Consider the following 69567-nt stretch of genomic DNA (forward strand, 5'->3'; position numbering starts at 1 on the left):
AACAAATGTGACCATAACTACAAAAGGAGTTGCGAGAGTAAAATAGTATAAGCCTAAGTTTTCTGCTGTATTTGAGGATTCCCTCCATGATCCTATCACAGGTAACATTACACGGTCTGTATAAAAAGGAAACTCCAAGTAAGGATAGTTTCTTTGTTTTCCAACATTTTAAAACTAAAAGGACCTCAATCTCAACCACGAATTTCATTAATAGCCGAGCGCAGCATTTCGTCTCCCACAACTGATCTCAACTGTTCCATAAACATATCTTTCCCCACCTTCCCATCCTGTAACAGATTTCAGGACTAAAATCAGTCAAAAATAGGAAAAGAAATCTGGTGCATAACCAATATTTTGCTTGAACTAATATAATGTCTTGATCACACTATTTCATTGCAATACATACCTTGAGTGAGCCACACAAAGTTTGTAATTGAAGAACTTTGAGAGGAGGAAGAGATCTCCCAAGCTTGGCAAATAACTTTGCAACAAAGGGACTTGGCACAGGAGAATCCAACTTAACACATGGAGTACCAGTAACTTGACCTGAAAAGACACAAGCAGTTATTTTTTGCACGAACACACAAGTCATCCAGACTGAGAAGATATGGAAGAATATCTACCTTGCACATGATTGGCAGATTTATAGCTGACCACCAGCTCTGGAAGAATGTGTGTACTCATATTGGTAGGCCATACCACATACCACTTAGGATCTGTCAACTGATCCACACCAGTATCAAAATCCAAACTTGAAGGCAACTTCTGGTTAGAGCCAGCCTCAATTTTCTCACATTTGCCCAACAGGACTCGGCACAAAATTACATGCTTTTCGCCATTATCATCTATGTCTGACATCATGGCACTACAAGTGCACCCAAGCAACAATCAGAAGAAAAAAAAAGAAGATAGCAGATTAACATAAGAACAGCTAAACCTACTCTACATGGTCAGAATACACCTATAAAAAAAATCAAGTACCTGATATGCGGTAACTTAGCAGGAGATAAATATACACCAACTCCATGAGGTCGAGGAGTTTGGACCTGATCAGGCATTCCAAACCCATGAGCCAAAATACTATCTACACCCTCTGCTGACGTCCCATGCCATGCAAAAACCATGTTGGCATCTCCTCTAGCTTTCTTCATTATCTCCATCTGCTTCATAAAAACTTCATATCGCGCCTTGTCCAACACCCCCGTCCTTGTACACTGATGAATCCTAGTGATTGTAGCATCAGTCTCCACCGATCGCAACCCAGACAAAAACAAATTTTTAACAATGGTATACTCCTTCTCCCCTTCCTTCAACAGCTTAGTCTTCTCCCACCTCGCCTTATCCACTTCATTCGCAACAATTTGCCGCCTTTTAGCATCTAGATTCCTGACATTGGACGAAGTCCCCTCCGATTTTCCCCTCTCAATTTGCTCGACTTCAATTTCCTCACTGACTCTCTTTCTCTTGCCCGATAAACTGTCCAAATTATCAGAATCCTCCAAAATCTTTACCTCAATTTCAATTTTGGGACACTTATTCCCCAAAATTTCCTCATTTCGATCATAACTCACAAAAGCCTCACTAGAATTAACAAAAACTTTAGGGAAAAAACACTTCCCTTTCACATCAATCCAAGCAATTGACTTTTCATCGCCACTATCAAATTGAATTTCCAACATCCTATAAAAATCAAGCAAAAAATCACAACCTCGAATATTTACCTCAACCATTGGTTTACCTGCCAAGAAGCTTACCTTCACCAAATCCAAAACCTCCTTCGGATAATCCACCCACGACCCGTTCACGTCGTAGTACATGACCCGCATCGGTTCCGCACTCTTTCTGAAATTCTCGTGATTCTGAACTAGGAGCTGCGCTTGGCGGTCACAAAACGACGATCCGGAAGCAAATCTCCGCTGCGGAGGAGAAACCCTAATTCTCATTTTATTATTGTTTCTCATATTCACAATTTTTTCCGAGCAGAAATTCCCAATTCCCGACATCGCCGAATCGGAACTCATATAATTCATGTCCGAAGAAAATAAAAAACAAAAAAGAATTTTTCTGTGCCGCCCTTTTTGAGAAGTTCTGTCACAAAATGAGATGAACAAAAGAACTTCTGGAATGAAAGGGTTTCGCCGCCTCAATATATATATACGAGAACAGTAGACTATCACGGGTCAGTGAATTTACCGTTTAGACACTGGGTTTAGGTCGGTTGTAGAGAAATGAGTTTGATAAGGCAAGGGTTTTTATGGTATTTCATAGAAGGAGGTAGGAGAATTCTGATACTCTGACTAGGCATTAGAGAGGTAGAGTTGTGGCGTGGGGTTGGGACTAGGGAAGGTTTGACTTGTGGATTAAGAAAGAGAAAACGGTCCAATGTTGATGACGGCTGAAGTGGGCTAGAATGCATGTTTAATGAGGGTTGCTTCGGCCCAAGGAAATGGGTATTTTTACTTTGATAAGGACAGCATTTGCTTGCCGGGCAGGTAGAACAAGGAGTCTCTTCATTTCAAGGGATTTTAAAAAGTCAATCTTTTGACTTTTCCTTTATTCTATGTTGACAATTGGATCGACAAGTTGTATGGTACTTGCACTATGTAGGGTTTTATGGGATTGAAAGGCTATGCTTTTATGTTAAATTAATGGAAGAAGAAAGCATAAAGGGATTTATATGATTTGACGGTAATGGTGATGAGAAGAATCCAAGCGGGAGAGATAGGCAAAAGGGGAGAGCTATTTTGTAGTAGTGTGTTTTTGTGTGCTTTTTTGTATTCGTCTTTGCATGTTTGATTCTCGAGCAAGAAAGAAATATCGTATGGCTTTTTACATGGCGTAGTTGGGTAACCTAGGGCTAGGTTTTGTAATTAAATTGGGATTTGTTAATGTGAGCACGAAATTCCTTTCATGTACTTAGCGAAGTAATTCAATTAATTTCTATCTCTATTGGTCGTTCACGAATTCGGAATCTAGATTTGTGTCTTTCTTGGCCAAAAGAAAACACACTAATTAAACTTGAAGAAGGGTTTTGTCGCTAATATGAACTATTATTACCTTTGGATTTGTTACGGATCAAAATGTTTTTTTTTTTTTAAATAAGATTTGCATGTTTTATAGTGTGTTCAAAGGAGAACTTCCTCGAAAGTATAAACATCTAATGAGGAATTTGAGAAAAGTTCAACATTTTTCTATGAAGAAATTTTCAAAACACAAATAGTAATGTGTAATATTATGTAACACCCTAAATGATATTTAACTTGTTTCTTTTTTTTTGGTGAAGGATGAGCCTTGCATGGTACTATATAGGAACATATAAACTCAAAGTTCTACGTAACATCTTGATTATTAATAAAGTATAAAATATCACTTTTCTAGAAGCTTGCAGTCCTTTTATTTATGTAATATAACAAAAAATTAATTATGAATATGTAATCATAATTCAGAGTTTGATTTATGAGCAGTATAGTCATATTCACATGAAATTGAAATTGTTCTTTGAGAAACACACCTGCAGATACAGAAACTTTCCTCCTTTTTTTATTGTAATTTTTTAGAGTTTTTTTTTATAAAAATGTATCATATCCATTTGATATTTGTGAAATAAAAAGGTGATAGCAATTTGATATATACGAGATAAAAAGGTGATTAGAAAATATATTCACGAAAAAACGTAGATATATATTTTTTTAAAATGACTTTCCAAACAAGGTATTTATTGCCTATGCATCTTTGTGGTAGGTACAAACCTTAGAAAGGGCAGTTATGTTGGCAATACATCAAAGAATTTGGTGTTAAAAGGTTATACTTTAGTTCTTATTAGAATCATTTTCTAACATTTCAGTAACCTTTAATTTATTTTCTCTAGCTGTAGAAAAATATAATACTGAATGTTATCATCCCCAAAACAGTAGAAACAAGTCAACGACACACCTACTACGGAAAACTTACAGTTGGCTGGTCTCGAAACAAGTCCCTGGGATTTGAAATTTAAAGCAAAATGTGTGTACCTGCTTATTGAGTTCAATCATTTCACTAATTTTTATTTTGTGACTATGGACAAATTTTTGGCTTTTCTATTCAACAATTATATTTTTCTCTCTCTAAGCAATACGAAGATATATGTATATATGTATGTATATATAGCATGCATTCTCGTATTTGCATATGCATGGGAACAAATAATTTTTTTGTTCCTAAAACGGCAAAAATATATTCATGAAGCAACCTAAATAGGTTGCTCAATTCTATTATTCTTGAAGCAAATGAATACATGTATCTATGTTTAAACGAACTAATAAAAGAATTCTGGGTCATATGTATCATTTGTGAAAAACTTCCACCTCATTTAGAAAACTTTTGAGTGTCAAATTAAGACACTAATTAATTAAGTTAGTCAATGTGAAATGGCAGTTATTTATTGTTTGCTTATTAGAAAATACTACTACGTAATTTTCCTCTATTAATGGTTCTTATTTTCAAAAGCCCAGGACAAACTCTAGCGACTAAAAAATTAAAAGAGAAAAAAAACTCTATTCATAGAACTGCTTTTTTATTTTATTTTATTTTATTTTCGGTGTCAGAAACAGGTGATTTTTTTTTTTTTTTTTTTTGTCGACAAAGGGGTGTCCGGGTCAATCCTTACGGGGCTCGACTAATCCCCTGCGGCCCGGGCCCGACGCCCCAACCCGATCCAAGCATGATAAGTGCGCGGAGGAATCCAGCAGAGTAGAGACTCGATCTTGGAACCAAGAGGTCACCAGTGGGAGGTGCTATCGCTGGATCATTCACGCGAGGCACAGAAACAGGTGATTACTAGATAGGGAAAACAGGGAGGTATGCTCAAGCCCAGCCCAATTATTCAATGCAACTAGAAATTGGCAGTGTGTGAGAATACTCCTGTGAATTTGGTCTTTCCAAAAAATTTGACATGGTTAGTTGGACAAGGAGAAATTTGAAATGATTTTAGTTATTTGAAAGTCTGAATTACAAATGGAGTAAAATATATATTTTTAATTAAATTGCAAAGCCAATTTTTTCTCAATAATCATTTGGCCAGAAGCTTTTCAGCTCGTGTAATATATTTTTTTTATGTGATTAATATAAATGGACTCGGGGCAAGTTGGTCGAATTAATTACAAATAGGTGCAATTGTTGTATTTCATCCACAACGTGCTGCTGTACGTTGTTAATAGATGCAGTTGTATTTTATGCATTCAGTTGATATACACGAATAAAATTTGTGTGTACAATAGAGTCATATAAGAGTAATACACCTTATCATGTATAACTCCGACAATTGCACCAAAATTCCAACTGCACTTGACTCAAGTTCGATATATTTAGTCAATACTTTCAAAAAAAAAAAAAAGTAGCTGGAAAACATGGATAGACAATTTTCAATTTTATTTTCCAAATGCTCTAATTTCTTGCCAAAACAGATTCACGACCTTTTTCCTTCTTGGTTATAAAATAGACTCCTTCATGTACGCTCGTGTACATAGAAAATGAACGTCAGTTGTACGCTATACTGACCCAAATAAAGGGCTGTGACTGTGAGGGCCAAGATAACAAAATGAGCCCAAAGGGTAAAACTGGTAGCTTTGGTAGATTCCTGAACAGTGAACACAGTCGAACCGAATGAAACGGGTCGGTTTAATTCCTGTAAACAGTTGAACCCATATAAAACCCTTTGCCTTCAGGAGGGTTTCACAGTCGAAGTGTAATTCATGCAATTTTCCTGCAAAAGCTCCCCTTCCTGATAAGAAATCTTAACACACTCTGGCCAAAAGCTCAGTTGAAATCCAAATCAAAGCCGACCCAAGTTAGACCCGTAAGTCACCTTACCTTTCTTGATTATTGAAGCTTTAATCAGTATTTTAATTCTGCATTTTTTTCAATGAATATCCGTTTTTTTTTTTGGTTGGGTTCGGAATTAAAAGTACTTTTTTTTTTTTTGGGAAGGATGTCTGCTCAATTGACACCATCGAAGAGACCGAATGAAACAGAGGCAAACGGTAGAGGGAAATGGCGAAAATCTGGGAATTTTAGTTCACCAAATTCTTCAGTAAATGGGACTATGTTGCGGGTGCTTTGCCCTAGTAACAAAATTGGTAGTGTTATTGGAAAAGGGGGCAGCATTATATCCCAATTGCGCGAAGAAGCCGGTGCGAAAATTCGAGTTGAGGAGCCAGTTCCGGGATGGGATGAGAGAGTAATTGTTATTGCAAGCCCAGATAAAGGAAAGGAAAATGGAGGAGCTACTGCTGAAGAGCAGCAGCACCAGGGGAGCAAGGAGGAGGATAATGATGAAAATGGGGAGTCTGATAGAAAGGATGATGGTGGGGAGGAGAATAAGAATGATGATGAGAAGGAGGCTAGTCCTGTTGAAGAAGTTCGAGGAGGAGGAGGAGAAGAGGATAAGGAAACCGCTTCTGCGGTGCAGAAAGCGTTGTTTCTTGTTGTTGAAAGAATGTTTGAAGGGGATTCGGAGGAGAAGGACGGAGCAGGGGAGGATGAGGGCGATAAAGATACCTCTTTTGTTGTGAGGTTACTTGTTTTTTCCAGTCAGATTGGTGGTTTGTTAGGGAAAGCTGGTAGTGTAATTAAGCAGATGGCTTTGGAAAGTGGAGCCCAGATTCGGATTCTTCCCAGAGATAAACTGCCTCCTCCTGCATCTCCTTCTGATGAACTGGTTCAGGTAATTTACAGTTGCTTTTTTAACTGCTATCGCTTACTGCAGTCTCAACATTAACTTGATATGTGGGTTTAGTTTTAGTTATCTGAAAGTTCATTAGAATTGTTTATGACTACTGCTTTCCACTTTTTCCTACCTGTTTCTGCCTTGTTTTGAGTTGTCAAAAATAGTCATTCAAGAGTATTGGTTCTAGTGTTGTTGCATGGGTGATTGAAAAAGTGACCTTTTTCTCCCCTGTACCTTTGGTTGAAAGAAACGACAGTTCCTAGTTTCTTATTTGGTTCCTTAGCCTAGGATGTTGCTTGTCTTTCCTATAAATTTGGAAATAGTGGGAAGCAGAATTTTCATTGCTTTATAAGATAAATTACCTTCCATTTAGATTGGTTCTACCAAAGCAACAAGGGATGCTGCATTAATAGACAACTGTACTACAAAGACTTTTGGTGCTGAAGGTGCTTGTTCAACCTTTTATTTGATGAGTTCATTGCAGATTTCTGGGGTGCCAGATGCTGTTAGAAAAGCTCTTACTTCTGTTTCTCAACAACTACTTGGGAATCCCCCTCGGGACCAACGTTCTCAATCCTCTGGACCATCATCCCATTCACTTGGCCGTCCTTACAGACAGGAACCCTTTGTACAATCAAACCATGCTTTCCATGGGCAAGGGATGCCTTATTCTGCTGGATATCGTGATGCTGAAGGCAGTTTTCCTGATCGTATGTATCCTTCTCAGGACATATTAGCATTCCGTTTATGGTGTCCTCATGACAAGATTGGAGGTGTAATTGGAAAGGGGGGAACTGTAGTCAGGGCAATTCAAAATGAGACTGGCTGTGAGATTAAAGTTCTTGATGCTGCAGCCGACTCGGAGGATCGCATAATTGTAATATCTGGTCCAGCGGTATAATCTAGCACTCAACCTTTTCTGGATCTGTAGATCCACTGTTTGCTAATATTTTTGTTTCTTGCCTTATGAAATAGTTATTATTGGAATTTATTTTACCATTTCAGCACCCAGATGAAAGGATATCTGCACCTCAAGATGCAGTGCTTCGTGTGCAGTCCAGAATATTTAGGTCATCATCTGAAAGTCAAGAAAAAAATGTGACAGCTAAACTTCTTGTCTCCTCAAATCAAATCGGATGCCTCCTTGGCAAAGGAGGATCCATTATTGCTGAAATGAGGAAGTCTACTGGAGCTTATATCCGTATACTGGGGAAGGATCAAAACCCTCAAGGTGCTTTAGAAAATGAAGAAGTAGTTCAGGTTTGTTTTTAGTATCTTTGAACGGTGTTTGTAAGCTTTATTGCTTATGTGTTTGATGTATCTGCCCCAGTCTTAAACTTTTTGCAGTTTTACATTTTTTCTTTAAGGTATTAGTCTTTCTGCTTTAGATGTATCTATTACCATTACAGGTAAATGGAGAGCTTGAAACGGTGCACGAGGCCCTTTTGCAGATAACTTCAAGGTTACGGGAACACTTCTTCCGAGATGCATTTCCTTCTATGAACTATCCTTCAAATCCTGCCTTTCTTGACCAAGGACCTCCATTTCCACCATATTTGGGAAGGGGAGAACATTCACCTCCAGGGATGTATCCGAATCTAGGTCCATCGTTTCGCAAGTTTGATTCTGTTGGTGGCCTGCCTCCTCCAGGAGGTTTTCATCCACTTGATGAGCGACCTCCTTTTATGCAAAATTTCCACAGACCAGGATTCCCACCTCATATGTCTGAAAGATTTCCACCTTCAGCAGCATGGGGGCCTCAGGTTGTCCATTGATGCTTGTTACTGTTATTGCCAAGTACTTTATACGTCATGTCTTGGAAATGATTTTAGTCAGCATATTTTGCATCTACTGGTGCTTTTGTGAAGTTTTTTGCTGACTGGTCCATTGCTTCTGTGGCTGTTATAATTTTGACTATTTTAATTGTTAAAGCTATAGGCAATTTTCCTACAAGATCTATCTTAGGTTATGCAAGTGAAAGGTCATTCACTTGAGGTGTTTGATCCAATGCAGGGGCCAATTGAAGCCGGTGGTCCAATGGGCTTGCCTGACTATGCAGGACCTCCTCCTAGGAGGATTGGTGGATTTGGAGGGTCTGTAAATTCTACAGTGTTTATGCTCTTCTGTCATGCAGTTTTGATGCTTTTAATATGCGTATTAGTTATTCCACACATAAATAAACAGAACAAGCATTATGTCCTTCATGATGCAGAGGAAATCATGCCGCTATTATCACAAGCACTACCGTGGAAGTTGTGGTTCCGCGTTCTGTTGTTCCTGCAATCTATGGTGAGGATGGTGGATGTCTGAGACAGATACGTCAGGTATAATCATTATGATTTTCCATTCATCTTCAGATTTTCCTGTTGTGGTAGAATTTTTTTTTCTGCCTTAGTTTTATGCTGTTCTCATGTGAAGAAAGCTGGTTCTCTTTCCATTTAGCTAAAGATCTCATCTAGCATAAATTCTACTGTGTAACCTTCTGTATGCATGGACATAAAATGCATTAGAGTATAAATTGCTTTCTTTTGAGATTAGTTTTCCCATTTTTTCATTGCTTTTGTGCATAATAGTTTCTTCCAGCCCCTGGTTCTTTTAAGAGAATGTTTATTCCTAACCACAGGAAAAGATAATGTCAAGATATGCTTTGCAGTGTCCTTAGGATGACAAATAATAGTTCTTAAACTGAAGTTCTATATCATCCTGTTGTTCAAGCTGTTTTTAGGTTTCAAATTATTGTTCTTGGAAGTTTCTGATAGGTTAAAACTTCAAGTAGTCAACCTGCGAAATTATTCGTGCCTTCAAAATTCTGTACTCAATTTTTTGTATATAAACAGTAGCTAAAAGGAAACTCAAGATGCGTGATTTCCCCTAATAATCATGATTGCAGATAGGCTACATATTGTTTGAGCGCTATTTTTGTAATTTTTCCCTGGTAGATCAAGAAACTGACATTACCCACCTGTCCAGATTTCTGATGCAAAAATTACTATTACTGATTCTAAACCTGGGGCAACAGAAACTGTGATCATAATATCTGGAACACCAGAACAGACTAATGCTGCACAGAGTCTTATTCAAGCATTTGTAATCAGTGAGACAGATGCCACTTGATTTGTGATATTAAGGTAATACTTCATAGTTGCAGGATGCAAGTTCTAGTTTCTGTCAAGGAAATATGGAAAAGGCTTTAGCAAGGATCTTTTAGATGTTCACCTCTCATTGGTATCTGTACTGTTTCATCTGGTTGTTCAGGGAGATCGATGTACTTTCTCCTGTTTCCATCTGTGACCCCAAGTGAAGATTGTATTGACAGACAGATGATGGCCTCTGCTGACAGCAGGATGCACTTGAATTTTTGCTTGAGTCATTTTCTACCTTGCTGATCAATTTTTCTACCTTGCAAGATGCACTTGACTTTTTGCTTGAGCCATTTTTGACAGCAAGATGCACTTGACTTTTTCACTCCTGGAAAGCGTGGTGTTCGGTAAACATAGCAGTCAAACAGTACTTCTGGTGGTTATCAAATGTTAGAAAAGGGAAAAAAAGAAAATTATGTTAACTGGGATATGCTTGGATTGGATGATTAACTTCAGGGAGTGAAATTAGATTTTTTTGTTTGTTTGTTTGTTTGTTTAAGTTTATCTCTTTAAGCTTTGATGGCTTTGCATAATGTATCTGTGATTAATACTATAAGTTCAGGGGAAAAAAAGAATTAGAATGGTCATTTTTATTAGAATTTCAAGTGGTTTGAGTTGACATTTCCAGTCTTGTTTGATCTGACAAGTGAAAACAGAAAACCAGAAAGAATTAGACGAATAAAGGAATAACTAAGGACTAAGTGATGCTGTACCCGTCTAGTTCATTAAACTTTGAAAATTTTTCCTTTGTGACGAAATGCATCAGTTTGACTTGGTATTTCTGTTGCTTTTGATGATGTGAAAAAAGGTGCAAATTTGGGTCCATTACTTGGTCCTCTACCTAGTATTTCTCCATAATCTATCAGTTTTTCTTGTCTTTCTTGGGCCATTAGTTGGGTCAATATGGCAGTGCACAAATACTATAAAACTAGGGACTGTTCTCTGTCTACATCTTGTCCCTGCGTCATTTTCTGGCTTATGTTGTGCTAGCAACAGTTGGAATTAAGCATAGGCATACAAGGCTGTAGATTTTAGAAATTTTTAGTATGAGCACCTTAAGGATAAGTATGATCTCTTTGGTACATGTCAAGTTGAAAGTGCGTTCTCCATTCTACCCTCTAAAGCAAAACCTGCTTATGGTAAAGATAGTGAAATGACATGGATGCATATTTTGCAAAATTCTTATTATGAAATGCTACATCAAACACATTTCACAAATTGACTATGTTGCAGAAATTATTGCTGTGTTTTAAAAGGCTTGTATGTCTTGACATCCTGGGAAAGCCCTTGTATGGATCCTGCAGCAGCAACAAGTGATACAACCAGGCAAGCCCAACTGAGTACTTTAAGCCATATCCATCTGACAGAATACTTTGGTATCTTTGCCTGTGCGATGTGCATTTCTATGGGGAAATACACAGTCAAAGGATAGAAAGAGCCTGCTCCTATCAAGCCCAAGAAGTCATTGAAGAATGGGAATATCATAGCTAATACAGCTGTTAGTATAACGTATACTGTCCTCCACACCAATCTGAACAAGTTAATGTAGTAAGTACCATACAGTGGCACATTAACTGCATGTTCAGTGTTTATGAATTTGTTTTCTGGCCATTTGCTACTGCAACGATTCTCAACAAAGCCAAATATTGGCTGTGCAAAAACCTGCATGATGGTCAAGTGTGTTGAGATTAGATGGTTGATGGGATTAGATCACTGTAGTTGTGCATTTGGGAAATGAGGATACAGTAATCCTACCTGGTAAGCGCCAATTAGGTGAATGGCAATGCAAACATTTGCAAAGTCAATTAGCCAAAAGGGTTCGTAGAAGCCGAATCCGGTGAGGAAATTTCCTGGAGCATTGTTTCCAAATGCTGCATAGCCAATACAACCACACAGGACATAGAATAGGGTAGTCGTTGAAACTCCAACTCCAGAGGCCCTTTTCATGACCTTGCTTTCTGGTGGGTGTGATTTCAGCGTGTCCTGCAGCAGATATAGGTCCACATTTAGCAACAATGGTCCACCATTTAGCAACAACAGCCTTACAGCTTTCTTGTTCCCTATTTTTGGTGATCGCCAGAGAATTACCAGAAGACTAGCAGAAGGTTTTCAAAGGGGGCAACAATTTCTTGCCTTCTTTGGAGTGTAAGATTAAACTATTAGTGGACATGGAAACATTGTCCATGTAAGCCCAGAAGTGTATCTGGCAAACTTAAGATTGAGGGAAGATGCTTACAGCTGCCTTTAGTGATGTGAGCACAAGCAGTTTTGCCATATTGGTTTGATCAATGAAAGTGTGTTGATCAACAAATAATACTGCTTGATACTGTTGATGGAATTAAAGCCTTCAGCAGTGACCCTAAATCAGGTAATGCAAAATGTCGCGATAGAGAATGATATGGTGTCAATTCTAAATTGACACAAAGATGCGACGTAAAGAAAGCCTTAAAGAGGTTGCAGGGACGGCCAGTTGGAAAATTTGGACCAAATTTTAAAGGGCTTCCCTCCCTTTTGCGAGGACCCCAATTGCTTCAACATTTGGACCAAATTTGTACATTTGTGGTCCGTAAGGAACAATTTCAGTGTCAGTGCCAAAACGCCTTTACAGTTTAGATAAAAAGTATAAGTCCAGAAAAGCCGTGCTACTATAATTTAAGCAAAAAGCACATGACAACACGTATGTTACTATGTTCATGTTTTGTGTGTGTGTGTGTGTGTTTTTGTTTTTGTTTTCCACAGCCCAACTTTGTTTAGTGGTCCTTATCAGGTCGGCGCGGGCACATGGCCGAAAGAACTAATTTTTGTTCATGTTGTTAACTGGGAGCAGTCAATTATTACCCTTCTGGTTCACTTCAAATGGCGGTTTCTTCTAGTTGACAAAACAAATTAGTTCATGAATCTTCTTAATTCATCATACTCTTTCTTGCTTATGTGGGACCTTTTATTTTGTATCCTCAGAATTAATATATATGACAAAGGTGACAAAGGTGACATGGGACATGCAGGGCATACAATCATAGAGTGCAAACACACCATTTGGGAAGCAATATGGTGGAACGTAAACATCCCACGTTGCCATAGGGTTTGTTTCAGTGACGCCATATGCAGATATCCTTACAAGTTGCAACATCATTGAATCATAGAGCTCAAAAATCTTCTAAATCTGTGTCTAAGCTCTGCATCTTGAGATGCGTGTCAACTGTCAAGAAAAGAAAGACACTCGAGACAAACTAGCATATGCATAGAGATTTGATATGTTACGTTCCGTCCTTATGTCTGAGCTGTGGTTTGAAGCTGTGATATATTCTGTGCATATATCTTATGTTTAATCAGTGGAATTTCAACAGGTTGTGTCTGCAAGTTCTGAAGGCATCCAAAAACCAAAAGGGCTAATTTCAGAAACATCCCATCCCTTGAGGTTTTTCACAATTTCACTTGGTACCCTTGAAATTTTTAATATTACACTTTCCTCCCTTGACCCTATAAAAGGACCATAACAATCTTAATATATTAATATTTTTCATTCAATTAAACGATACGCTTCTAACCTTGTGCATAGGAATGCACCACACAATTAAACGTCTAATGAAAACAAAAACAAGATTCACTCATAGAATTACTGATTACTAGTCCTAAACACAATTCTAATATATTACAAATTAATTTTAACTTTGCTTGGAGGATCTAAAGATGAATAGAAGAAGATGTAAGCTAAAGGTTTAAAAAGGACGGAGCATGTGTTGGTACTCCAACGTTTGAGGTACTTGATGTTATATTAATACAATTAGTGAAAATTTTTAAGTCTAATAGTACCGAATTTTTTTTGCTTTTGTAAACATAGATTGAGGTTTTATAATTTAGGGATTGATAATGGTGGTGATGATGATAGTACTAATTTGAATCATAGGAATATCAAAGGTTTAAAATAGTAGAGATGAGGGTCGAAAGTAAATTTGAAATTTTGTGCATATTCCAATATTTTTTAAAAGATTTTATAAGAAGGTAAAATGAACTTCACAAGGGCGTTTTGGGTTATTCAGTCAAAATTTTGACCATTGAATAGTTTTTGTTATTAAAATGATAAATTCAAGGGAGGTATGCAAAATTTTCAAAACTTGAAGGGCATTAGGTGAAATTGTCAAAAACCTCAAGGGAGGTTTCTGAAATTATCCCAAACCAAAAACAAAAACCTTGTGGGCTGCACCTACCTAGGCGATTTTAGTATTATGTATTTGCCATAAATTTAGAGTACTGTTACTTTATGCTTTTATTGAAACGAATTAATATGATACATAGACTTGGAGTTTTGAAGGAAATTTCCACTGGTCAATAAAAGTTAGGAAGGTTTTGACTCCGATCACTATCACAAGATTGCCAACCAATGCATTTCACACACTGGAGGCGAGCTTTGAACATTCAACCTAAAAAGAAGAATAGCCAACATGTGTTTGGACTTCGGTCTGCTATTATTATCTGCGAGACATAACTACGTGCCATACTTCAATTGATTAGGCACACAATTCAAGATACGTAAAGGATGCGCCATATGTTTAGATTTTTCTTTTCCCCCCTTCCTGTGTTATCTATTTCGGCCTCCAGGTCGGCGGGGGATGGGGAGAAGGTATGCAGATCTCTGCTAGTTTAGTGCATGGAGCCATGCATAGGCAGACACTTGTGAGAATCATAGATGAAGGAAGAGAATTAGGATTACCTGAATTTCAATAAGGACAGTTGAATAAGCATAAGCAAAGGCTATATCTCCAATGGCTTGGAAACTTCTCCAAACTTTCTCTGTACCTGACACGTCCACCCCAACTGTTACCCCCGTCAAGGTTGTCTTTGCGACCCCGTCCCCTTCACAAAATCCATGGACCACAAGATTTAGGACCCAAAGACATCAGCAAATTGTAATAATAATAATAATCGGTTGTGATGTTGGATTTTACCTGCAACTTTAGCTATGGAGAGTCCAAGGCCAATTGAAGAATAAGCAAAAGACATCACGGCAGCCAAAATAGAGAGCCAAGAGAGTTTGTGAAAGTTTGGTATTTGGCTGAGGAAAATCTGGATTGCGGCAAAGATGATCATGAAAGGGTTGTTTGATATATGGCATTTCACATGGTGGCCGTTCCTGTGGAAACAATTTGACCTTTTGACCGCCCTGAAGACAACCGTGGAAGAAACCGTGTCAGAAAACAGTCCTCGACTTCTTCAATTATTGAGCATAGTCATTCATTCATTACTCCTTTTCACCAAGCTATTTTCATTAAATAAATTCATAGCTAAAAAGGGCAAAAATCTTGAGTTTGTAACTTGAATGCTTACACCATACTAATGGATGCTGTAATTGTGTAGCCAACCGTAACTCCTATGAGATTGCCATACTGAGCAATTCCACAAAGCTGAACCTTGTAGCCTCCTAAATTCAGCACAAAGAAAAGGGCATAGCATATTTGGCTTTTACACAGTGAGAATTTTCTTTCCAGTTTCTTCAAGCATGCATATGGTTAGTATTTCATAAACTTACCCAAGTGAGACCTGACAACATCCATGTAAGTGTAGTTTCTTCTGCCGATTATAGGACCAGGAGACCGGTAAGAATCCGCAAGCATAGTTGAAGTGAAGAAGGTGATGCAAGAAAATGCCATGAGAACAGCAGGACCAGCCACCCATCCCAACTGAGCTATAGCCCATGCTAGAGATAGCACTCCAGAACCAATCACAGCAGTTATGATGTGTGCACTTGCAGTTATCACCGTCCCTTCACAAATTTTAACAGAAAATAAGAAGAAGAAGATAACTCAAAACTTTTGGTTAACCAGGATGACAAAGAAACCTTTTTTTTTTTATCCTTTATTGCCATAACTTTAAGAATGTCATGGCAAGAAACTTATATATATATATACACTATATAGATATATGTACCTGTTCGTTTTGGACGACCGTCATCATCAAAATTCTTAAGATCGCCATTCTCTGGAGCTTCTGGATTTTGTTCGAGGTACATGCCATTATTCTGGAACTCTTCCTTCATTTTAGTGTGTGTGTACGTGTTTTTACTTGTGGTGTATGGTGGGTATGTGTTATGTTGAGAAGTGGGAGGTCGAGAGGTTATATTGGGAACATTCGCGGGAGGAGACAGGAGAGGGGCCAATGAGTGAAAGTGCAGAAGTGGTCTGAATTAAACAAAGGGTAGGGTGTGTATTTAAGTCAAAGCCAAGTGTTTGGAAATTGAAGGTAGACAAGTTCGAAAGGCAATGTGTTATTAGAATATGAAAGTCCGTTTGGCACTTTTAGCTTTCTAGGGGGTGGGAGTCATTGGTTAACTGGGCTACGTAATTATGCCAATGGTTGAAAAAAAACTTGGCTTAGATTTTTCTTATTGTGAATGTTCAATCCAATTATTCCGTTTAGACCATCTTTCCCAATTAAGCATCATGAAACCCAAAGTCTTCGGAGGCTGTACACCCTCACACACAATGGTGCAAATGGTATGCAGTGAAGATTCAGTGGACAAAGCCTCTGAGATTCCATGAGTCTCAACTAAGCAAAGATCACCTCAACTATCAAAGAATGGCACCATGAGATTGTGCCAAAACAAATTGGTAAGTGCGACAAATGGATTAGGATATTACGTTTTCGGCATAAAAGTATTGTGACAATAAAAGAATACGAGTAAATGCAATATTTCATAACTTAATTTTTACTTTTATTAGTTGGATTTTTCCTAACGGGTGCCCTTAGGACACTCACTAACATATCTCGTATTTACCTAACATATCAAATATATATATACACACACATACTAATAATTGATATTCTCTTTTGATTTTATATATTTTTTCTATTTAATTTTGCCTACCATACCTTGTATTTATTTATTTTTTTTAATTAATCTTATATTTTAAAAAAAATAATACGTGAAACATATCTTAACGAGTGCAGTATGAGCACCTATTAGACAAACCGTTATTAGTTAAAGTCTAGGAATTTCTAGAGAGTTATATGGACCTCTGGTTACATATAGGTGAGAGTGCTTTTCACGAGTATCTAAGCTATTTATTTAAATTCGGTCCAATTTAAGTTGTTTATTTTGAAATGAGCAGCTTATTTCGGACCAAACTAATGTGATTCAATCTAATTTGATTAGGACTGTCAATGGGGCTGGGCCAGCCCGAGCTCGGCTCGTTCGGTCCGACAGAAAACCCGATGAACCCGATCATTTAGTGAGCCGGTCTGAGCCTGAACCTAAAAATTAGGCCCGAATTAAATGTGAGCCAAGCTTGGGCCTTATTAGGCTCAAACCCGATATAGGCCTGGCCCTTTAATTATATATATATAATATTTATATTTTGATATTATGTATAATTATATATCCAAATATATTATTACTAAATACTAAATATATACATAAATTACAAAACACAAAAATACATCTAAAAACTCTTTCATGAGCTTTCTTGAGAGCCAATATTGGTAATGCATAACTAAATCTCTAATTTTTCTTATTGGTTGAGTAAATTTTTGTATTGGCATAATATTGGTTGATTTTTTTTTGGTCTACAAACACAAAAATCATCAAGCATATTTAGATTTAAATCACAAGATTATAAAAAAAGTTTCAACTTTTAAAGATGTATTGGCTTATGATCGCATGTTTTATTACTATTTTTCATGCATTTTGAATGGATTAAATATAAATATTGTTGAAAATTTTTTGGTTTATATACGTTTTAAGAACTATTATTTGTTCATGTTTAGTTTTAATATTATAGTCTTGTAAATGTTAAATTAGTTTTACAACTTAATAGTTATAGTAATTATATTAAGAAAATAAAGGAGTAATAAGTGAATTTGGGCTAAACCCGATTAAGGCTCACAACCCGAATATTATATGAGTTGAGTATGAGCTTCACATTTACGAACCCGAAACTCATAGCCCGAAGCCCGAAAATAATTCAAATTAAATGAGCCGAGCTTGATCTCATCAAAGCCCGGCTCATTAGGCCCGATTGACAGGCCTAAATTTGATGCAGTGCATTATGTAGGGCTTGTTTGGAAGTCCAAGGTTTTACCAAGTTTTTATTATACTAGTTTTTTAACAACTTGTGCTACATGAACCCCAAAAACTTATCAAAGTTTTTTAATCTACACACTTAAAATATCCAAAACACAAAAAAAAAAAACTCCCTTCCCCTTTTCTTCTTCTTCCTCCCCCACCACTACCTCCGTCAATTGCTCCGTCACCGGCCACCAATGTTTTCAGAACCGGACCGGACCGGCCAGTTCGACCGGTTGGACCGCGAACCGGCCATGTCACCGGTCCGGTCTAATGCTAAATCCGGAAGTTCATGGAGAACCGTTGAAACCCGGACGAACCGTGCGAACCGTTAAGAACCGTGAACCGGCGGTTTTTTAAATTCTTCAACAAAATATCAAGAATGGTGTAGCTAAGATTCGAACCTCTCCAAGTTTAAATATGACAATCTTACCGCTAGACTGTACTTAAGTTTGTTGAGAATTCTACTTGACTAAAAAATATATTAAAACATTAAGTTCTTCTCTTATTTTTTTTTTCAATTTTTTCTTCTTAACCATTTTTAATCCAAATATCCACAACAAGATTTTCTCAAGTTTTCACCATTATTATCATGTTATTATCTTTAGCAGATTGTAAACAAGTTGAAAATTTCAACTTTTCTTGTTTTCCAACATTTTAGTAAGTTTAATTTTTTTCTTTTCAAGGTTTTTTTCTATATTATTATCTTTAGTTGATTTTTTGCATTTTCTTCTTTTTCCCCTCAATTTTCATATGTTTCCCTCATTTTTGTTTTATTTTTATTCGATTAATTAAGGATGAAATTTTTGCAAAAGTAGTGCACATCCGTGTAGGAATTGGGTAGGAATTACAAATAATAACATTGGATTGGTCAAAAATATGGTAGTTGGCACATAATCGAAGCTATTGATAATTGAATTTAAAATAATTAATGGTATAGGATCATTGAATTTAATATAACATGTTAATTAGTAATGTTTAGTAGCAATTAATTTTTTATGTGTTTAACTGTATATTTGTTTTTCAAAAATTTTTAGTTTTTTTTAGTTTGAGCAATTAGATTTATATTTTTATAATAAAATTTTAACTTTTTCAGCTTAAGTTGATGAAATTGTGAAGGTGGTGTGGTTGCTTATCATGCCACTGATAAAAGTTTGCTATTCAAATAATTTGTCTTAACTTGAACTCTTTTATGGATTTTTTTAAGGGTTGTAAAAGAATTTCAATATTTAATTTATTTATTTTTTGTGTTTTTATTTGTGATAATTGGTGCACATTTGGATTGTATCTATTTATGTTTATAATGAATTTATGAAAACTTGTGGTGAATTATGATATTTTAATTATATTTATCATTCCATGTTTTGTGTATAACTTTTAGAAAATTTATTATTATCATAACTTAAATTAAGTTATGTTGGTAAAGTTCAAGTGTAGAATGAAACCTGCTTAGTACTTAACACCAAAAAAAAAAAAAAAAAAAAAAAAAAAAAAAAAAAAAAAACAGTGAACCTTTGAACCGGCCGGTTGGACCGGTCGGACCGGTCGAACCGCGAACCGGCCACCTCTCCGGTTCACTGACCGGTCCGAGTTTAAAAACATTGCCGGCCACCACCTCCGCCGCCGGTTCCGGCGCCGATCACCTTTTCCGGTGCCGATTTTTTTTTTCCTTTTTCCCTCTTCCCCCGCAAGTTTTTTTTTTCTCTCTGCGTCTCCCCCTCTCCTCCCCCGCCACCCTTCCTCTTCCCCTCTGGCCGATCTGGTCGCGAGACCAGATCACACCGGGTGAGGGTGGCGGGGAAAGGGGAGGATAGAGGGAAAGGGGGGATTTGCCCAAAAAAAAAAATTTGACGGGTGGCGGGATTCGGGGGTGGTAAACGGGAAGGGGAATAGGGGAGGGGGAAGGGGCCAAGGGGGTGACGGGGGGAGGGGGAAGGTGGCGGGGCAGTGAGGGTGGCGGGGTAGAGGGGGAAGGTAGGCTTGTGTGGAAGTTGCGGGGGGAGGGGGTGGCGGAGGAAATGCCGAGGGGAGGGTAGAGGGAAGCGGGGTGAGGGGGTGGTGGGGGGAGGGGGAAGGCGGGCTGAGGGGGAGAAGCAAAGCAGGGGGAAGGCGGGGGGAGGGGGTGGCGGGGGAAGAGGGGATGGCAGAAAGCAGGGGGAAGCAGGGTGAGGGGATGGCGGGGGGAGGGGGAAGGCGGGCAGAGAGGGTGGCGGAGGAAGGGGGTGGCGGGGCAGAGGGGGAGAAGCAAAGCAGGGGGTGGCGGGAGGTGGCACTGCTGGAGGCAGAGGTAACGGGGAAGGGGGAAGAAGAAGAAGAAGAAGAAGAAGAAAGAAAAGAGAAAGGAAAGAAAGAAAAAGAAAGAGAAAGAGAAAGAGAAAAAGAAAGAAAAAAAAAGAAAAGAAAAAAAAGTTTTTAACCCTACAAAAACTTCTACAAAATTTTTTCAAAAACTTTTACAGTGCACTACAGTAAAGTTTTAGACAAACTCCCAAAAAACTAGGTTCCAAATAGGCCCGTAGTTACATGTACAATCACGCGTTCCCTTTATCTGTTATGCTCATATTGAGTTACGCTCTATTCGTAATTATACTCCACACAACTCCACCTTAAATTTAATAATCCATGCATTACTCACCTGTGGTATGCATCAAAGCATATGCAAATGTGAATTCAAAATGGAGGGCTAGACATTCGGACTGTTTAAACCTTTAAATATCCTACATAGGTTAAAAGTCCATTAAACGTTCCCCTAACCAACATAATTATGCTTCCCCAAGCTATGCCCGTAATATCAGCAAACAAAAGAATTTAATGTCACAAATCTTAACACAAGTGGTCATCTCTGTGTCCACATTTCATGAAACGAAAAGTAGGTTAAGACATTTGGTTGCAACTTATATAAGAGTCGTACAAAGTGATCGACATGATGGTGCCTGAGCAGAGGAAATGTGGCTGCAAAGAACCAATACAAAATTGCAAAAATCTGAGCATAATTATGAAGAGGGTTTAGAGCATAGGTTCGGTTTATAATGATTGTCAGCTCTCTCCGCCTCTGATGGTGCTTCTTCTGGATCTTTTTGGTCACTACAATAAGGTCCCCACTCGGATGTTTGCTTTGGTCCGAACCACTGAATTTGTGTTAGCCACCCACTGGATTCTGAAAAGCAATAAGCAAAATCATTTGCTCAGTACTGCGCTGACTTTGATCTCCTTTTCTTGTTTTTTACCTCATCTCTTGCTATTTCGAAGTCAAATGCCCAATTCTTCCCGCAAGCAGGTTTGCTTTTTTGGTAGAATTTTGGGTAGTGGGATGGAGTACCTTCTCCTTCACTAACTTAAAAAAATGGAAACTAAAGAAGTGATTTTGACTTTGAAAAGTTACCAAGTGTACTTAATGACTAATTTTCTTAAGCATATGACTATTCTATCTCCTATTCTTCAAATTTTAGATATTTTCACTCTTTTTTTTTAAACAGGCAAGCAAGTGCTTAAAATCTCAGACTATGTATGACAAGTAAAGATCTGTGAAAGTTTTATATTCATCTGAAACTTCCAAAGTCGTAATGTCCTGGATGCTACTAGCTAGAATGGTTAGAAAATTAACAAACAAGAAGAAACACAGCCCTTCCTATGAATATATTAGAGAAGTTCTTGGACAAACAATTTAGAAATGTATCACAATTGATTAGTTAGTAGAGAGATATTTGTTAGGGACTCGCAAGATTTACTGTTACATGTTGACATATTTCGAACTAAAGTACTGCATAAAATGAATAGTGTATCAAGGATTTTGGTTGGAAAGTCTTTTTCTTAAAAATCAACAACGTACCAAAAAATTTTGCTGCAATCTTGATCTACATTTTAAACACTTCTCCTTAATTAAGTTCTGTCCATAGCTTAAGACTAAAACACAACTTCTCATGTTACTAGCAATTATCTCTTTACAGGTATGACAAACACACTAGGAATACAGCGGAGACCTACCTCTTTTAATCCCTCCCTATTTATGAAATTTTGTAGTTCCCTAAATCAAGCTCTTGATTTGCTTGGTGTCTACTCCTCCATCATAATTAATTATATGCTTCTAGATAAGCTCTTAGTTAATCTTGGCCGTAAATTTCTGAATGTTAGACAAAGATAAAGATAAGCATGCCATAGATCTTGGAGAAAAGGGATTGTAAATCATTGCCTGTAGTTGTAGGATATCCCCAAGTGAAGTCCCAAATAACCAAAAAAAAAAAGGGAGAAAAATAATAAGGACCTTTTTTTTTTTTTTTTTGGGTCGTAGTGTGTGTTGTTATTAATGCAAATCAATTGACATGAATTATTCTTCTTTGGTTTAGACTTCAGACGAAGCAATTAGAGTTTCTTTAGCTGATCAATGAACTGCTCGAGACTTTGATGTAAAATCTGTGTCGAATGGAAGAATTGCTATCCATTAAAAACGGTGGAGAATTGTTTCCTAGACTTTCAACTTTTTTTGTATTTTGTCCGTGATGATGCGTTCACGTCATCACATCATAGTTTCAAGAATTGGTTCAACATAAAATATGTATAAGATCGAGTTAGCCCAACAGAGGAAAAAGATGTATAAACCCATGCCCCCCCCCCCTCCCCAAACCAAAAAATAATAATAATAAAGAGTGGATTTCAGTTCGAACTTAATCCATATGATAATGATTATTCATCTAATAAGGTCAATCCTTTTCACATGAACCACGAAAAAAAATTAATCTTATGTACCTAAAGACAAAAAAATTAATCTTGTGGCTGTCATATATAAGATTTTTTGGTATTTTAGTTATATAAACAGATTACTGAAACGGATCCATTGCGACCGTACAAGGTATAATTGTACTGTTTCATAAATTAAACCTACTCTTTGCCTGTTTTGCATGAGTTGACCATGTGTCTTAAAAGGAAAAAAAGGTATGAAAGGAATAGAGTTTAAGAAGAAGGGTGGATAAGGAAGAATAAAGCTCAACATCTCTAATTTCTAAGATCTTAATTTTAACCATTAGATCATGACCTCCTCAGCGTTATGTCCTTAATTAACATGTACATGAAAGAAAATTTCGATTTCGCGGTCAAATTTTCTGCATTATGACCTGAATTGAAGGTACAAGTATACATCGAAAACTATTAGTAGTATCTTCTTTGCTTCTGCTAATCAGGTTATCTTCTTGTATGACGGACGCATAGCATCTTTATAAGCTTATCTTCTTGTACCTACCTTGTCTAATGTTTTCATGCCCTCTAACGTTTTCACATTGCTTGATTGCTGATGACAATTATATAATCTATGATGAAGATGTAACTAAGGAAGAAATGACAAACATATGTCTGATTAGATAATGACAGATGAAATACACTAGTTTATCCGCTTAATTAAACACACAAATAATTGAACAGCATCATGTCATGGAGCGAGCTAAATAAAAGAAGGCCACGTGTTTGATTCTTATTGGTGTAGTTAGGAGTTTGTTAGAAATTGATACCTTTATAAGCAGGCATCTCTGCTTCGTTGTAATCAGCATTTGAATTCATTTTGTCCAGATTCATCAGAATTGGCTTGAGGAGCAATCCTCAATTTTCCCTCCCAAATCTTCCTTCAAATTCTTCCACCTTCTTAGCTAAATCCATTATCTCTGTTCTTGTAATACGTTACCAGAATTCAATTAATGAAAGCTGAAGTTCATTCGCTCACTATTTCATTGATTCATTGTTGACTGATTCCATCTCATTAAGCTTGATTTATTCTGCTTCATGCCAATTCTGGTTCCTCTGGTTTCTGTACCATAACAGTGGTATCAGAGCTAGCTACGAGCCATTGGGAGAAATGACTAAAAATCAAGATGAGATGAGGAAAGAGATAACTGAACTAGGAAGTGTAGTTAGAACTTTTGCTAACAGAAGTGATGGACTGGAACAAGCTGTGAGGATCATGGAACACAGGCAGGAGAACACTGAAAAGGCTCTCAAAAACCTGGATCAGAAATACGAAGGTATGATGAACATGATGGCACAAATGTTAGCAAAGCTGAATGACAAAGGAAGGGAGGTAGAGAGCAGCAGCTCAGAGTCTGATTCAGGATATAAGGAAGATGGCAGAAGAAGGGAGGCGCAGAAGGGAGTTATGGATAAGTCTGAGGCTAAGGAGAGCAAAATATTCACCAGACTTCCTAAGGTGGATCTACCAACCTTCACTGGAGAGAACCCAAAGGAGTGGATCAGCAAAGCCAACAAGTATTTCAAAATCAATGGAATAGAGGAAGAAACGAGAGCTGAAGTTGCAGAACTTTATCTCAGAGACAAAGCAGATATATGGTTCCACGGCACGTTTTCTGGCAGGAAGGTTATTCATTGGGAAGAACTCTGCAATGCACTTTGTGAGAGATTTGGAGATGGCTTCCCTGAAGAAGCTATAGAGGAATTCAACAAACTGATGCAGACAGGTTCAGTAGCTGACTACCTGGAGAAGTTCGAAATGCTCAAAGCCCTGCTATGCAAAAAATTGGCGGCTGAACTGCTTTTGCGCGTGCTTATGGAAGATCAATCTCAGAAGAATCAGCAAGCTTTGCCATTTTCTTATACTACTTGCTTGCTGCGAACTGCCAAATATCAATCTGAAGACTTTGTTTGGAAGCCTGGAACTTTGTTTGACATCCTTGAGGACAAGGATTGTTTAAGGGGGAGGCTTTGTCATGGAGCGAGCTAAATAAAAGAAGGCCACGTGTTTGATTCTTATTGGTGTAGTTAGGAGTTTGTTAGAAATTGATACCTTTATAAGCAGGCATCTCTGCTTCGTTGTAATCAGCATTTGAATTCATTTTGTCCAGATTCATCAGAATTGGCTTGAGGAGCAATCCTCAATTTTCCCTCCCAAATCTTCCTTCAAATTCTTCCACCTTCTTAGCTAAATCCATTATCTCTGTTCTTGTAATACGTTACCAGAATTCAATTAATGAAAGCTGAAGTTCATTCGCTCACTATTTCATTGATTCATTGTTGACTGATTCCATCTCATTAAGCTTGATTTATTCTGCTTCATGCCAATTCTGGTTCCTCTGGTTTCTGTACCATAACACATCAATTCTGCATACGAGAACGTACGTGGATGCTGTTCAAATTAATAAGTAATTAGTTAGATCTTAGACTAGCAAAAGAAATCTATAAACGTTGTCCAAACTCGATAACCGATACGGTTTTTTTAATTAGATGATAATACTATATACGCCATGAAAAGAATCCACGGGACGGACGCTTTGACGACAAGGAAGGCAACCCATAGTCCAAATTTGTCAATAACACCAGAACACATAGGTATTAAATATTAATCAAACTAGGATGAATATCCTCATGTAAAAAACCGCCCTTGTACTCCATGATTTGATCTTTGTAGGGTAAGAGTTGATCTTGATTGTATTCAATTTCAGTGTGTTGGCTCTTGATTCTTATCACAATAAATGCAGTGAAGCATCTTGCCTGATAATTTATAGAGGGGCCGTTGAAGGACCTGAAATTAAGGTAGCTACTTTTTTAATATATATATATATATATATATATATATATATATATATATATATATATATTAGATAAGCAGGAGTTTTTGAATCTAAAATCTCTTATTTACAATGCTTTTCACGTTTATCATCCAATTCAACTCTTCCCCAGGTTGCTACTTGTTTACTTGTCATTTGGTTGATGTTTCTTTCTTGCATTTTGCAAAATTGTTTGATGTCAGCTGATCATCTTTTATAAAGCTTCTGCTTTTCTTATTCTCTTCAGATTTTGTGTTTGTTTTCTTGGTCAGTGTAGTTAAACGAAGACTCCATTTGTCACATAGATAGGAATCAACTTAATGTCTAGTAGTATAAATTAGTTAAAATATTTGGAGAGTCAACAAATTTGTGAAACCTAAATAATTAACCAAAATTAGCAAAAGAATATACAATGGTGGTTGGGTTGGCCTTAAGTTTCATTTCCTGTGATGTTTTTCACTTTTTCGGTTCAAGGATTTTGAAGGTTTTCACTGGGATGTGAGAACCGAATTGGGCTAAACTCATATTATTTCAACTCATAACCCACAACGGTTGCATATCAAATTGGTAAAATCACCATATTTCAACTCATATTATTATTAGACTAAACTCCCATATAATTAGCCTTTGTTTTTTCCATCACCAAACCAAGAGTGGCTTTGGTGTATAAAGTCTATTTTATAAGTTTTTTCTTCTATAATAATTTCATATTATTCGAAGCACATTCATGAGATTAGGCCTGTCAACGGGTCGGGTCCGGGCCAAAATTCATTATTCCGAAACTGGACTTAGACCCGGCATACTATATCGGATCTGAATCCGACCCGTTTACCTGACGGGTCTTCTACTCTATGTTCCGGATCCTACGGGTCGGGTCTACCCGAAAAAAATCTAACAAAACTTATAATTTCTAACAAAAATGAGAAAAAAATATATTTGTAAACTAATTTCTAACTAATACAAAAAAAATCAAATAAAAAAAGAAATCAAATTGACCTTACTCAAATACATCACCCTAATCAAATTATATTGATAAATATATATATTTTTTAAATTATTAATCCATTTATATCCGGATCCGTGTCGGATACGGGTCGGAATACTATATTCCGTATCCGATCCGTTTTTTTGTTTGACAAAACGGATCCAAATCTGGGTCCAGGTAACAGAATTAAATCCCTACTCGTACCCGAAATAATTTGACGGATCCGTGGACCGTTGACAGGCCTACATGAGATGTAATTGGAGAGGTCCCAATCGTCTAAACTCAGCATTGGACTAGTTCCATCTTCTATATATGCCTAGTCCCCGTCTAAAAAGTAAACATGACCATAAAATTTACCATCTAGAAACTGAGAGGATCTGAGAAAAACATAGAAATCCAAATGCACAAGCACAAGAAGTCTTTCTCAGTCAAAATTTACCATTTTTCTGGGATGCTAAAACGAATGGATCTATGGGAAGATGGTGGAGGAAGAAGCGACAAGGATCATTAAATGCATATGAAGAGTCCTGCTTCCGTCAATAAGAAGAGGCCAAGGCCATGACCATCACCCACAATTATTTATTTTGGCACCTTAATATCAAGACCAAGTTGAATGATACTTCAGGGACAACGACAAATATGCCATGGGGTCACCCAACTAATTAAGAGGAGCAAAATATGCCTGGAACAATGATTTTTTTTTTTCGGTGTCACAGGTAATTCTTGAGCCCCTAAGCTACTCGTTCTCAAGGCCCAACTTTCATGACCAGTCTTAAGTTCAACGTAAGACAACTTGGCTATTATTTTCTTTCAACAGTTTCTTTTTCTCCTTTCACTTTAAGATTTTTCAAAGGGGGCCAAAGTCTTGTTGAGATTTGTCCGAGTAGACCCGGAGTCTTAGTCCTCTATTATTGTACCAATTTCAACGTATGCTTTTTGTGTTAGTCGGGTCCAATCCCAACTTCTACTCAAGACTTTTATCAGCGGTGTTTTTTCGCATAATTTGAAGGGATAATTTCAGAAACCTCCACTAAAGTTCTTGACAATTTTGCTGAGCTCACCTGAAGTTTGAAAAATTACACTTACCTCCCTTGATTTGATAGTTTTAGAAACAAAACCTTAAAATAATATTGATTTGGTCAATTTTTTAAATGAATACCCAAAAATGCCCTTATATAATGAGTTTTAATTTATTTTTCTATACAATTATAAGATTATCTAGTATAATTATAAGGAAAAAGTGCCAAATTTTTCATGTCCATACTTACTATTTGATAAACAACTATAATAATAATTTTATCACTATGATAGGTTACTTTTGATAGTATTTTATTATGAATTTAGATTTATAAGATAGAAAAGAAAATATTGAAATAATTCATTTAGAGTTTATGAATTTTTTGAGTAGTAGAATTATCATAATTTAGCAGTGGTTTTGGGCCATTTCTTTTTGATTTATTGTTAATTTTAGTGCCAAAAAATAGAAAACAAAGATCAGCAAAAATATTGGATTACATATAAAATTAACTCGTCAAAAAATTATTAGTTCGACATTTGGTTACAATAGAAACTAGAAACAACAGTGGTAGTTTTATAGTTTTATTGGAGAAAAATTTAAAAAAAAAAGGAAAAAAAAGGAAAAAAAAAATTTAAAAACTCAATTTAAGTATAAGTGTACCAAATAAGGGAATTTTATTAAAATATTTAAGGGTAAAATTATCATTTTAAATGATAAGGGAGGTATGTGTAATTTTTTAAATCTCAAGGGAGTTCAGTAAAATTTTCAGAAACCTCGGAGGAGGTTTCTAAAATTATCCCTAATTTGAATTATTGCGAAGATGTTTTCCCACTTCAGCAGAGCAGCAGCCGGAGGAAAGAGTTAAGAAAATACTAGGCAGGCGCAGGACATCCACGGGATGGCAATTGATTATTATTATTTTTTTCCTTCCAACCTTCTTCCCTCTCCTAATCCCTCACTGTCCCCAAACTTGGCTATTAGGTGCGAATCTTGATCTCAGGCGGAACTCAAATCCTTGGCTAACAGCCCCAACGGAGCAACTTAATATGTGGGTCACGTGACAATTTTCTTTTAAGACGATAAAAGATAAGCTCCACTAGCTAAAGATTGGTTTTACATTGGAAAAGATAAATTCATCATTTTAAAGGGAATTACTTTGGCATTAACACGAGCTTAAAATAGTTTGGATAGCTAATTTTTTTTAAATAATATTTCGCTTGCATCATAAATACATTTCTCAATTATCTTTTTATCTCACACATATCACATTATAAAAAGTACTATGGTAATTATTTCAAATACTAATACTCTATCCAAACACACTCACAGTTATTTTTTAAATATCTGAAATTTCTAACCTAAACGAATGAATTTTTCATTTTGTTTGGTCAGCAAAATTTCTGTTGATTTATTATCAATGAAACCACCAAAAAAAAAAAAAAAAAAAAAAACCCAGTGCATAGGGAAGACATATGACTTTTGCTGGTTGATTAAATTAAAGAGGATAACGTTTGGATTACGCTGTTGAGTGTTGATAAGGGAAACTTGTACGTTCCTTTGTTAACTTGGTTAAATAAAATTAAAAGGGTAGAATAGACACTCACAGGTGTAATTAAGTCAGAAAATGATGCCCCAATAATTTATATGTTCTCAATTGGGATTTAAAGAGACGAAAGACCATGGAAAAATCCATACCCTAAACGTGGATGCACCTTCCTTCTGTCTAGTTATTTTCACAGAAGAACTACCATGCAGTTTCAGCTATCTTTCCAGGGTCAATTTGGGCGACTTGATAGATCAGATATATCTCCAACATCAAGTTTCAAAAGCTAGTCAGCCAGATTCGAGTCCACAGGTTTGGTTTAGCAAATTGGAGAAAAGTTGTTGCAATTTCTCATTCACGGCCTCTTCTAGTGCCTGTAGCTGTTTCAACCTGACCCCATAGCTTTGGAATTCGAAGCCTCTTGGCAATGCGAATGTATATGTCTTTTGAATAGGAAAGCAACCTAAAGCAATTTGATGATGATCTGCAACTCTAAAGCTTATGCAAGTGTTCAAGAGAAAATTAAAAAGCACATGCAGTATTAGTGTTTGAATTGCAAATTTCCAAAGAAAAATTGTTATGATTTTTCGTGCACACATTTTTCAATTACTTTTTTACCTCATATATATCAAATCGCTATAGTAATTTTTCTACAAAAAAAATCATTTCTGCGGCATATTTTGGTATTAATTTTTACCTTATCACACTTCCTTATCTTTATAAATATTATTATGTGTATTCTCCAAAAAAGAAAAAAAAATAGAAAAACTGAAAGAGAAGAGGGTTCAACCGTGTATATTCTTATTGTAAGTAGTTTAAAGTCTTAAGTATGAGATTATATATTGATTAGTGATTGTACTGAGCAAGACAAAGTTTTGTTCAACTTTTCATGACTAATCACATTCAACTCCAAAGAAATTCTTAGACAAACAAAGATGATTTGAAACAACTAATCTAGATTGTGTTTGACTTGTCATTTAACAAGTACCTGTTATTGCGGGCAGGGTATCTATGCTTTGTGGTTTCCAATTTCTACTTCCTACTACCCTGACCGTCTAGCACAGGTGTGTTGTCTAACAGTGACTGGACAATAGTCAATCATCATTAGAATAAGCAACATACATAAATAAATTCTTAGTTGATAATGAAGTGATGTGGATGCCTCCATTAAGAGATAGAAGATCAACGCTAGCCAAATCTTCATGCTGATATTTACAACTCCAATGAGGGATTCAAGCTCCAGAAATCAGTGAACAAAATTAAGGGACATCATTTTCTTGAAAAAAAAAAAAAAAAACTCTTGTTTCATCCACAATTACAAGTTTTAGTTTTGAATTATTATTTTTGTTTTTGAAGAAATTCCTTTTCTTTTTTCTTTCACTAAATCCAAGATTCATATGATCCCTAATTTTTGTACAAATGCAAATTTTTTTAAAGTAATCTATCATAAGTAATGAGTCGATCGCATCATCATTAGATACAATTAATTTTAGAGTTCCTTCAAGAAAAATCTAAAAAGAATAAAGGTAAAAAAAAAGAGGGAAGAGATCGGATTCGGATGCATTTTAGTTTTAGTTCTCAACTTCTCATCTCATTCTAATATTCTATGTGTCATGCATGTAGCTGTCAAGAGAGTTAAAAATAGAGTGATAGTCAAGGTCCTTGCCCTTGGCAATACAAATTAAGGCCATTGCCGCATCATGGTTCAATTTCTACCAATTATTTTATGCTAAAATTCTGTAGACAGGCAAATAGTTACAAATTTGGCACTTGGGGAGCCTGCTCAAAGCGAGAACCCATCAATTGTTTGCTAAGTATTCAATGGGAAAGCACGTGAAATTGAATAGAAAAGTTACACGAGGAGAGTAATTTTATAGGATATGGAATGAAGAGTGGAATTCAAAGTTGAGACAAATATGAAAAACGGTACGTAGTTTTGGACCTTGCTGAAGACTATGCATTAGGCATATTCAACTGTGGAAAGTCCATCTGGAGACTAAAACATTTTTGGACAGAAGGACAGAGCAGCATTAGGATTTAGGACTTCTCAAATTTGTGCAAAGGGTTGACTTAAGATAAACTTTGGCATCCCCAAGCTTGCGATAATGTTTCATTTAGTTCGTTGAACCACTGAGCATTAAGGAGCATAAGCTAAAAATGCCGGACTCGATTTTGTTGGCCCTAAATATTGGAGGATGTGGACTCTACTTTTGATCACATACATGTTCATAAGTTTTCAAGTTAATGATGAGAAGATTCTCTACAAATATGGGACAATGAACATGTTAAATCGGTCTTCTTCTTAGCGCATTCCTGACGGATAAAGAAAGAAACCGACTGCTGACTGTGATATGTACGTACGAAGTTCCATTGCTAATGCTACCTAAAGGAGTATGTGATGGCAATGTTTGGTGAGTGGGTGGGTGGGTCGGTGGTCCATTATTCAGCAATTCTTTTGAGTGGTCTATTATTCCTTTATCATAGTTTTCAAACAATTTTGCAGCAAAGGTTGAAGCTGCAGGCTGCTGTTCTTAGAATTTCACCAGCCGATATCAGATATGGTCGAACCAATCATTCCATTCTCCTAATCCCGTGTTCAAATCCCTTTATTCTGTGTCATGCAATGTAAACACACGTAAAATAGTTCATCTTTTAGGCCATGCTTAGGAGTTTTTGGATCTCCGCTCACCTAAGCTAAAGTTACTTTAAAAAAGTATGATATGGCTAATCGATAGATACAAACATGAAAATTAGGACGTAAGCCATTTTTTAATATTTGTCTATCGTATTAGTTGCATGTCACTTAGAGTAAAATTTGCCTAAAAAGAAGAACAATATACGGAAACATCTCTTTTTCTTAATTATGTTTATGCGCGCGTACATTTTTGCATTTTTTTTTGGTTGCTAATAATGTAGCAACAAGTATGATGTGTCACTTCTTTATTTATTGTCAATTTTGCTGAAATGCGTCAAGAGAGATTTTTAGGAAATAAGGAAAAAGCGAACATTTTATTGAGTTATAAACCTTGTTTGAAATCATTAGTTCGGAACTTGTAATGAGTAAACATCTTGAAAAGCCATTGAGATCCTCTGTGCCATTATCAGGTACCAAATTCAGTTCTAATCCAGACTTATCACATGAGGGTAAAGAAATTTTAAATAAATAGCACATGACAACTTAAATAATAGAATACTTAGCATAAATATAGAAATTAATACTGACTTGCCACTGAAAAGTGACACTAAGAATCCCATGTGCTTAAAAAAGTTCACTTAGTGCTCGAAATCACTAATTCGGAACTCGTAATGAGCAAACATCTTGAAAAGGTTCACTTAGTGTTAGTGCTCGAAAATTATAATCGCCTGGTGTAGTAATTTTGTAGAAAAAGGAGATAAATGGTTTTCGTACAGTTGTGGGCTGGATAGTCCAAATCGTATAAATTGGAGTGTTGTCGGCTAGAAAACTAAAAAGCCTTTGGGCCAACGAAATGAAAACATGACTTTTGCAATTGGAAATTGGGCTTTGTAGTTTGCAACTGTGGGCAATCTGTAGCCAGAAACTAGGGGATCATTCTCTAGCTATTCTTATTCTTTCTATGGGCCTATTTATAAGCTTTACAAATCTATCGACCTCGACTTTTCATCCGGTGATTTTGAATCGGAAATCAAATAAGACATTTTGTTTCTCTCTCTTTTTTTTCCCATGCTTTTTGCTAATGACAATTTATCTTTTTCGTTTTTATAACTTCACTCAGCTCTTTCGTAATACAATTTTATCACTTAGACACTCACTAATATTTTAGATGATTTGTTATTGAGTTACACTTTCATAATAAATATATATATTTTTTTACACAAGACTTGCATGGATGACAGACACTCTTTGTCCAACTATAAAGAAATTCATGAATTATAATTATTAGAAAGGGCAAAATATTTATAGAGTCTCCAAACTATTCAAACTATATACTTTTATCCCCTTATCCATTTTAATTTTAAAATTGATCTCTTAATAATAAAAGTGTTGAATTTTGATCCTTTTGTCCATTTCCAGCATTAAAGTTGAAGGGTGTAAAAAATAATTGAAAAATCAAAATTTCAAATATTTGCATTATTGAAAGGGCAATTTGTGATTTGAAATAAAAGAGGGGCCAAAAGTTAATACTTAAAATAGTTTGAAAACTATTGAACTAGTTTACCTATACTAGAAAGGGACAACGGTTGCACCTGCAAGGTGCAACCGTTCCTGATGGTTTTGGTCATTTTCAACGGCGCGTAACTTTGATTGCATACGGGGTAACTTTGTTTGCACAACGTGTAATTTTAGTACAAAATTTTGCGAACCCCACACATATTGTAAAAATCGATGTACAACTAGTGATCTGGATCGCACATTTTTTTTTTGTCAAAATCTGACCGTGAACAGTTCAGACCGCTCCTGCCCCTTATCCACTAGAAAGGTTATCCCAATGTTTCTGTATCTATCTATCTATATCTATATTTATATATAAAGCGTGAGTAAGATTTGGTGTTAGAAAAATATGTCACTTTTTGAATTGTCAATTTTACTCTTATCATTAAGCGTAAAATGATCACAATATAGTTACAATTAAAAACTTAAAACCACTTTTTCTTCTTCGTTTGTCAATACACTTGCTTTTATTTAATTTCTCTATATTTATCTAAACCTCCATGTTAATACACTTGTTTCAATTATTTATGTTTTATCTAAAATATCTTCCCATGTCAATACAGTTGTTTTAATTTGATTTTTTCATGTTTATCTAAACTTTCACGTACAATTCAGTTGTTTTATTAATTTTCTTTTGCCTAAAATATGCACACACATTACACATTGTTGAGTGTGCCTCAAGGAAATCAATTAAGTTAAAAAAAAAAAAAGGGTAAGCAATTAAGTAGATATTCAAACTAGTAGTATCCAACATGCATTTTATCCCCTGCATTAAAATTTCAATCTTCATACTTATCCCGTTATCCATACTTTTTGAATAATTTTTTTAAAAAGGTTTTTTGTGAATAATTTATACATATCAGTACCTAATTTAATGTCTTAAGTATCTGTAATTATCCATTATCCACCTCAGACTTTGTATCTTCCATTCATCCTGAGCCTCTGATAACGTAAAATCAGGTTTACCTTCTTAGCCATTTCCTACTAAAACTGTCAAATATCGTCAAAATTTATTCCTGAACTTATTTTTACTTTCCTGCTCTGCTGTTTACCTTTGCTGATTCGGGCTCCAATGGCGGATTACTCTCTTCCTCAAGGTTCACTCTTCCTTGGCTTTGATAGCTCCACTCAGTGAGTGATAACTATTTCTCAATTTCAAACTTCAATGCTGATTAAGCAATCATTAGAACCCATATGTGCTAATGGATGATGTTCAATGCCTCCGTCTCACTCATGCAATTGAATTTTAGATGTTGAAAATTGGTCACTTTTTTAGTGTTAATTGTTCTGGGTTTTTGAATGTTTATTTATTTGTGATCATAGAGGGAATAAAGAAATTCCAAGGCTGAACTTTTTCTCATTTGTTGTTTTGGGATTAATTCTGATATTTGTAATCATAAAGAAAGAATTGGCAAGATTGAACGCTGCAAATGACGAAATTTGTTATGCTGTAGGTCGTTAAAAGCAACTGTGTTAGATGGCAATTTCAACATTGTTGCCACAGAAATTGTGAATTATGATTCTGAATTGCCCCATTACAAAACCAAGGATGGTGTCCATAGAGACCCAACAGTCAATGGTAGGATTGTTTCTCCCACTTTAATGTGGGTGGAAGCATTGGACCTTGTGCTTCAGAGGTTGAAAAAATCAAATTTGGACTTTGGAAAGATTGCTGCTATTTCTGGTAGTGGACAGCAGCATGGTAGTGTGTTTTGGAAGAATGGAAGCGAGGCAATATTGTCAACATTGGACCCAAAAAAACCATTGTTGGATCAATTTGGTAATGCCTTTTCGATTAACGAATCACCTATATGGATGGATAGTAGCACCACTGAGCAGTGCAAGGACATTGAGAAGGCTGTTGGAGGTCCAATGGAGCTGTCGAAATTGACTGGTTCCCGTGCCCATGAGAGATTTACAGGCCCTCAAATTCGAAGGATGTACCAGACAAAGCCTGAAGTTTATGATTCTACTGAAAGGATCTCACTTGTTAGCTCATTCATGGCTTCACTTCTCATTGGTAGCTATGCCTCTATTGATCATACTGATGGGGCTGGGATGAATCTCATGGATATTAAACAGAGAGCTTGGTCTAAGAATGCCTTGGAGGTCTGTCATCTAAACTCTAAACTAGCAGTCTTTTAGATATTGGAAGAAAAAAGTACCTGTATACTGCATCTAATCGCTTTATGCTGATAAGGGCTTTTACTTGGCTGACCTCGGAACTGCAATATTTACCTGGTTTATAGGCCACAGCACCAGGTTTGGAGGCAAAGCTTGGAACTTTAGCACCTGCACATTCCGTTGCAGGTCTTATTTCCCCTTACTTTGTGGAGAGGTTGGTGACTATTCTGTCTTTTGTTTTCTGTTAATGTTCTGATAGATTAGTAAAGATAAGTCATAGTTTATCTTAAGAAAATCTGGATTCATCTCGCACTGCAGTCTTGAACATCAAATTAACCGACTATTGCAGCATGGTGTTTCTTTGGGACGTTTTTCCTAATTTTTGTCTTACATTGTCGAATGTTGGGTTGGTCATTATTTAGTGGTAACTTGGTCATTATTTAGTGTAAAACAAGTAGTTGCTTCTTCTTCACCTGTGTGTCTGTAGCAATTGTGTGCTGGCAAAATAATACATACAGATATATCAGCTAGAGGATGAATACTTCTTTAGACAATTAAGCACCAGACTCTTGATGAGAATGATTTTCTCCACAAGTCTCAAGCAACTTTGGCTTATTCTTTCAGGAGGATCTCTATTGCAATATATCACTAAATCTCGCATAAACTGTTTCCAGGTACAAGTTTGACAAAGATTGTTTGATTGTTCATTGGTCTGGTGATAATCCTAACAGCCTAGCAGGTAATATTTATTTCATGTGAAAGCAGTTCTCGTACAGCTTCTGATATAGATTCTGCTAACAATAAACACTGAAAACCCATTGGTGTATTATGTTAGATAGCTCAGTTTGAGCTAAGTTGGTAATATTTTTTTTTGAAATATTCTATTCTGTGGGGGGCATTAGCATTATAACTTTTTGACAATATTGATGCTTTCAATTTTCTTGATTAAGCTGCAGTCAGTGAAGCTATGAGCCTAAGCCTCTATGATTTCTTTCTCAGTTCCCTGGTGCTGAGCATTATAAATACTAAGCTGTTGCGACAGCCTTTGCATAATAATTCTAGTTAGTTATTTCACTTGGATAGGAAATTTAATGGCCATGTCTTCAGGGGAATCTAGTTGAGGCAATTCGTTGTTGGAGCCAAACAAAACCACTCAAGTTTGCATTTTTGTCTTTTCAAGTGTACCAATGGTCATGCAAGTAGCAATTTCAGCTTTTGCGCACGATTGATTGATGGAAAAAGTACTTTTGGCTAATATCCAATATGTTCTCTGTTCCATGCTTAAATTGCAACTTGATTCAAGTCCATTACATCTTCAGTATCATCAGTTAGAGCAGAGCTTTCTTCCCTTGCTGTTTCCAATTTAAAATTTTGCATCTATGGGTTACATTTTCCTGTAACTTTTCATAACTGTCTGTTTACGTATTTGAATTCTAGGATTGACCCTCAACACTCCAGGGGACCTTGCAATTAGTCTTGGCACCAGTGACACTGTATGTTATCTCCTACTTAATATGAGTATGAATGTGCCTCTAATTTTGATGATATCCTGGCAATGATTGGTGTTTATGTGTTTTAGTTCATGTTTAAATATCTTGTACTGAACCTACTGAATGTGCTGATGTTGCTTGGACTTGTTTCTCTTTGTTAAGGCAGTCCAGGGAGTTGAATCACTTCATAGAAATTTTTTCTAAACCACAATTCTTGGTAAAGCCTTAAAATCAAAATTCCGCCTTCGTTACAGAATTAAGGGAGAAGATCTTGTTTGCATTAAGGACATCTTTTCAGATAGCCAAAGAGGCATAAAATATTGTGCACAGAAAAGAAAGAATGAAACAAAAACCAAAGCATAGCCTAATAAACAGTAGAGCGCCGAAATGTGAGTCAGGATTATTTCCTTTATGCACTTAGTTTCCTGATCTCTGGTATTCGATATAATTATGTCCCTTGGGTTTTTTTTTTCATGTATATGTCGTTAGGTCTTTGGCATCACTGCTGAACATAATCCAAGCTTAGAAGGACACGTTTTTCCTAATCCAGTGGATACAAGTGGCTACATGGTGATGTTGTGCTATAAGAATGGGTCTTTGACACGTGAAGGTACTAAGTTGATACTGAACTCAGTGGAACACATTTCAGATATTTAATATCATGATGATAACTTTTGCAGATATTCGAAATCGTTGCGCTGAGAAATCTTGGGAAGTTTTCAATAAACTTCTGCAGCAAACACCACCTCTAAATGGTTACTGGAAATTTCTCTGAAACCCTTCTGTACTTGCTTCCCTGTTAAAGATAAGAACAAATTTTTTCCCCATGGTTTTTTCTCAATCTACTGCTTCTACAGGTGGAAAGCTCGGTTTTTATTACAAGGAGCACGAAATACTTCCTCCACTTCCTGGTTAGTTTACTTGCATCTATTTTGTAGTGTCTTCCTGTTCCTGGACATTTCTTTGTTTCTTTGGATTCTGGAATAATGTACTTAAGGGTAATCCAGAGATGTAGATGCTATTCTATTCCATCCGATGGTGTGATGAATCCCGCACTAAGATGTTATGAAGCTCAGTATTTATTATGACCATTCTAATATAAGATTGTCCTATGACTTGACTGAAAAATTATGTGCGTCTTCAGTTGGTTTCCACCGTTACACCCTTGATGGTTTCAAGGGTGACTCTGTAGAAGGACTAAAAGAACGTGAAGTTTCAGAGTTTGATCCTCCATCTGAGGTTAGTAATCACAAAATTAATTGATTAGAATATTGCAGGTGGATTCTGCAAATACTGTTTGACATGCCTGTTTCCAGGTGCGAGCATTAATTGAGGGACAGTTACTCTCCATGAGGGCTCATGCTGAGAGATTTGGAATGCCTTCTCCCCCAAAGCGGATTATTGCAACAGGTGGAGCATCTGCAAATACCACCATCCTTAGTTCGATAGCTTCCATTTTCGGGTCAAATGTTTATACAGTGCAAAGGCCTGGTGAGTACTGAATGTACAGTTCTTTGCGCCGTTCATGCATCAAAAGCTCAAGGAGTTGAGATTCTTTTGACAATAGTGTGTTTTGGTTCTAAAAATGGAGTTGATCATTTATATGGTTTTTCTCTCTGTACAATCTCTAGCAAGTACTGATTCAACTTCCATTTTTATTGATTTACAACCTGTATTCTGCTTGGCAGACTCGGCTTCGCTGGGAGCTGCATTGAGGGCTGCTCATGGGTGGTTGTGCAACAGGAAGGGCAGTTTTCTACCCATCTGGTTCATGTACAGGGACAAATTGGAGAAGTCCTCCCTAAATTGCAAGCTTGCTGTGACTGCTGGAGACCAAGAACTTGTTGCAAAGTATGCTCTACTGATGAAGAAGAGAGTGGAGATTGAGAACAGTCTTGTCCAGAAGCTGGGCCGTCTCTAAATTTGATATAGCCAGTCATTAGTTAATAGCACTTCAAGAAAAGAAAAGCAGAAATTCTATCTTTTCATTGAGATGGTTGGCTAAATGCCTAGTCTCTCTCTTTTTATTAACTTCTCCAACACAGGCGATCTTCTTCTACATTTAGTCTGCTCGTCTGTAAATAATTATAAGATACTGACGAAGTGGTAATAAAATTTATCGTCAATATTCCCGATGTAAGTTGACGTATTTAATTATGTTCTGTAGCAGTCTTCTTACTTTTGTTGATTTGGTGCACATGCTCTCTCTCTCTCTGGTTTAATTTATGCTGCTGGTATACTTAGAATTTTCATGATTGCAATGTGGTAGCAAATGCATGAGTTTTTTCCTGTACAACTTGAGGATCACATCAAACTTTAAAATCAACATTGCGCAGCTGTTGACAGGGATCTTGGTTATTCTCTCCAAATATCGTATATTATTCATTACATTTATATTCCAATTATCAAATTGGTTACATGCTTCGATGGTAACCAATATTTTGAGCCATCAAGGGTAGGTGGAATCACTGTTGCTTCTCTTTATTAAAAAAAAAATTTTTTTTTTTGTTAAAGAGAAAAACTAGCATTCATCATCCAACTATAAACTAAAAATCCTTGTTAAAAAAAAAATGAAAGTGCAAAAGCCAAGAAGGGAACATAATACCAGTGTCTGAAATAGCCCCAGTTCAGGTCACTCGTCAGCTCTCAATCCTAAATGGCTTCGACTGATATCAATATGATAAGTTGGTGACCCACGAGCTTTTCTATATCAGCTGTGAAGTCAGAGTTTTCATTTTCTCATTCATTTCTCAGCTTGGCTGGCTTATTTTTCCATGGAGGATTTCTCCATTCCTCAAAACTCTTTATTTCTTGGATTTGACTGTTCTACTCAGTAAGTTCCTCCCTACTTCAAAGTTCAAACTTCAGTTCTTGAATTATACTAGTTCATTCATGCTTTTGGATAATCCTTTTTGAATATTCAGGAGCCACGAGATAGTATCAGAACTGAATCTCTAATAAGATTTTTGATTGCTCAGGTCATTGAAGGCAACTGTTTTGGATGCCAATCTGACTATCGTTGGTACAGAAATAGTTAATTTTGATTCTGATTTGCCCCACTACAAAACCAAGGATGGTGTCTACCGGGATCCCTTGATCAATGGGAGAATTGTGTCTCCAACTCTGATGTGGGTGGAAGCTCTGGACATCATACTTGAGAGATTTAAAAGGTTAAATTTTGATTTTGCAAAAGTTGCTGCTGTTTCTGGGAGTGCACAGCAGCATGGAAGTGTGTATTGGAAGAAAGGAAGTGCTAAAATATTGTCATCATTGGACCACAAAAAGTCGTTGGTGGATCAACTTCACGATGCATTTTCAGTAAAGGAATCTCCAATTTGGATGGATTGTAGCTCAACACAACAGTGCAGAGCAATTGAGGAAGCTATCGGAGGTGCATTGGAGTTATCCAGACTTACTGGATCTGTTGCTCATGAGAGATATGCTGGACCACAAATTCGTAAGATATTCGAGATGCAGCCAGAAGTTTACCGTGATACAGAGAGAATTTCCTTAGTTAGTTCCTTCATGGCATCTCTCTGGATTGGGGGCTATGCCTGTACCGATCATACGGATGGAGCAGGGATGAACTTAATGGATATCCAAAGCAGAGAATGGTCTAAAGTAGCTTTGGAGGTTCGTCTGTTGTACTTTTACATAACATCCTGATTTTGTCGTAAACATCTTCAATGTCTAAAGCCATGCTGTATAATCTAGAGGAGACTGTTTCTTGTTTAAATTACCATGTCTCAGTTTGGACCTTGCTGAACATTCTATTCAATTGAATGAATTTACAGGCCACAGCACCAGGCTTAGAGGAAAAACTTGGCAAGTTAGCTCCTGCACATGCTGTTGCTGGTCCTCTTGCATCCTATTATGTGGATAGGTAGGTTACCTGACTTATGAACAGTTTTGTTAAAGCAGTATCCTTTCCTTCTTCCTCTTTTGGCTGCTATCAGGAGAGCCCATTTATGTTCTTCTGAAACTGTCCTTCAATTCATCATCATTTCGGTGATTCTGAGACTCATTGCAGACGTTTATAAACCATTTTTTGAACATTCTGTAATGAACTGAAAAACATTAACTGCTGCATTTCAAATTCATGGCAAGCATACCAAAGACTTCTACACTTTGGCATGAAATACTGGCCCCAAGCTGATAAGCAGATTATGTAGTTGATTCTTATTTAAAGGAGTTACAGAACCGTTTACATGCCTATTAACTTTTGAAGTGGAACATTGTTAATTATTATTTCCTTAAAACAATCAAATAGTTAATCTCGTGCATAATCAACTGCAAAAGCTGCTTTAGATTAGAATATCAACTTTATACATGGCTATTTACTAGTGGAACATTGTTTAATCAGGTATAACTTCAGCAAGAAGTGTTTAGTAATTCAATGGTCCGGAGACAACCCTAACAGCTTAGCAGGTAAAACTCTGTTATTAATTCGTACATTTTGACAATCTAGTGGGTTGCTTTGATCCTTTGTTGAAGTTCCTATTTACTGTATGTTTGATGCATGCTGAAACATATACATATCAAGGTGGTAATTTTCCTTCTCAGCCGTAAATTGCATCTGTGGAATTCACTCCCTTTTCCAACAAGCAAGTTTGGGTTTCAGTTTTCAAGATAGTTTATTCTACAGCCCTGTTGAGTAGTGATTAAAAATGAAGTTTCATAATGTTGCACCTGTCTTTTAACCTCTTTTAACCTGACCTTGACAAATCTACATTAGCCAAGTCAACCCAGATCTCCTAATCCATTTTCAGTAGGAATGCCTCAACATATCATGCTGCACTTTGAGTTGCAGTGCTAACAATCGCTTTCTCTATCTGTCCCTTTGCATTTGAGACTAACCAAACTATTTGAACTTGTAGGTTTGACTCTAAATACTCCAGGGGATCTGGCAATTAGTCTTGGCACCAGTGACACTGTAAGTAACAAAACAGTCCAGATGGATGCAATGATTCTCCTATATTTGTTAGTATCCTCTGAGTCTGGTCATGTCCTCATTTGGGGTCTAAGTTTTAGATTAACTACTCTACATGTGTGATTAACTTGATGCCTCTCGGGCCTTTGGGGCACTTAAAATGGTGGTAGCCATTAGCTTGCCTCGTTTTGGTTAATACAAGGACCTGTTTTTCAACAGTTTACCGAGATTACACCTGTTGCAATTGGATTGAATGATGATTCTCTTGTTTATGTTCAGGTATTTGGTATTGCAAATTATCACAAACCAAGCCTAGAAGGACATGTTTTTCCTAATCCAGTGGATACAGAGACCTACATGGTAATGCTAGTCTACAAGAATGGGTCTTTAACTCGTGAAGGTATGATTCTGAGTTCAGTATAAAATGCTTTTTATCTTGGATATGTTTTGTCAATTTTAGCAGTATATTCTAGGATCAGTATCTTAAGTTTGTTTGACAATGGGGCAACCATCTCTACTTTTAGATGTGCGCAATAGGTGTGCAAATGGATCCTGGGATGTTTTTAGTGATTATTTGCGGCAGACACCACCTCTCAATGGTTAGCATGCTTTTTGTGCATTCACAATTTAACTTGAATGCGGATTGCCTTTCCTCAATTCTAGCTTTTATTATGCTACAGGTGGTAAGATAGGCTTTTATTACAAAGAACATGAAATACTCCCTCCGCTCCCTGGTAAGTGGAATTCAATGTTCGTCATTCTATTGCTGCAACTATCTTTATTCCGAAGAAACTCAAATGGCAGTCTTGAGTCAGTAATAATCAGGATTTGATCAATGTTTTCATCTTCATACTTTTAACTTCTTGTGGGAGGACGAAACAGCAGCAGGCAAGGACTCTACTTGGTATACTGCTAAAGTAAGGTTTTTATCCAGATCTTCTGTATGATCCACTGTACTCATCATTCAGCTGCCGATGCTTTTCCAGCAATCACTGAGATAATGAATGACTGATTGATTGCAGGTTGATTGATCAAGCTTGATCTTTCCGCTTGAGGTTGGGCGGGATTGGTTGAAGGACGATATGTTCTAGTTTTTTAACTGTACTTTCTGAATGATTAACAAATGCTAATGAGGTGTCTATTATGGTTCCAGTTGGTTTCCACCGCTATATTCTTGATAATTACTCTGACTCTCATGCGGGAGTAAATGAACACGAGGTAGCACAGTTCGATCCTCCTTCAGAGGTTAGCATTTCAGGAATGTCTGAATTGTAGACAAAAACATTCTTTCAAGTGTCTAGGATGTACTATCAAAAGAGAATGAAAGTAGGACAAAGTTTAGTGCAGGTAAGGGCACTAATCGAGGGTCAGCTACTGTCTATGCGAGGACATGCTGAGAGATTGGGATTGCCTCCTCCAAAGCGGATAATAGCTACTGGTGGAGCATCTGCCAACATTTGTATCCTTAGTTCAATAGCTTCTATTTTTGGATGTGATGTTTATACAGTCCAAAGGCCAGGCAAGTAGTCAGTGCTCATAATCTGCAATTTATATATCATCTGAGGCCAGCTAATCATACTGTACATCTAAATTAAGGAATTTGCCACGTAGAAAGTCTCAAGGTGTGACAAATTAATCCTCTTTTTCCCTAAATTATGTGAAAAGTTTCCTGTGTTTGACAGACTCGGCTTCTTTGGGGGCTGCACTGAGGGCTGCTCATGGTTGGTTGTGCAATGAGAAGGGAAATTTTGTACCCATCCCATGGATGTACACTGACAAGTTAGAGAAAACATCTCTCAGCTGCAAGCTCGCAGAAACTGCGGGAGATGAAGAACTTCTCTCCCAGTATACCTTATTGATGAAGAAGAGACTTGAAATTGAGAACCGGCTTGTCCAGAAACTGGGGCGCCGCTGAAATTTATGAGGACGCATGGGTGTGAACAAGGTGCTAGGTTACAAGGCATAAATTATCATCTTGAACCAGATGCATTTTGCTCTGTTCTCTGTTTCTTTATCTTTTTATTTTCCCCCATTTTCCCCTTGAAATGCAAACATACTAGTTTCAGCCTGTTTCCTTAATTAAATTGTTCCCATCTCAACTCACTCTATCGTTCAGAAGAGAGACATTCTGGCCGCCTGTACGACTATGAGCTAAGTCAAGCAAATAAAAGATGCGAGCAAATATCAAATTCTGTGCATGTAGGCAAGTAGCACTTACCGAAGAATCTTTTATTCATCATTATATACTTCCAGAAAATTCGGTACTACGAAGCAACAACCACAGAGATATTCTGAATATGTTTGATACATATGTAAGGACCAAGTAGAAGTGGTAGCACACAGAAATTGAAGGTTTAAAAGACCAAACAGTAGTAGTACACGCTCCAAGTGGGGGAGTAGAACTCAGAGCAACACTTTAATAGTCCTCTCCATCTCCTTCATCTCCCTCGGGAGACTCTGCACCAACCTCCTCATAATCCTTCTCCAAGGCTGCAAGATCCTCACGAGCTTCACTGAATTCACCTTCTTCCATGCCCTCACCGACAAACCAGTGCACAAATGCACGCTTAATATACATAAGATCAAACTTATGGTCAATCCTGCTGAACACTTCGGCAACGCTGGTTGAGTTAGAGATCATGCACACAGCCCTTTGCACCGGGGCAAGGTCACCACAAGGTACAACAGTTGGTGGCTGATAGTTGATACCACACTTGAATCCGGTGGGGCACCAGTCGACAAACTGGATGGTCCTCTTGGTCTTGATTGTTGCCACAGCAGCATTAACATCTTTTGGCACAACATCACCACGGAACATCAGGCAGCAAGCCATGTACTTCCCATGGCGGGGATCACACTTGGCCATCATGGAAGATGGCTCAAAAGCACTGTTGGTTATCTCCGCAACTGTAAGTTGCTCATGGTAGGCCTTCTCCGCTGAAATAACAGGAGCAAATGAGGAAAGCATAAAATGTATCCTCGGGTAGGGCACAAGGTTGGTCTGGAATTCAGTCACATCAACGTTCAAGGCTCCATCAAACCTCAAGGATGCAGTGAGTGAGGAGATAACCTGCCAAAAACACAGCAGTAGCATAACCATAATAATTGCTACAGAGCTTTTAGCAATCTTAGAACTCGTTAACAGATGGGTTCAGTTACCTGGGAAATTAGGCGGTTGAGATTGGTGTATTTCGGGCGTTCTATGTCAAGCGAGCGCCTGCAAATGTCATAGATGGCCTCATTGTCAAGAAGTACTGTAACATCAGTGTGCTCAAGAAGGGAATGGGTCGACAGCACACTGTTGTAGGGCTCTACAACAGAAGTTGAGACCTGGGGAGAAGGATAGATGGTGAAACCAAGCTTTGACTTCTTGCCATAGTCAACAGACAACCGCTCCAGCAGAAGTGATCCAAGACCAGAACCAGTGCCACCACCAACAGCATTGAAAACCAAAAACCCTTGAAGACCAGTGCAGTTGTCGGCCAGCTTCCTGATGCGATCCAAGCAAAGATCAACAATCTCTTTGCCAATGGTGTAGTGGCCACGGGCAAAGTTGTTGGCAGCATCTTCCTTGCCATTGATGAGTTGCTCAGGGTGGAAGAGCTGGCGATAAGTTCCAGTCCTGACTTCGTCAATAACAGTAGGCTCAAGATCTACGAAAACAGCACGAGGGACATGCTTCCCAGCTCCAGTTTCGCTGAAGAATGTGTTGAATGCATCATCAGCTGTTCCCACTGTTCTGTCACTTGGCATCTGGCCATCAGCCTAGACGAACAGCAAAATTAGCTCTCAAGCAAGACCATAAGCAAACTACCAATTTCCAACGAAAAAACAAACAAGCTGTTGGAATTGGTTACAAGTTACAGCTTACTGAACAGACGTACATACAACTACTAGAATTTATGAGACCATATACTGTAATTCTTTCAAGTCAAAATTTACTCATCCTAATTAAGCTAACAAGCATAATATTGGTCCTTTTCTAAAAGCTCTAGCGAAAGTTTCCAACAATCCTTTTAGCTCGAGTAAACATTTATCTGAAACGGTATTACGACCAATATTTTTCACAAAAAAAAAAACTGCTGAAATAAAGCGCAAATTTCATCAGCATTGGATTAAAGAACAAAAAATTATCAAGTACAATGTCCGAAAGAGAAATTCGTCACAGGCTCTTAACCGATACCTGAATGCCGTGCTCGAGGCAATAAAGTTCCCAGCAAGCATTTCCGACCTGAATTCCGGCCTGACCAATGTGAACTGAAATGCACTCTCTCATTCTTCTTCTTTTTTCTTTTTCGCCTCAGATATTCTTAATTCAAGACAAAAGGGAAAAAACGTAGCAAATTGAATTGGAAAATGGGAAGAAAAATGAAGAAGACAGAGAGAAGAGAACGGCGTTTATCAAGACGCCTCTCCGGCGGTTTGGATTGATGACAGATTTCTTACACCCCCCGGCCCTCTTCTCTCTGTTTATATACTGCTACAACGACTACTGCTGACTCAGAGGAGTGACTGGAATGAAAATATCTTATGCATGCCAGCTAAGATTTGATTGTGCCGGCAATAATTGGCGGGATTAATTAACTGTTGTTAATTACGTGTTCTTGAAACTCCTCTTGACAGCGGTTAAAAATTATGGCCCGCCCGAATGATATTAGAGGAAATTTAAGAGGAAATTGCAACACTACCTTGCGTCTAACCTGGAAGTTTGGTTAGACTGGGCAAAAGAACCAAGTTGCTCTCTTGTTTTTGTTTTTGGTTTCACTTGATTTAAAGTTTTTTTTTTTAAGTATTGTACACCAACCAAAAAATTTTATGATCGTCATGATTAATTACTTGACATACTTAATAGTTAATCTAAGATTAATAACAGCATTCGATGTGAATATACAAAAATTTCACTTATTTTTATTTGCATATCAAATGGACCCCAATTAGCTCCATAATCATTGAGGTGATAATGTGAATTGGAATCAAGTAAGTCTTTACATATCTAAATGTAATTACCGGACGTGGCAAGGTAACGGTGCCATTGAGTTGAGTTGAACTCGAACTTGAAAGGTATGAGTGTCATTCGAGCTCGAACTCGAATTCGAATGATTCAAGGAGCTCAAACTCGAGTTTGACCGGAGAAAGTTGTATAAATACTTGAACTCGGCTCAATAAAGTTTAAAAACAATAATATGAAATCTTATCGATCTTGAAAACTCAACTCGAACTCGAATACTAAATTCGACCTATGTTAGTCATTGCATGTGTGTGTATCAAATTAATTATTTATACACTGACAATGTAGCGATTCTTTTACATTTATAACTTTGGATATATGTCACATATGTACGATTTGAATTTCAAATTTAAATTCATATTATATGATACAATCAAAATATGTTAATGTAATAAAAAAGTACACACTGACAGTGTATAATTATTTTATGCAATATTCGATAGAGTTAGTCCGGCTCTCGAACACCTGATTCTTAAATTCGAAATTAACTTGGTAGTATTTTCAAATAGAGCTCGAGATCGATCAAAGCAAGTTGAGCCATTGATTGAATAGCTCGCGAACTCGAATCCAACTATTCAGTTTAGCATTACCCAGCCAAGGTATGTGTTTTACTTGTGGCGGATGGTACGTAATTATCAGGGGGCCACGTGTATTGTCGGCTGATGGGTCGACTCACATGCAATTGCAAGCTTTTTCGGCGACCGGCGGATGACCTATCAACATTTCTCCCATCTGTTTTTGGATTGGATTGGATTGGCTTGGAACTGGTATGTATCCACTGCATCCATCTTGCTCATACAGTTTGTGTTGGGGTGCTGCCATTTTAGGCCTCAAAAGTAAATTAAAGTGTCAACTAAGGGCTTTCTTAAGAGTGAAAAGGTTTCCAATAAGCCCCTTGAATGAAATAAGAAACGCTCCAATTGACTACTCTCGTTTAGTGCCACTGCCACTAGAGTGATGTATGATGTAGTATTTTTCCTTTTGCAATAAAAGTCCACAAAAAATAATTAAAATCCATCTAAGCCACTCTTTGACTGATAGTTAGGATTAGGGTCTAGTACGGCTGCCAGGGGTGGGCAAAAAAGTTCGCTGATCGAAAAATCCGTGGATTCGATCCGATTTGCTCAGAAAAATAGGGTACCCGCTTATATGGGAGGTTGGTTTGGATTAGAGACTAAAAAGCGTAAATACTCGACATTCCTCGCTTATATATTTTTAAGTTTTTATTTTATGTATATGTACAAAAATATTATTTTTAGAGCTAACAAAATAATTTTAGAATTAATTTTCTATGTACTGACAGTATATACATTTTCACCATTAGATGCATGATACATAATTCGAATTTAAATATAAAACTCAAATTTTGCATGTGTCGTATATCCAACTGTGATAGTGTATACACCGTCAATGTATATAAGATTTAATCATAATTTTATTAAGCAAATTATACCCCAAATATGAGCACCTATAATTTGTTTACAAGATTCATTTGTAAAAATCATGAACTTATTTTTTTTTTAGAAAAAGGTTTAATTGATGTAGAACAGTACATATAAAAAGATTTCATTACTTTTGGATTCTTTTTTCTTATTATTCTCTTTACATGTTTATTTCTCAACATGAAACTTTTTTTTGGATATTTATGTTGAATCTTAGGTAAATATATAAAATATAAAAGTAAATTAGTATAAATTATTTTTAAAAAAATTAAATGATGAGAAAGGCGGGACAATACCCGATGATGAAATACCCATTAATATGCGGGGCGAATAAAGTTCACACGATGACCTGACCTGCAAGACGCAGATCGAATCAGCCAAATGCCTCGCAGTGCAGTTGCTCAACCCATGTCCACCCCTAGAGTGAGGTTGCACTTGCAATCGCACCATACGATTGACTCTCCTCATCCAGAAAAAATCTAATGCAAATTTCAACTGGATAATCCAGATCAACTCGATCATTTATGACAAATCTGGGCTGCAACCACATACAACCCCATCTTGATAGTTACAAGGATATCAGAAGAGAATATTCTATTGGAGTAGGTTTCTTTTGAGCAGGAAGGATTATAAGAGTTTGGGCTATCGCACTCTAGCAGAACAAAACAAAGGCGATGCGGTAACCAAAGAAACTCCAGCAATAAGCCTAGCACTGATTTATGGCAAAAGAAATATAGTGATGAATAAATGGAATTATTTTGCCAAGCTAATATCTCTATCAAGTGACTTCAGTCTTGGAAGATATGATGGTGTTATACGTCTCATAGTCTGATGACTTTTTCAGAGATAATATAGGAGGACCAATAAACGCCGTCCTTATTGGGCTTCATGTGCCACTGTCTTTTGGTTCATTTCTGGGATCCAATAATTGATTCTGGCATTGCATATACGAGGCCATTAGGCTTATCTTATTGGGCGTTCTAAACTCAAATGTCATCCACAGGAGAGGTATATAACGGATTCAAGGTTCTGCTTGACATATTGGTCCGGGAACAAGAACGAGATACTTTTCCAGCTTGATTGAGCTTATCTCATCACAAGGTCCACAATGGAAAATCTTGAATCCAAAACCTTCTACTTATAATCTCTTCCATCTTATCGTTTAGTTCAACCCTCTCTAGTCTCTACTCCTGCTAGGTTAGATGTGACAAATCAATTTCGTCTTAATTCAACTTCATAATAAATAAACAAGATCAAACACAAGAAATTATAGGATTGTGCTTTATTTTATAGCCAAAAATCCATTTTAAAAGATTAATATATTTTTTTTATGAAATCTTTGAGTTTTCAACATTTGATGTCCTTTTTGTTATTATTATTTTTTTAATGTAGTCAAACAACTTGTAGGCTGCCAAAGTTAATCATTTCAAAGCCTAGTTACCCAAAACTCTTTTTTTTTTTTTCCAGAAACGATAGATCCTAGTTATCCAAAACTCGGATATTGTTTTTCAAAAAATATCTTCAACAATCTATTTTCATCCTCGCAATTGGTATGTATGTTTGGTTTATGAACATGAGAATTGAGGACTACCATTTTACAAAAATTTAAGGAACAGAATATTAAAATCATCGCCAAAATTTCTACATTATCTTAAGACAATTCATTAGCTTTGGCCCTAATATGTAAATGTACATTTGATTAATCCTGGACATATACCTTCATCCTCTAGAAAAACTTGCACAGATTATTCTTGTGAGCAAATTTGTGGAACATAGTAAGAAACCTGGTTTTGATTTTGAATATTTCAGAGAGCTTCAGAGTTCATATGACCAGCTAAAACAAGTTTTCGAGAAAGATTTCAAAGTTGTTCAGCTATATAGCATGCTGCACAATTGAAGGGATATGTCAAGAAAAATCAAGGACTTACATCCAAACAGGCATGTCTTGATTTTCTAGTGGAGACTTCAGTCAATCACTTTGGATAATAAGGTCCAAAATGACATGTTGAGCAGTTAGCCCAACAAAAGTGTGTGTTAATAGTTAGACATAGAATCATCAAGTATTAATTACGTAACAAGGTGGTCATTATTAGTGGAATCAGGACAAAATGTAATAAATGCATAATCAAAAGGATCATTTATGAGATTATCAATTGTTTAGTACCCTATACCTATAGGACTGTCTGTCTGTGGTGCTCCATAATTATCACATTGTCACCTCAGAGTAATGGGGTCATTTTATTACATAATCAATTCTTACTCACCAAACAAAAGTATCATGCATTAGTTTGCTCTGTGTCTGATCTCATAAATTACTACTAAGATCTTCATAAGTTCTCTGCAGTAGGATCCCATATCATTTATTACACTTATATTTCTTGGCAACCGAAAAAAATGCGGATCATTGATTTTTAACGTTCATTTCCATTTTCTTGGAAAGCCAACTCAATTGAAGAGGTAAGAAATAGCCCCATTAGGCAAAAGAAAGACGAATTTGACTTGATGCATGCCGAGAATGATTTGTTTTCCAAACAGTCGTCCAATTGTTGGTTACTGTTTTGTACTCCTTTGTTAATAAAACTGGTCTCTTCTCTTTACCTTTCTCAAGGAATGAACATCAGATCAATTCAAAATCTACCTCATAAAATAAAGAACTACTCTTTTCAGTGAGAATTAATCTTTTCTATACTGACAGTGCATACACTATCAGCGTTGGATGATAAAATTTTGCATAGTTATCATCCATCCAATGCTGACAGTATATATAAAATTTACTCTAAAATAAATGTTCTCAAATTGGTAGAAGTTGAGCTGTGATAAATATTGCTATACCCAGAAGGGAAAAGAAAAGAAAAACTAATACAATAGATGTCTTTTTCTCTTTAGGAATAGCAAGATGAGGATTGCTTAATAATTGTGTCATCAGTTCAGAAGTATCTGAATATTGGGTGGGTATGATTGAAGAAGTCCTGTCCTGTGATATTATTACATCCAGGGCAGTGCCCCATAATTAGGGTTCTGAAAATTCCGTAACAAGTTGACTAATTTTCACATGGTAAGTACCCAATTGAACAATTGATAGTCTCTTTACCTTGCAAGCCTTAAGGTGGGCAAACAATGAAATGAACCATATGAAAAGTTGTCATGGCCTAAAGAAAATAAACAAATGAATAAAGGAGGAAGAAGAAAGGTTCCACTCATGACTCAAACCGGTCATTGTTTCGCAAGACCTGAATGATTACATCTGTTATTGTTGATGTGTTATCATACCAAACTCGTCTTTCTTCTCTTAGCCTGGTCAAATCTACCCAGGACAACCAAATTTATTTAGTCAAAAGTGTCAAAGATATCTTTTAAGAGTCCTGTCCTGTACTGCAGGGCAAAATACTCTGAAGAGTACTGAGCCCCTCACCAGGGACCACATTATGCTTTTCCAACATATACAGGCCATGTTAAGAACAGTCAAGAAACTGATCAAGTACCATTTGAGAACTTTCAGTGTGTGATTCAAACATGTCTGTGCTCAAAATGAACACCTGAAGAGTCAGAAAATGGATGATAGTACATCTGTTTTTAAACAACGCCTAGATCATCAGCATATATGAGAAGTTAGTTTTGCCACCATCACAAGAAATAAAGGTATGCTACGAGTACAAAATTGGCACCACAGTCCCCACCACAGAAATGAGTAACATCTCCATCAGTTTAGCACTATTCTACCACAAAAGTGCGGCAGTAATTGCACACACAAGTAACAGACATGAGGAAACAAGAAGCAAGCTTTGCCTTTGAGTTACAATTGTGATGCAGCACCTCATTCAGAGTTACTGAGCTTCAGTTTAGTGTTGTTACGATTTAGTTGTCACACATTAAACAACATCGACAGCAATAAAGGATTAGGATTGATAAAAAAAAAAGAGTAAGATCTGCATATGATGCTGAAAGCTCACAATTAATACATTTTAAATTGTCAGAACAAGTATACAAAAGCAAACTTCTAAAGTTCCTTAGAATGGAATTTTCCCTAATAATTGACCAGGATTCTGGAGCCGGAAACACAAAGAGAGCTTTTCAAAATCAGGCTAGGTATTAAACTTAGCACCAAGCACAAACCAGTACACTTGTAGCAGCATAAAAGAAACTCACTTCATATCCAAGGACCTTGTTGATACATCATATGAAACCATGTTAAAATTCTGTTCTGATAATATGTGTTCCCATCACATCTATAAGCAGACAGCACTCTGGTGTTTGAGATACAAAAATTAATCCAGGACCGTGGACAAGAAAAGAAAATGCAAAAGATCAAGATTTTCTATCATCCCAATTCAGCAAGTTTGACAATATGATTACCTGTTAACTATAAGAAGAGTTTCTCTTTATACATCTCTCACGCATAGGCCACTGCAAGTTTACTAGATGCCTCTTGATCGTTACGCTGGCCTCATATCTAATCATAGAAGACCTAATCCAGAAATAGACAGCATTTGTTTCACAAACTACCATTGCACAAAAATATAAAACCAATTGGTCCATAACAAGTGGAAGTATCTTTTTGCATTGGTTTCAACTTGGGTTTCAGTATGATTAGCCTACAGATTTAGTTGGTTCATCCATCAAAAAACTGCTAATTGATAAGTGTTTCACGAAGTGTTTAACTGGATTAATCATTTTACTCATTCTACCCTAAGGAAAGGGTTCCACCCTTTTTGGACTGGTTGTTGGTGAGAAGGGTCTTAAACACAGACTATAGCTTGCAGCCATGCGTTCTGATCCTCCAGGCTACAAGGCCTATCTCATCTCTATTGTATGTGTTCCCAGAAGTAGCCGCATAAAAAGGACAATAACTTTTACAATCCCAAGACTCGGTGCTAGAAAGTACACGTAGTTGATCTAGCTTCATATTCTGATAATACTTCATTCATTTGAAACCTAATACAGCACAACTATGATTAATCCATGACCAAAAGGGAAGGAATACAAATAATGTGATACAAGGAATAGCAAGATTTGGCACTATCACTAGAATGGGGATATTTGCACTTCTTCTATCTTTTCAGCACATAGCATATTTCAACTTGTTTATCCTGCTCTAAATTGCTCACAACTCATCCTACTGTTATATCAATGTGTTAAGGGGAGGCATGATCCACGAATGAAAAAATTTTTGGACTCTGCTAATATGAAACTAGAACTGGAAACGAGGGACTATTTATAATCAATAAATTTATGTATGAGGAACCCATAATGGCTATTAAGAGTATACCAGAAGGCTAGAATATAAAGTATCTTAACAAGTATAAAACTATCAAGTTAAAAAGGTATCATCATTGGTCTTAGGAAGTGGAGGAATTTGAGCACCCCAGAATATAAAACCAAGAAAACTGAAAGGAGATGTGTAGTAATGGTTTTAAGTAATCATGAAAAGCAAAGCTTTTAGCAGAGGCTTATAAAATTCTCGGCAAACATACAAAGGATCCTCAGACTATACCTGAATGAAGACGTGATTGGACTACCAACGATCTTCAAGATGCCCTATTTCATTTGCTAGTATGAAAATAATATCGGCCAAAATGGACAGTAACTCAACAACACAGTAATTCATTTTCAAGCAGGGAAGGATATCCTACTTCATTTACTGGTATTAAAACAATATTGTTGAAATCGGCAGTAACTGGATGCATGGCAAATTTCACACTTGAAAAAAATCCAGAGAACTCGCTCTTTGATCAAGCATAAAGTATGTTGCATTTTTGGGTTCAGAAGGTCTGGATAATTATTGCACCAATAAGTTCTTACACATCATTGATTTCTTGAGCTTGATGAATGAAGAAGAGATGAATGCCCTGCAAAGATAGATAATTAATCCTTGGAGCCACTTTTCTATCTTTATCCACATAAGAACACCAGAAAATGACTATTCAGTCATCTTTCCCTTCATAGTCAAAATCACTATGTATAGCAGATTTTTCCTTTCCAGCTTCATTATCAAAGCATGAATACCATATAAGAAGATGTCTAGTTTAAACTAGAACATGTATGAATCATCAACTATGAACTGCTACGCTGCACAAAGTTCAGACGCTCACTTGCTAAGTAAGAAATACAAATCAATCTGTCGTCCTGCATATCTGTTTAGCCACCAAAAGAGGGAACAAAAGAACAAAAAAGCCCATCTTGTCACTGTTTAAGACTTTTGATCCTCATTCTAAAACCACTTTGAGTCTCTTCATCAACATCCCCCTCTCACCCATTTTCTTCTAAAACAAAATTAAAAACAAAACAAAAGATAAAGGAGAACAGAAATTAAAGGGAATGAAAAAAAGAAAAGCTGCCCTCAATTCACAATAGACACAGGTATCACGTTAGTACAAAAAATCCCGTACAGCTATGCAATTACAATAACCACTCAAAATATCCATCTCAAAAGCTGGAAGAGCGCAAAGCTTGATTCGCAATGGCAGTAAAAGTGAAAAGGTCAGAATTTAGTAGACTTCATATCACCACATGTTAAAAACCAAATAGTTCAGAAAAGAAAAAAGATGTCCCAAGACAAATAGGGAAAAAATCATAAAGAAAAAAAGAAAAGGAGGAAAAAGAAAAGACAGCGATATGATTAAAGCGATAATAAGGAGATCCCCAGAAAAGGACATTTACATGGTGCAATGAAAGTACAAAATACAGCAATTCACATATAACAAAAAAATTTGGGAAAAAGCATGATATATTATGATCATCATCAATACCAAAAATTGCTGGCCAAGTACAAATCCTTTCAACACAGATATATGTAAAATATATGTGCATGTTCAAGTATACCCCTTTTTCAGATTTTCACAAAGACTCTGCACTCATTCTGCAATCTGCTTTACCATGATTGATGACAAATCATTGACTTTCTCACCTCTATTTAGAGCCAAAAAAAAAAAAAACTATGAAAGTTCTGACCGAAAGGATATAATTCAAAAAGAAAAAACTAAAACTTCTACCTTTTTTCTTGCTTGAGCTAAAAATATAAGAAAAGTAAAAGAGCAAACGAATATAAATAAAGGGTCTTTATATATCAAATAGAAAGTTCACTTTTTTTTTCTTATAATTTATATATGATTTGATGTAAATTATGCCTGGCTCCATCCTGTCTGCCATATAACAACAACCCAAAAGAGAAGAAGGGGAGGTCTGAGGAGAGTTGAAGAGACCTAGTAGTTCTACTACATTGTACTCCCTCCTCTGTCAAAGCCCAAAAACAACCTTGGATTTTCAAAGTCTTGGCCAGATGATACCTCTCTCTCCACAAGGTCAGCCATGTCTTTCCACACCAACCAGCTGCTCCTCCTCAACATCAGCCCTCTGGTGGCAATGCTAATGCCATTTCCAGTAACAACAACAGCAGCAGCAGCAGAAGAAGAAGAAGAAAAAGCTGATAGTACAATCAACACAACGACAATGTTCACCTCCCGAATTCCCATTTTCTTTTTTCCTTCACTGGTTTTTTTTCTTTTGGGTACTATTTCTATTTATACTGGCAAAAGGGGAGCAAGCAAAATCCCAGTAGTCAACTTCAAGAAACTGAAACAGGTGTCAAAGGTCTCTACTTTACCTGCAATGGTCTGTTGTTTGCTGATTGGGGAGTTTTAGGGAGGGAGAAAGAGTGGAATGGGGTTGTGGGATGGGAAGGGGATGGAGTTATTGTTTTTGTTTTCGTGATTTTGGGCCTAAATTTTTCGGCTGGAGAAAAATCGGGTAGGCCGGTGAGAGGCCATTTTCAACTTTCATTTTTGTTCTGTTTCTTTGGTAAGAATTAAGAGTCTTCGGCTTGTCTTTCCTCTGCAGCGTGTGGCATGGTAACATGTAGGTTGGCCTCTTTTTCTAAACTTTTTTTTTTATATATTGTGGAAATGACCCTTGAGATTTAGTTTATTGTAATTCGAGTAAACTAATTTCTGGGAAATTAACGTAAGATGGATAAATAAATGAATAAAATATGAAACGAGTTCTAGTGTGACAAGGAAACAGGCTATGGAGGAAACGAGGACATTTCTGACTGTTTTGTTGATTTTAATCTAAATATTAACGTTAAAGTCAAAGAACATTAACCTAAGATGTAATCCAACTACAAATTGTTTGACTGCAGTGCACTTTGACGTGCAACTTAGCCGATTAATTGACTTAAATTTGCAGGATTGTTCATAACCAGGCCATTGTCATATAGCGTTAGGGTTTGGTTACGTTGATGTAGTTTCAGTGTTAATTTTTTTTGTAAAAGTGAAAATAATTTAAAAAAATATCTAAATATAGAAAGGATAATAGATGCGAATGTGTGTATTCATATGATAAGTTAGATATAATTTAAGTATTTTAACGAATGCTTTCGGAACGCTCGTTTAAGGAATCCATAGTATTATCACCATGAAATGATAAGAGCATTATGAACTGAATTATTTAGTATGAAATGATAAGAGTATTATGAATTTAATTATTGTTGATTATGGAAACAATAATGGATATTACTTTTTAAAGCGCAAAGTATTAAATAGTGGTATATATTTTAGACATTAAGGATAACAATTATTTTGTGCATATCTGTTGATAAGTGGTTGGATTCAGGAAATCTTTAAAACAATAATGTGAGTCTTGACTTCAATTATTGAAGAGTTGTTTTCGGTGAGATGATTTTCGGTCAATAAAAGTTTGAGTGAGATGTTTACATAATTAATTAAAAGGAAATGAGCAAAAGAGTCGTAAGTTTGTTTGATATCTCAATTCAGTACTTAAATTTAATGAGTTCATATGTTAATATGTTCAATTTGTTTGATAACTAAAAATAGAACAGTTGAATTAATTAAGTGGCACTGAATTCATTAGGCAAAACTTGATTCCAAAAACAAGTGATAACCTATTCACTTATCATTTAATGTGATATACACTCAAATGTATCAAATTTAGTACTTAATTATTTAATAATTTAATGGATTTAAAATTCAAATTTCAGATTTTAAATTTCAGTTTTCGGATTTCAGTCTTATCAAATGCACCATAATCTCTATGGTTTGATTAACTTTCGATTTAACCAAATTATGCTTTTTAAATCTATTATACATACAAATTTCTGCTAGAGAAACATGGTAAAAGTCACGCTAAAAATAAAAATAAAAATCCCTTTATTTGAGTAAAATAAAATCTTATGCTATTATAATACACGGCATAAAAAGTATCTTACCAGTATGCCCTTACGCCGTTGGATAAAAGAAAGCAGTGGTCAATGTGATTAAAAAAATCTGAAAGTCAAAGCATGAAACATGGTGAATTAAAATTTGTCGTCATCTGCTTTAAATGCCGTGTTCACCTAAACTGTTGTTCTAACAACATCCATAGCATAGCACAGGTAAATTATTTTTACCTGTCTTTGTATTACAATACAATACAATTTTATGTTAAAAGAAAAAAGAAAAATCAAATAGTATAGCATAGTAAAACTAAAGCCTGTAAGAGTACCTGATCCTGCAAGAAAGGCAACACAGAAGGGCAGTAAAATCTCTTCCACTTTTTATATGTCCATCTATATATAAACATATATATATATATATATTTGTCAGAATATCAATTCCTAAGACCTAAACTAATCCCACAAGCCCAACCAAAAGGCAATTGCTGACTTCTTGCTACACTTATGGAACTTAAATCCTAGACACTCACACCCTCACAGAACGATGTGGGACTCAGGGAGAGGGAACAGGGAGCTTCTATATTTTTGTTGGGTGCCACGGTTAGTTGTAATTTCCTCTTTACAAGATTGTCCCAGTTCCTTTTTGCCCATGATAACTTTATTTTTGTAGGTTCACCCCTCTACCTTTGCCTTAAGAGGGAATTCCATAGGGCTTTCTAAATTCTCATATTGGTACTGACTTTTTATTAGAATTTTCAGCAACTACTTGGGTCCATTTGGATAGGGGATTATTTGAAAAAAAAATCTGAAATAATACTTTAGTACTTTTTATGATATGATGTATATGAGATAAAAAGTGATTGAAAATTATATTTATAATGCAAGTAGAACAAAACTTAGATTTTTTTTTTTTTGCCAATCTTGATAATCAAACAGACCCATTGTGTTTTTCTCTTATTTGTCAATGGCGAATAAATATTTAGTTCCCAATATAATCTTGAAACTTGTGGATAGAAGCAGTGACGGAGCCAGGATTTTTTTTTTTTGGGGGCCAAAATTTTTTTCTAATAAAATTATCTTAATATATTATGCTCAAAATAATTTTCTTGTATTTAAATGTATGACATCTAAAAATATCAAATATTAAATTTAATTATAAATGTATGTCTATTCATAAATATGCGGTACAATCATAACAAAAATTAACAAAAAAGATAACATTTGATTAAATATCTTATAACATCACAAACCATCCAATTTGCACATTATGAGAAGATGCTCTCCAATATGTCACCTATACACTATATATATATATATATATAACCATGTAATATAAATGTAACTATTTTCAATTGAAAAAAGATAAAAGTTATGTTAACATACTTTGAAATTTCAACATCTTTTCTTAGAAGTAAATTGAACTCTATGCTCTTTCATAGAAGTAAATTCATCTATGATTGAATCACTGCTAAATTTTTCAGCAACTTCCTTTTCTATATACACAGTTAGACAATCATTCAATAAATTATTTTCCATCTTGTTTCGGAGCTTTGTCTTGATTATTTTCATAATTGAAATGCCCGCCTTATAGTTGCAGTTGATACAGGAAAAGTAAAAACTAAAAACAAGTCTAATCAACCGCTCTGTAGTTGCAGTTGACAAAATAATTTTTTTAAATCTTTTATCCATTGGGCTAAGTTATATATTTGTATATGGGCCAATTAAATAATTATTTTTGTTTTAGCCCATTAACAATCATGAATTAGGTCTTTTTATTCAAATACATCACATTGGGTCAATTTACTATGGAACATCAAATTACATGTTTTATATTTGAAAGTTAAATAATTAGTACAATAAAAAATAAATAACCTTTTTTGAAGAAAAAAATTAATTCAAAGATGACTAATTCATATATATATATATATATATATATATCAACTCTCATAATATAAACTAAAATTGTAAAAATTTAGGGGGGGCCAATTTTATTTTACACACATATTTACATATTATGAATTAAAATTTTCAAAACTTATGGCCCCCCCTCTGCCCCCCTTGGCTCCATCATTGGATAGAAGTGCACCGATATGTAATTTTGAAAGTTAAATAGTCTAATCTTAAACTAAGAGATTTCCCGTAAGTGTGAATTTTTTCGTCTTTTTTCTTTTGGCTCTCCAAGCACTTCATTTTACCATCTTCACAATTCATTCAAGATCTTGTGGGAGAACTTCGTGAACTTCAACATTACAAGGTTTGACTGAATAAAAATATGGAACTGGTAATGACTTCAAGAGTATGGGCACTAGTAAGTGTCCCAAGACAAGACGGGGGAAAAAGAAAGAAAAGAAAATAAATTGGTACATAGTATATTGTGGCCTTGTCCAAGGGTCCGTCGAGTAACAACTGGACGAAAATCAGATGTACTTTACGTAATTAATTGCAAAGGTTGGTCCGTCGTAGAATTGATCTTCTGCAATTGTGCAGCAGAGAAATATCAGTGCCTTTATTACTCAAATACTGACCCAATGGTAGCGAAGATGTAAAGAAAGAAAGCTGTAACGTTATCCACTCAACTCAGCAGGGATTGGAAATTGGAAAGTGAAATACTCCATCACAAGCCCCCCATACGCTAACAAGTTTACAACTGATCTCTTCTCAAGTCGTTTTCTAGAGAATGATGGAAACAGTACATCAAATGTTGATTGTAGACTTTGTTGTTGAAGTATAATAACGTGATGATTTTGATTGGTTACCAAACGCCCAAGTGAGCTGAAGTCTCTTATTGCTCAATCAGGATGAAGCTGATCTTCAATGATAGTTTTTCAAATCCCATTATATTCCTAATCTGTCCAAATTATATACAAGTGGTTAAGCAAATCCAACCTTGAAAGCTCCAAAAATCTTCTCATCCAGTATTATTTCTATCTATTTTGGCTAAAGCTTTTAATGAAATGAGTTATTCGTGAACATGTTCGCATTCGACTTATTCAAATTTGAAAAAAACTCGATCGTTTAATAAACAAAACAAGTTTAGATACAATATAAGGCTCGTTTAATAATCGAGTCGAGCTCTAACTTGTTCGTAAATAAGTCGGTTCATTAAAAACTCTAACCAAAATAAACAGAAATAATACCAGGAGAAGATTTTTGGAGCTTCCAAGATTGAAGTTGCTTAACAAGTTGTTCTTAAGCAATTTCAATCTTCACCTAGTATTATTTCTGTCTATTTTGGTGGTGATACCAGCATGTAGTATGTAGAATGAAAAGGTTAAAAATTTAATTGTGCATGTCTTTACTTGAGAGTTTCAGCTTTAAAATGTTTAGGATTGATAAACAATATCCTTTCAAGAAATAATTTTCTTGAAAAAGGTCAAACTTTTTGGTGGTTTTGCACAGCAATCTCAAAAAATAACTTAATATCTTTGCTTAACAACTTTTTCCTTTTAATATCTTTGCTTAACAACCTTTTGCTTTCAAGTTTGAACTTCTGTTCAAGAGTTAGATAGATGCATACTGTTTTATCTTCGACTACAGTTTTGATGTAAATTAGGTCAAAGACCAGACTTTAATAGCTCAAGAAACGATTTCTAGGTATATATATCACCAAAAAAAAAAAAATTTTGTATACTTATTCTCATCTCACAAAAAATAAGACAACTTTATCTTGCTATGATCATGTATCATTTTTTTTTTTGTTTAGGCACACGTTAAGAGAGGTCTCAAGTAATAATTTTTTAATAAAAATAAAATTAATTTGTATAACTGTCTAGAAATACAATAAATATGAATGTGTGTATTCACCTGATAAATTAAGTGCACTGACAAGTAGCCACGTTGAAAAATCCCTCAAATTTGGAAGACTTTTGTTGGTATTTGACACATCATGTTCAATTCATTTTCGGTGCACTTGGAGGAGTTGGAATTTAGCAGTAGTTTTAGTTTTGAAGCATTGGGATAGACATTACAACCCTGGGGCCTCCCTCTTGAAAGAAAAAAAAAAAAACCAAGATTGTTTATTCGAGACGACTGAGTTGCCTGAAATTATGTAACTCGATTTCATGTCTTTACATGTAACAACTTCAAGTGCCATAATTATGCTCATCAATTATATTGTATGTATATACAGCTAACTCCGATCAAGACATGGAAATCTGTACCGTGTTTGCACTCTTATCATATTCTTTGGTTAATACTAGGAAATTTCCTGCAGCCATCACAATTGAACAGAGAATCTCTTCAACCCAACCGATCATTAGTGTTGGGTTTGGCCAATCAGTACCCACTAATCACTCGTTAATTCTTAACAAAATTAGATTCCTCCTCTTCATGAGTGCGAGCTTGAGGAAATTTTTCTCTGCCTCCAAGCAAACCAAACAAGCATCGACGGTAACATTTAAGAAGAGGTGAAGGGTAGATAGAGATAATTAAGTAAATACTAAATGATAAATGAGGATAGTAGATGATGATGGTAATGTGAAGATATAGTAAGAGATAGCCAGCCAGCCGCCATGAGTTACGGACAGGTGAAAGCTGCTTGTTTTCAGACTTACGGCATCGCAAGCTGCCGCTGCATATTTTAAAGAAAACTCTATTGAAACGACGCTTTCGAGAAAGTCAGTTTCGATTCTAGAACCCCAAACGGCTGAATTATGGCTTTGGAATGCAGCTGTGAAATGGACAAGCATTGAGTCTATCCACATTTTTGGTCGATCTTTTTGGCTAGTAATAATGCCAAAACTCAAATTTTAACGTAAGGGGGCAGACTTCTTATGGGGATAATAATTTCAGAAGCCTGCCTTAATGTCTCAAATAGTGTCACTATCTTCCCTTAGGGTTTTGAAAATTTTACTTATTGCCTCTATCAGTAATAATGAAAAAATGGTTTCTACTACCCTTGTAATTTAAGATATGTAGAGAAAAACGGTTAAATGTTTGCTAACTACATTAACCATAATTTGGATGGTAAAATGTTTAATTAATTTGGTATCTAAAAGGGGAGCTAATAATAGGTGTACCTTTCCTAAATATATACTTGACAAATACAAGGAATCAGATGTAATTTATTTGATAAACAAAAAGGGTTCAAACATGAGAAACAATTAAGCCATTTACAAACTAAATTAAATATAATTTGAAATGTAAAAAAAAAAAATGTAATTTGGCACCTAAAAAGGGCTCCAATAATAGTCACCCTTTTTCGAATTTATGTACTTGACAAATACTTAGAAGGAGTCAGATGTGAGGATAATTTGGTTGAGCTAATTCTCTCACAACTGTGGTGATAACAAGAATCTTAAAATATGAAGAAAAATTTGGTCAATTTTTTTTTGTTGATCTTGTGTAATAATGGCCCATAAGTGAATTAAGTTAGGTCGAATAATTAATCTAATTGGTACAATATCTGAGGGGCACGTTTGGAATAGACAAATCTTCTCGCACCTGAAATTATTTTTTTGAATTGGGTTGAATTATTACGAGAACATTGGTTTCAAAGGAGGTCAGTGATATTTTCAAAATCTCAGGGGAAGACAAAGAAATTGTCAAAAACTTCAAAGGAGGTTTCTAAAATTACCCCTTTCTTATAATGTTTTGTTTTAATCCATTTTAAGCCAAATTAAATATCATTACAATTTTAACTTGGAGTGCATAACCTTGTCATTTTTGCAAAAACCCCGAGCAATAAAAGCAAGATACGGTTCACTTTTCTTTTTTTTTTTTTAAATTGTAATATCAAAATATGTATCGTGTCAATATCATTTCTAATTTCGGGCACCAATAGCTAGAGTTGGATAAAACCAAATGATTACCAAGTTTGAACACTTTCGTGAAAATTTAAAAACTTTGGTTTAATTATCTTACTGTACAACTTGATGTGTAACAACTACGATAATTTAATGGTAGACGGAGATGCTGTGTCTAGCAAGCAATTACAACCATTAATGTTCTGACAAAAAAATCTTTCGACAAAATTGGATTGATTTAACATTGTAAAGAGTGTCAATTCTTCTTCTTCATTTTTTTTGTTTTTTTGGGTTGGGGGGGGAAGGAGTGAAGAGTGTCAATTCTATCTGTTTAAAGTATGCGTTTGGATGATACATGAATGCCATCTTTTCAAGAGATTCAAGGGGGCCGAATTGAGTTCTGGGTTCTGACGAAAGACAATCACCTGCAACAACTTGGAACTTACGAAAATGGCCGGTTCTGATAGTCTAATAAAGATAGCTTGCTGGAATTCTGGGACAAATATGTTGTGGCCTATTTTGTGTGTGCATATTTTAATCGAAGATGGTATTTACGTCTGTTGTACTTTCTCCTGTTCTCTTCGTTTATTGTAGTTAAATTTGCCAGGGCTAATACTTGTGCCATTGCCCATCAACCTATATTATGCGGTCTTCTCTATTTTCTTTTATTTTTTGTTCAACTATTTGTTGAAGATAAAATCCAAGTTGCCGGATTTTTTTTATTTTGTTTAACCATATGAAAAAAATGATATGAGGTGTGTTTGGATAGTAGATTATTTGTTTCAAAAAAAATATCGTAGCGCTTTTTTTGATATGATATACATGAGATAAAAAATGGTTAAAAATGTGTTTATAATATAAAACAAATAAATTTGTACAAATAATTCAATGTCCAAACAAAATAATAGTTTGCTAGAATACTCCACCACCTCAAAAGGAATTAAAGTCCCCATAATTTGGCGTAATCAACCAGGCGAGTAGAAATGCATCCGTCTGATAGAAAGTGCCCGGATTTCCAGAACTCAGAAATGCAAGTAAGAAATTTCGAACCCCCTTCACCTACACCAAGGAGGAACTTGACCGTAGTCCAATGGTTCAATATCATGGTTACTAGACCAGGCTTGAATGTGGCACTTACCCACAACCAAACAAAAAAAGGGTTCAAGTATTGCGGAGTTACGTTTGCCGGGTGGAAATTGGTTAAAAATAGTCTACAGAGTTTCCAATACATTTCCATTTTATGTTTGAGCAAAACGGGAGAAGAAACAGGATTGTCATGTTTGTGATTAGCCCAAGTGATTATTTTTCATTTACAAACGACAAATGGTCATTTTTTTCCTTCTTTTTTTGGTGCAAGACAAATGATACATTTGGCTATACACGGCAATATGATCAAAAAGGAAGAAGAATTTTGTGCAGTCCAAAACTGCACCCAAAATTGTCTAAATGCATGTGTAAACACAGCACGGCAACCTGCCTGCTGTCTGTCCAAAGTAAACAAAAGTAAATAAGCAAAACCCATGAATCCATACATCCACACGTGTATGCATTTATTTATATACACTGAGAAGAAAAACAAGGAATTGAATCCCAATGTCGTCAACTAAATGACAGTGCAAATCCCCAAGTGAATTTAAGTGAGGCTGTCGACTTTCACACATTAACATAATTTCCTACGTAAATCTCAAGGCAGTTTGCATACTTTGATCTTTTCAATTTATTGCTAAAACTCAGGCATCCTTGCCTAACTTTTTCCCTCTTGTGTTTTTTTTTTTTTCTAAAAAATATATTTTTTTTCGAACGAGATGAATATAGGCAGCTCTACCTTGTTGAGGCTTGAGAGACTGATGATCACAAAATAATTGTCCACATTCTGGGCCTTTTTTTAGGCTTTAATTCAATCATTGGACCATCATTCTGGATAAACTTAGCAGCTCAGCCCAATATTCTTTCCCTCAAGAATATTTGCTCTTTAGTACTTCAATTCTACCAATTTCTGTTAACCAACCATGGAAGCTAGAAAAAAATTAGGGTGGATTTGATCAAAAGCAGCATGTTGTACCTTTACTAGTACCATAACAGGATCTAGGTAGCAATATCACTGTGTTCAATATCCGTTTACAGGGTAGAATCTTTCGGGTACAAGCCTACCAGGTGTTAGATTTGTTAAAGATATAAGTGTGCAAAATCAAGATTACAACAATACTAATTGATAGTTATGTTTTCATTTTATTTATTTATTTAGTCCAAAGGGAGACTCAAGTCATGTAAGGGGAAAGGGTAAGGTTTGAGAGTCAAATATGAATTTCAGAATCAAAGTCTTACCAACTAAATTGTGATTTGTAGACAACAATAATTGATAGTATTAAGGCTTAATGAAACATTCTACCCATGTTCAACTTTTCTTGGGCTAGTTATTTGAAATTACTGTTATATCTCACCTAACAAACTCACAATTTGAAAAAAAAAACAAAAAAATAGTGGCTGTTGGACTTTTAAACTCTTCCTTTAGTTGGAACATTAACAACTCAACTCGTTGGAGATTTAGTTGTGTAATTGCAAAATTCATAATTGGACTTTTAAACTTCTCTTATAGTTGGAATATAAGTCCGTCGTCAAGTGTCTGATTCGACTCTCGAATCCTTTCCCTTACCCTTTTTCTTAGAAATGGTTCATAAGATGCCCATATTAGGAGTCCTGTAGTTAATATTCAGGGTGAAAATTGAATCAATTATGGTGTAGCCTTTTACCACCAACCATGAAGTTTACAAAAATGCAATTCAATCTTTAAAATAATGATGAAATGTGGAAAAGCAAAATGACAGTCAAGGACCAGCAAATGTGTTCTCTATGTTGATGTTTTTCAATTGGTATTGCTCAAACAGGAAGCTGTGCTTTGATGCAGGAAGGATTCTGACATGGCAAGTAGCAACTGGCAACCACGTCTCCTTTGCCCAGCTGCCACTTTTCAAATACTAACTGTTTCATTACCCAATTGTACATTTATAAGACTGCACATAGGCCCCATGCATCTCAATCTTATACTATAAAAACTCATTTGATTGCTCACCACCAGCTTGTGGGATTGTCTTAATGCGCTTGAACTGGGACATGTATCCACCAAGCTACACAAACTCGCACCCCATTCTCAATTATTCCTGATTTATTTATTTATTTAGTTGTGGGAGTGTAATTATTGTGCTTCATTTTCTCTTAATCCAATTCGATCGCATTTTTCAACGGTAAGCACATTCAGCTTGTTTAGTTTAATTGTCTAATCTAAGCTGTGACAAATGGTATCTGTACTGGTAGCAACCAGCCCTTTTTATTCATTCAGGGAAAGAAAAGAAAGCAATGATGCTTAGCATGTATTCAATTGTCGAGTCCTTGTTGCTCTTATTTTAAGTTGATGGAAAGCAAGCAATAACGGGATGTAACCCTTTATTTTATTTTATTTTTTTGGATTTTGGAGGATCATTTTGTCTTCAAGAACTGCAAAATCATGTATTAATAGTCTCTGATTTATAATGCTGCAAGAACTATTCTGTCTATGAGTGGCTATTACCTTTTGTTTATGGACTGTCCACCATGCCCAAAAGAGGTTTCTGTCTTCTTGAATCTTATTCTTTTTCAAGGACCCCGCCTGCCACTTGACAATGCTGAATTCAAGGCACACGTGTTTTGTCGATGCACATATTTGGCATACACGTGCACTTGTTGATTTGTCTCGAATGATTGGTTCATGATATGCTCAGAATTCTTTTGCAGGTATGAACAAATTGCTCTATTACATCTTACAATTCCACTGTTGTCTTTGTCCATAGATATATTGTGGTAATCATCTTAGCCATTTATTCCCAAGGGCTACTGCAAGAATTAGCAGAAAGTAGAGTTAATTTTTTTTGTTTAAGGTTGTGTTAGCTAAGTTTGGTTTGGGTATTTACATTTATACTAGAAGGCAAAAGCTCTGGTTAAGATGTCAATGAAACCAATGTAACAAAAACTCCCAGGCAGATAGATGTTCTAAGACCTTAAAAAGTGCTATCCTTGTTTAGAAGGTGTATTTTCTAATGGTGCATGATCATGATCTGTGGTGGAACATCATTCACAGCTCAGTCTTACCTAATTATGTTTTGAGTGTTTTGTTCTTATGTAGTCAAAGGAAGGGCTGAAGGATAGTATGTCAATCTCAGAATACTTTTGGATAGAAAAAGAAGAAGTGGAGGTTCAAAACACACCATGTACGGTAAAACAAGCTTGATTCTTCATCATGCTGGTTAAGCAGTACTGATTCCATTTCTTTCCTACAAAGTAATCAAACTCTACAAGAAAGAGGAAACACTTGGAACTTAAAAGGGAGTCTAAAGCTTAATCTCAGTGTCCCTAGCTGAAAAGGAGACGAAGTTGAGCATAACATAGATGAGTTGAAGAGGACCCTCCAGAACAAATCATTCTGAATAATTAAATTCAGAATCAGGAACCCACTTTCATGCAAAAAAAAAAGATGTCCTTTCGAATCAGGATCTTCCAGCATCAGCCTTGCTTTTTTTCTTGAAACACCCTTTTAATTGGATAACCCTTGTGATATAAAGATGTAAAAAACAAACTTCTCAAAAGCTAGAGAATTATTTCCTCCTGTGGGTCAATTGAAAATTGCAGATTCTCTGCGTAGGCATAAAGCATTTCATCATATACATAGATATTTAGATGATAAATCTTCATATAGTTACAACAGGCCAAAAAAGAAAAAGACATAAAAAAAGGATAAAATGTGGGACTGGGACAGATACTCTATACCTTTACTAGCTTCTACTTTTATGGAAAATAACTAAGATAGTAATATGTTGTTCTCGATCAACAGTTTCTACAAACTTTAAGAGAGCTAGCCTTGTTAGATTCTATATTCTACTTCCACCTTGCACCCCACCATTGTCCTTTGATCACAAGTCAGAGATGTTCTTTGGCTTGGTGATGTTGAAGGTCTCCTTGGTCTTGTTGAGGGACTTGCATGAACCGAATTTGCAGGGGTCAGCTTCAATCAGCAGTTGAACAACTTCGTTCATTGTTGGGCGAAGAGCTGGATTCCTACATGTGCAACGGATGGCAACTCGCAGCATCTTAATCATTTCATCCTTGAAAGAACCTGAAATTTTCTTGTCTAAAACTTCCAGGGGTCCTTCTTTAGTCTCCACCTTGGTTGAAACCCAATAGATGATATCCTTGTTCTCTCCAAATAAGTCTGCCTCCACTGGCTTCTTCCCGGTTATTAGTTCCATCAGTACAACCCCAAAGCTGTAGACATCACACTTGGTGGTTGCCTTGGAAGAATATGCATATTCTGTCACAACACGCAAGTACCATAAGAACTTAAGCATTAGGCTGATGGGCATTCTCTCAGTAATATAACTATACATGCCAACTTTTAGGAAACCCTTGGAAGCAAATCATAGTAATAACTGTAATTTCAGATGACTAGGATAGTGTTTTTGGATTTCTTTCATGGTAGCCCGAGAGTATAGTTTCCTACTCGACGGTGGACACAGTTGCAGGCTTGCAGCTGTTGTGACAAATTTTTAGTAGACTAAATAATTGCCAATATAATTATTTTAACTAGTTTCTTTTTTAACTACCATTGCACGAGTTTGAAGACTCTCTGATCAGGATGTACCAATTTGAAAGGCAAAAAGATTATTTTCAGTATAGAATTACTAAAAGTTGATGTTTGGTTTGTGTGGTTCAAGGATTAAATACCTGGGGCCAAGTAACCATAAGTCCCTGCAATAACTGTGGTTGTGGAGTCTTTCCCTCCTCTTGCCTGCAAAACCTTTGCTATCCCAAAGTCTGCAACTTTTGGTTGGTAATTGATATCCAGTAAGATATTGGTAGACTTGATGTCTCTGTGAATTATGGGGGGCAAAAGATCATGGTGTAAGTAGGCCAAACCCTGTGCAACTCCCAGTGCAATCTGATAACGAGGAGGCCAATTCAGAATGATCTTTTCTCCATGAAGTGCATCCCAAAGGTTACCATTTGGCATGTATTCATAGACCAATAAGCTACAATCCAAACTGGAGAAGTAGCTGTACAACTTGACAATATTCTTGTGCCTTATGCTTCCTAGAGTCTCCACCTCAGTTTTCAGCTCCTTGTCTAAAACCAGTTGATCATCTGAAACATAATCTTTAGCTTTTCTGCTCCAGAGCTTCTTTACCGCGACAACTTCTCCATTGCTCAACTCAATTTTATACACTGTGCCAGAGCCTCCATAACCAACTATATTCTTATCAATCATGGATTCAATGATCTCACGTTGATCAAAACTTACACGATGGAAACTTTTCACATCAAATGAAAAAAAAGAGGAGGACAAGGTGTCCTCATGCTCCATCATCGCCCTATCGTTGTGGAACCATCGCTTTAGAAACAGGACAATTCCAACTATGACAATTCCTACAGATATCCCAATCACCCAAATATGCTTT

General features: G+C 36.1%; 7 protein-coding genes across 14 annotated transcripts in view; 3 read left to right on the forward strand and 4 right to left on the reverse strand.

Annotated features, from left to right (window-relative positions):
- LOC113714858 (probable inactive poly [ADP-ribose] polymerase SRO3) overlaps positions 1-2134 on the reverse strand; it is a 2305-nt gene extending 171 nt beyond the window's left edge. Inside the window, exons 1-5 of one of the 2 annotated variants that reach the window (XM_027238980.2) lie at positions 1755-2133; positions 982-1680; positions 624-865; positions 407-546; positions 1-287 (exon numbers count right to left, since the gene is read on the reverse strand). The exon at positions 1-287 is cut by the window's left edge and continues 171 nt beyond it. In XM_027238980.2, the coding sequence (XP_027094781.1) occupies positions 192-287; positions 407-546; positions 624-865; positions 982-1679 (1176 nt within the window). In that variant the 5' untranslated portion in view covers position 1680; positions 1755-2133 and the 3' untranslated portion in view covers positions 1-191. Of the gene's footprint in view, positions 288-406; positions 547-623; positions 866-981 lie in introns of both variants that reach the window. The other variant, XM_027238979.2, reaches the window with a different exon arrangement.
- Positions 2135-5693: 3559 nt separating this feature from the next.
- LOC113714783 (RNA-binding KH domain-containing protein RCF3-like) lies at positions 5694-10442 on the forward strand. Of its 2 annotated transcripts, none has more exons than XM_072069171.1 (9): positions 5694-5833; positions 5965-6700; positions 7077-7598; positions 7709-7963; positions 8113-8466; positions 8717-8796; positions 8916-9027; positions 9674-9831; positions 9959-10442. In XM_072069171.1, exons 2-8 carry the CDS (start codon positions 5966-5968, stop codon positions 9815-9817), a joined length of 2202 nt encoding a protein of 733 aa, XP_071925272.1. In that variant the 5' UTR covers positions 5694-5833; position 5965; the 3' UTR covers positions 9818-9831; positions 9959-10442. The 2 variants fall into 2 exon arrangements, with proteins under 2 accessions (XP_071925272.1, XP_027094655.1); XM_027238854.2 differs by having other exon boundaries at positions 7188-7598.
- A 555-nt stretch (positions 10443-10997) lies between these two features.
- Positions 10998-16024, reverse strand: LOC113714784 (amino acid permease 6-like). Its single transcript, XM_027238855.2, has 7 exons — positions 15769-16024; positions 15371-15604; positions 15169-15262; positions 14790-15004; positions 14555-14697; positions 11599-11826; positions 10998-11505 (listed from the first exon to the last, which is right to left on the reverse strand). The coding sequence occupies exons 1-7, from the start codon at positions 15875-15877 to the stop codon at positions 11080-11082; spliced, it is 1449 nt and encodes a 482-aa protein (XP_027094656.1). The 5' UTR covers positions 15878-16024; the 3' UTR covers positions 10998-11079.
- Positions 16025-34032: 18008 nt separating this feature from the next.
- Positions 34033-38952, forward strand: LOC113713202 (xylulose kinase 2-like). Of its 3 annotated transcripts, none has more exons than XM_072069304.1 (12): positions 34033-34141; positions 34279-34312; positions 34636-35290; positions 35431-35519; positions 35980-36044; positions 36743-36798; positions 37285-37405; positions 37476-37550; positions 37653-37706; positions 37940-38034; positions 38112-38286; positions 38484-38952. In XM_072069304.1, the coding sequence occupies exons 3-12, from the start codon at positions 34784-34786 to the stop codon at positions 38714-38716; spliced, it is 1470 nt and encodes a 489-aa protein (XP_071925405.1). In that variant the 5' UTR covers positions 34033-34141; positions 34279-34312; positions 34636-34783; the 3' UTR covers positions 38717-38952. The 3 variants fall into 3 exon arrangements, with proteins under 3 accessions (XP_071925405.1, XP_027092663.1, XP_071925404.1); XM_072069303.1 differs by having other exon boundaries at positions 34064-34140; positions 34241-34312; XM_027236862.2 differs by having other exon boundaries at positions 34038-34312.
- A 368-nt stretch (positions 38953-39320) lies between these two features.
- On the forward strand, positions 39321-43914 carry LOC113713203 (xylulose kinase 2). 3 transcript variants are annotated; one of them, XM_027236863.2, is made up of 11 exons: positions 39327-39628; positions 39774-40428; positions 40590-40678; positions 41159-41223; positions 41673-41728; positions 42005-42125; positions 42250-42324; positions 42406-42459; positions 42879-42970; positions 43073-43244; positions 43408-43914. In XM_027236863.2, exons 1-11 carry the CDS (start codon positions 39570-39572, stop codon positions 43638-43640), a joined length of 1671 nt encoding a protein of 556 aa, XP_027092664.1. In that variant the 5' UTR covers positions 39327-39569; the 3' UTR covers positions 43641-43914. The 3 variants fall into 3 exon arrangements, with proteins under 3 accessions (XP_027092665.1, XP_027092666.1, XP_027092664.1); XM_027236864.2 differs by lacking the exon at positions 43408-43914 and having other exon boundaries at positions 39321-39628; positions 43056-43231; XM_027236865.2 differs by lacking the exon at positions 43408-43914 and having other exon boundaries at positions 39322-39628; positions 43068-43231.
- Positions 43915-43939: 25 nt separating this feature from the next.
- On the reverse strand, positions 43940-46487 carry LOC113713204 (tubulin alpha-4 chain). 2 transcript variants are annotated; one of them, XM_027236867.2, is made up of 4 exons: positions 45909-46232; positions 44885-45490; positions 44337-44795; positions 43940-44251 (listed from the first exon to the last, which is right to left on the reverse strand). In XM_027236867.2, exons 1-4 carry the CDS (start codon positions 45999-46001, stop codon positions 44129-44131), a joined length of 1281 nt encoding a protein of 426 aa, XP_027092668.1. In that variant the 5' UTR covers positions 46002-46232; the 3' UTR covers positions 43940-44128. The 2 variants fall into 2 exon arrangements, with proteins under 2 accessions (XP_027092668.1, XP_027092667.1); XM_027236866.2 differs by having other exon boundaries at positions 43940-44795; positions 45909-46487.
- A 21240-nt stretch (positions 46488-67727) lies between these two features.
- The window catches only part of LOC113714867 (receptor protein-tyrosine kinase CEPR1-like), a 4009-nt gene continuing 2169 nt past the window's right edge, over positions 67728-69567 (reverse strand). Inside the window, exons 1-2 of the mRNA XM_027238993.2 lie at positions 68837-69567; positions 67728-68423 (exon numbers count right to left, since the gene is read on the reverse strand). The exon at positions 68837-69567 is cut by the window's right edge and continues 2169 nt beyond it. Coding sequence (XP_027094794.1) covers positions 68026-68423; positions 68837-69567 — 1129 coding nt within the window. The 3' untranslated portion in view covers positions 67728-68025. The remainder of the gene's footprint in view (positions 68424-68836) is intronic.

The sequence above is a fragment of the Coffea arabica genome, chromosome 10c, assembly GCF_036785885.1.
Source record: "Coffea arabica cultivar ET-39 chromosome 10c, Coffea Arabica ET-39 HiFi, whole genome shotgun sequence".
NCBI lineage: Eukaryota > Viridiplantae > Streptophyta > Magnoliopsida > Gentianales > Rubiaceae > Coffea > Coffea arabica.

What these genes read in the sequence shown, in the direction of transcription:
- LOC113714783 (XM_072069171.1), top strand. Translation starts at nt 5,966, where the DNA reads ATGTCTGCTCAATTGACACCATCGAAGAGACCGAATGAAACAGAGGCA. An exon ending in TTGTAATATCTGGTCCAGCG is followed by an intron (nt 7,599 to 7,708) that starts GTATAATCTAGC and finishes TTACCATTTCAG; the next exon opens with CACCCAGATGAAAGGATATC. An exon ending in AAAATGAAGAAGTAGTTCAG is followed by an intron (nt 7,964 to 8,112) that starts GTTTGTTTTTAG and finishes TTACCATTACAG; the next exon opens with GTAAATGGAGAGCTTGAAAC.
- LOC113714784 (XM_027238855.2), bottom strand. Translation starts at nt 15,877, where the DNA reads ATGAAGGAAGAGTTCCAGAATAATGGCATGTACCTCGAACAAAATCCA. An exon ending in CTCCATAGCTAAAGTTGCAG is followed by an intron (nt 14,698 to 14,789) that starts GTAAAATCCAAC and finishes GATTTTGTGAAG; the next exon opens with GGGACGGGGTCGCAAAGACA. An exon ending in ACCTAATTGGCGCTTACCAG is followed by an intron (nt 11,506 to 11,598) that starts GTAGGATTACTG and finishes ACCATCATGCAG; the next exon opens with GTTTTTGCACAGCCAATATT.
- LOC113713202 (XM_027236862.2), top strand. Translation starts at nt 34,254, where the DNA reads ATGGCGGATTACTCTCTTCCTCAAGGTTCACTCTTCCTTGGCTTTGAT. An exon ending in AATACTTCCTCCACTTCCTG is followed by an intron (nt 37,707 to 37,939) that starts GTTAGTTTACTT and finishes GTGCGTCTTCAG; the next exon opens with TTGGTTTCCACCGTTACACC. An exon ending in AGTTTGATCCTCCATCTGAG is followed by an intron (nt 38,035 to 38,111) that starts GTTAGTAATCAC and finishes GCCTGTTTCCAG; the next exon opens with GTGCGAGCATTAATTGAGGG.
- LOC113713203 (XM_027236863.2), top strand. Translation starts at nt 39,570, where the DNA reads ATGGAGGATTTCTCCATTCCTCAAAACTCTTTATTTCTTGGATTTGAC. An exon ending in CAACCCTAACAGCTTAGCAG is followed by an intron (nt 41,224 to 41,672) that starts GTAAAACTCTGT and finishes TTGAACTTGTAG; the next exon opens with GTTTGACTCTAAATACTCCA. An exon ending in GCAGACACCACCTCTCAATG is followed by an intron (nt 42,325 to 42,405) that starts GTTAGCATGCTT and finishes ATTATGCTACAG; the next exon opens with GTGGTAAGATAGGCTTTTAT.
- LOC113713204 (XM_027236866.2), bottom strand. Translation starts at nt 46,001, where the DNA reads ATGAGAGAGTGCATTTCAGTTCACATTGGTCAGGCCGGAATTCAGGTC. An exon ending in GCCTCGAGCACGGCATTCAG is followed by an intron (nt 45,491 to 45,908) that starts GTATCGGTTAAG and finishes CTGTTCGTCTAG; the next exon opens with GCTGATGGCCAGATGCCAAG. An exon ending in TCAACCGCCTAATTTCCCAG is followed by an intron (nt 44,796 to 44,884) that starts GTAACTGAACCC and finishes TGTTTTTGGCAG; the next exon opens with GTTATCTCCTCACTCACTGC.